The sequence below is a fragment of the Coenobita brevimanus genome, chromosome 112 (genome assembly GCF_032717465.1).
Source record: "Coenobita brevimanus isolate Jiangsu-jjx chromosome 112, ASM3271746v2, whole genome shotgun sequence".
In the NCBI taxonomy this organism is placed as follows: domain Eukaryota; kingdom Metazoa; phylum Arthropoda; class Malacostraca; order Decapoda; family Coenobitidae; genus Coenobita; species Coenobita brevimanus.
Window position 1 is genome coordinate 17,351,552 of NC_137065.1, and position 67,474 is coordinate 17,419,025.

At 33.3% G+C, this 67,474-nt stretch overlaps 3 protein-coding genes and 1 pseudogene across 3 annotated transcripts; 1 reads left to right on the forward strand and 3 right to left on the reverse strand.

Annotated features, from left to right (window-relative positions):
• The first annotated feature begins 12,560 nt into the window (after positions 1-12,560).
• Positions 12,561-13,683, forward strand: LOC145418123 (dnaJ homolog subfamily A member 4 pseudogene; annotated as a pseudogene).
• A 901-nt stretch (positions 13,684-14,584) lies between these two features.
• On the reverse strand, positions 14,585-15,130 carry LOC145418124 (uncharacterized). The gene has a single exon (XM_080286649.1). It carries the CDS (start codon positions 15,128-15,130, stop codon positions 14,585-14,587), a length of 546 nt encoding a protein of 181 aa, XP_080142775.1.
• A 306-nt stretch (positions 15,131-15,436) lies between these two features.
• Positions 15,437-16,720, reverse strand: LOC145418125 (uncharacterized). The gene is made up of 2 exons (XM_080286650.1): positions 16,033-16,720; positions 15,437-15,450 (listed from the first exon to the last, which is right to left on the reverse strand). The coding sequence occupies exons 1-2, from the start codon at positions 16,718-16,720 to the stop codon at positions 15,437-15,439; spliced, it is 702 nt and encodes a 233-aa protein (XP_080142776.1).
• Positions 16,721-25,482: 8,762 nt separating this feature from the next.
• LOC145418126 (uncharacterized) lies at positions 25,483-55,399 on the reverse strand. The gene is made up of 4 exons (XM_080286651.1): positions 55,052-55,399; positions 48,018-48,165; positions 26,200-26,610; positions 25,483-25,493 (listed from the first exon to the last, which is right to left on the reverse strand). Exons 1-4 carry the CDS (start codon positions 55,397-55,399, stop codon positions 25,483-25,485), a joined length of 918 nt encoding a protein of 305 aa, XP_080142777.1.
• Between the last annotated feature and the right edge of the window lie 12,075 nt (positions 55,400-67,474).

The window sequence follows — 67,474 nt, forward strand, 5'->3', positions numbered from 1 at the left end:
TAATTTTTTATATTTTGGTACATATATTTCAAGTTCACTATTCCAAACAAAATTTCTATTCACAAAATATAGACACCCATTTTTATCTATGACATGATAAAATTGCAATTTTTAAATTTGGTATATTTTTGTAAGAGAATCTGTTTAGAAATAAAATGTTTATCACTGGATTCTATTCTTTCACTACAAATCCAACAGTACCAAACATTACACACTGGGCATATTATAATCATCCAACCAAAGTCTTTATTTTTAAAGGGTGAAGGCCATCCACATCCCGGGCAAAACACCCTCCTAGTATTTGGATAATTACTTTCAATAGTCATACTCCATAAATGTTCAGTTTCAATACACGACTGACAATGAAATCTATTTCCATTGAGTAGGGCTAAGATTCTCCTCGTTTTTGAATCTTCATCTTGTAGTTCCTCTTCGTCTTCTTGTTCCTGTTGATATTCATATAGAACATCTGGAGGTGGTACATCACGTAAAAGCTCCTCAACCAGCTCATGGTTGGATGACCCAACAGACATTGCATAACAGTATTTACAGAAGGTAACCGCATCATTATTTTTGGATGGGTTTTTATTTGGAAATATAATAGATTTCCATATCTTTCTAAATCATCCTACGGGTCCTAACCATAACAAACGATAGATTCCAATAAATTTCTCATTAGAAATTAATCTTTTTAAGGATACCTCTGCATCATTTTATTTATGTTATCAATCTCCATGCAACTGTTCTTACAAAAAACACATTTCAGAAAACTATTTATGAGGCAAACAGAAGAGATATTAATGATACAAAAAATTCTTTGTATACTCCATAGCAAACTTGGGGATGCATTCGTGGCAAATTCGGGCTGAACAAATCGATCGAGACAGAGGAGCTTCCAAGTTAATAGGTCGTATTTTCGTTTCATAAATTATAATATTTTGAAAAGTTTTCTCACTCATAAGTATGTCATCATCGCCGAAGATTATTTCTTTTAATCTGTCTAATTAATGATTATCTTCCAGTAACATCTCTCCGTATTCGAAGAGAAAATTAATCATTTTTTTATTTTTTAAAACATGTTCAATTATTCCAAAATCTTGAGAATCCAATGGATAATTCTGAAAAAGAAAAGATAACGTGCTGATTGTTCTATCTATTTTTGAGAGATACCATTGATTACTTGAATCGAAATCAATTATTATATCGTTAGTTTATTGTATATATAAAAAACTTGTTTTATCTCTCTCCTCTTTTAGTTTATGAATATTAGTGAGCAGGAAGAATAAACTTTCAAATGGGTGTAATGGACTTTCGAGGTTATAGAGACTAAAAAGTTTATTAACAAATATATTTAAATCTCCTATAAGTGAAATCATTATATTACCTCTGTCCAATAATTCTTCACAAAAATTCGATATGAAAGTGGATCCACTTTCGAGCAGCGTCCCCTTATCTATAAAAAAGTCTATGAAACTATAATTGGAGAATGAAGGGTGACCCTCTACGAATGCAGTTTTAAGATCTTGTGTGTCTCTATCGATTAAAGCGAGATACGTAACAGGAATCTTTAAGGGATCATTTTCCTTGAAATGCATTAAATAGTCTTTTAGATATCCCCCTCCAATAGTATTCTGAAAATTATTATCATTACAATATACTGGAAAAATAAATTTCCATAAAATATTCAATCCTATTTCAAAAGTTTTCACATCTGCCATTAATGCTCTGAGTACATCACCTATCAGTATTGTGAGCATTTCTCTTGTTGTGTAAGAACCATTCCAAAAATAAAGGTATAGATAAATATCAAAAGTAGTCTCTAATTGATTGGCTAATAACATATTTCCTGGGGGTCTTCTTTAGTAAATTAATTAACAAATTCAAAAAATATTCAGAATATCCATTATTGTAAATAAAGGATCTTGATAATTTATGAAACAATTCTTCCTCGCTCTGAATCAAAACACCATCGAATTTTATGGAAATGGAGCTATCGTGTAGAATAAGGAAGAAATTTATACACCAACCCTCTTCCCTTGTTGCATGACTCTTCATATAATTAATAGCTGATTGTGGTCCCGTTTCGTCCATTACCGTTATTTTCCCTCTATACCATGCATTGAAAGTATTAAAATTATTTTTTCCTTTTTTCATAATAGGAGTTTCATATACATATATATCATTTTCAGAATAAATAATTATAAAATTTTTGTATATTACATTATTTGTCAATATGTTGAAACATTTGATTAAAATGGGGATAATTCGATTTTGGAGAGGGCTATTTTCCTCCAGAATAAAATAATTTTTAAATTTTTGGCATAAAAAAGAATGCTGAGACATAGTTTTTGATATGAACATCAACCATTAAAAATATTTATTTTATTGAAATAAACTGAAAATACTCAATTATGAAGGGTGGAAGAAAACAAAAGAATTAAGATTTTTTTATTTTATTATCCAGAAAGAAAAAAAACTTACATTTGGATTCTAAATAAATCTTTTTTTTTTTTAACTATAGATAGAATTTAGATTCATTATATCCTGAGCAGAATTATTATTATTCCTTATATTTAAAACGCTGGAACTATTTCTATCAGGTACAATACTAGATATTTTATTAAAAATTTTTGAATTTTGTCTAATAAATAATCAAAAAACGCTGGCAATGTTTTTATATTTGAATTATTGTTACCAAATATATCACTCAGTTTTTCAATAAGTTTTTTCCTTTCATAAGAATTTTTCTGTGGGTTATCTTTTGAAAAATGGAAACTATCTCTGAGGGGAAAATTGAAGCTAGTCGATTCATTATCAAGGGGATAATGAAGGAAAGTTGAGAAGTTATCTTCTGGACAGTATAGGGATTCTATAGATGTAGAAGAGGGAGCCAGAGACCGAAAGGTAGATCCAGAGATATTATAATTTCATTTCTGATACTGAGTGTAATATTCATTAATCCGTTCAACCTCTTGTTTCATTTTTTGACCAAAACCAAGGATTTGTTGTCTCGATCCTCGATTTTTTTTTCTAAGTCTCCCAAAGTTTCATAAGAATCGCTAATGAAGCTTTGAAACTTTCTACTTTTAGGAGTAGAAGATTTAGCGAGGACATTCAGAAATGTTGTGGCTGGGCTGACAGCATTAATTAGACATGCTAACCCGTTAAGATTATTATCTTTTCTGATTAAATCGTCAAGAATAATTTCTTTTTCATTGCAATAAACCCCTTCTCTTCTCGAGGGGTACTCATATCTAAACTGTTTTCAAAGGAGGCGAAAAGAGGTGATTTTTCCACTTTAATACTCATGCGATGTATTGTAGCGTCTGTGTGCGATAAGGTTTGAAGTGTGGGCGCAATACCATCTGACCATAGGTACACCACTCCCTCCTCTAACTTTTTCTGGAACTGGGAATTTACAACTAGTCCAGAAGCCATAGTTGGCATAGATACCAACAATTTAGCTTGTTTTGGTATAGTTAGAATCGGAGTCGTATTTGAATGCACGGCAGATTCCCCATTAAGTTCTTCATTTGGAAGGAGGGAGGAAAGATGATGGTCACCATCTAGATTGATGGAGTATAGTGCGCTTAGTGACTGTATTAATGTGGATAGAGGAAGTCCAAGATTTCCTGAACCCCCCCTTGCCTATTATGTACTCAGCATTTTCGGTAATAATTGTAGTATCGGGATGAGCAATAAACTCGGCGAGAGATTTATGTTTTTCGATGAGATAATTTCTAAATTCTATCTCTCGAAGTATAATAGCCGTAACTGCTTGGTTATAGACGAAAATAATTAAGGGGTGTAGGATTCTGAAAATACAAGTATCGTCTACTGTCATTTTCTTTTTCGCACCCAGATGTGATAAATCAAACGATCTCGATTTTGAGAGACCAAATCTCAGGAAAAGCTCTAGGTGTGTTATAGCATTTCCATAATGAATTATCTCTTTAATTTCACTTTTTCTCTTTTTGAAAAAGGGAATGATGCTATTCTCCAAAATACTTACAAAAACGGTAAATCTTGAACAGAAATCGTTCACCTGTTTAACTGTAATGTTACCATATTCACCAATAAATGGGTCTTCTTCTTCTTCTTCCGTGACCATCCCATTTTCGCTCATATCTTTCATGATTTTTTGAAGAGTCTCTTCATCGACATTATCCTTAACCAATGCAAATACATTTTTTACCAAATTTTTTAGTTGTGGGTTATTATCCGAATCGATGCGAGCCTCCTTCAGATGGAAATCATCTGCTGCTTTCTCGATCAGTTCATCCAGAGTACCTTTTGGTTTGGTTAAATGATGAATGTAGTTCTGACCTTTAACTCTCAACATTTTCTCCACAAAACTATCATTTTCAGTATAATATTGTTCAATAATTGTTTTAAGATTTTCGTTCATACTAGTCATCTTTTTCAATGGGTCCTCACCTAGAATATCTATAAATTCACTCCCTTTCATCTCCTCTTGAAGGTCGATCATGATTTTATTTTGGAGTCTCAGAAATTCCGAGTAGATTTCGTTACATGTCTTTAAAAGGTTAGGATTAAGACATCCCTTCAAGATAAGGGAGGACGGCTCGAGGGAGTTGGTGGATGCATCCAAACCCCGCATATTAAGCACGGTAGCTACGGTAGCCTTGTAGTCGGAGGCACAGAAGGGATGATGAAAGCAAGTGAGCGATGTGAGGGGCTCATGCTCTGTCACAATGGATGATAAATTAACCCCCGCGGGGGAATACAATAGAGAATCTAAAGTTGCTCTCTGAGGTACAAAACACTTGATATAAGATCTCCCATAGCCGCAGTTGAGTAAGGTAGTCATATATTTCTTAATAAATATTGGAGACATCTCTTTATCCACCATGGAAGAGACTCTTAAAAAATCGTGAAATGCTATTATCTTTTGAGATATGTAAGGCCCGTACTCCCTTATATCCTTATCGGCGATAACTCTCGTACGAGTAGAAATCGCTGCCTCCCTTTCCTCGTGGTGGTAGACGAACGGACAGGAACATTTAACTCTGCCGGAAATTAACCGGAGAATATCGAGAGGTTTGGCATAGATTTTTTCGAAACGTCCTATGTTCCTTGCAAGGGACTGTTTGTCACTCACCGAGATTAGGAGAGAATCGCAGAGGGCAGAATTTGTCTGAATCTTGCAATCTCTATTCACAATTCCCTGTGATAAGATAAAGTTAGTGAGCATATGAGGTATATCTTTTGGAATGTTAGTGCAACATTTCAGTTGTTTGACCAGATACTGAGTTCCCAAGACTCTATCTTGGGCAATCTCTTTATAGTGATCTTCCACAACAAGGGCATGACAGAGACAGAGAAATTCGTTTCTCTTCTCGAAAACACTCATTCTGTCTGATGAGCCCAATTTTTCTCTAACCAACTGATTAATATTTCGAGGAAAAGTTTGGCCAGAAATCTCTTCTAACTTATAGGCAATCATAAACTGAGAGAGAAAAGGAGTTTGGGTGAGTCTGTTAATTACATCCCTTTTCAGTCTGTCGTAATTGGAAATTTCGCCATTAGTTTTCTTAAACAGAGAAGAAAACTTGGTTTCATCATTAGGACAATAAAAAATCTCTCTTGTTGATAAGAGAAAATTATCTAATAAACTTCCACATCCTATCTTGCAGTAAGATGCAAGGGCATCTGTATTACTAAAATGATTTAGAAACCTCTTAAGATGTGGTTCTTTTTCGTCATAATTGATAAGGTATTTTTTACCCAAGTCATCGATATGATTTTTTACCTTTTCCAGGTTTAAATTTAAAGAAGAGAAGGGGTTTTCCTCTTTTCCCGTTGAAGAGGATGATAGAGAATCGATCATTAATGTATTGATGGCTCCTCCGACAAAGATTCCGAGTGGTACCCCTCCCTCATCATCCTCATCTTTACGTTTATGGACCGTTTTCTCGAGATATTTAGTCAGTTGGTATTGGGGGGTTGTATTATCTAGATTAAATCTCATTGTATTTAATGACTTTTTGGTAATTTTTTCCATTATAGAGCACGGTTTTGAGGCCCATATATTGAATTGCTTCAAATGCGTCGATTCTTTACTACAGTCGGCTAAACCCAGGTACCTTTTGATGGCCTTTGTCGTTTCATTTTGAATTATACCTACTACAATAGGATTGACTTTTCTATTTCCTCCTGTGAGGGAGTCAAGGGCTTTTTGAAGAGACTGAGAGAAGGTGGATGCGGTCTCCTCTATTCTCATTTTTTGATTTCTGAATAATTTTTTGTTAATATTAGAAAGTTGTTGATTGATAAAGGTAGGTGTTAAAGAAGTATTGAGATTGCAGTTGGGATAACAGATTAAAGTGACATCAGTATTTAATTGGGAATAATTACTCCTATTATCTTCTCTCTTTCTAATAATCTCACCTAATCTCCTCTTTTGGGTGATGTCGACAATTTGTTCTTCATTGTTCTTCCTCAACATTAGGATATCGTCCCTGACACTTGCAAAACTGGAATTCTCCTTACAAGAAAAAAATAAATAATCTCTATTCGGTTCGAGTCTGGCTAGAGAAGCCGTCAATGTATTGAGTTGATTTACGTTGTTGTAAGTATTGGTATCAAAAGATTTGGCAATTTACGAAATTCTAAAAAAATCTTCTCCACGACAGTGTAAAAGTTCTGAAGTTGGTAGGAGAATAGTTCCTTGTTTAATCATTTTTAAATGCGGTTTATAAACCAAAACTGTTTGTTTCATGTCAAAGGTTAAATTTGTGATTCTGGAATTTGATACCTGATGAAGGAGAAGCTCGCTGTTATTGCTGTCGTGTTTACAGTGCTGAATGAGAGACCTCAGAAATTCTCCGGGTTCCTTCAAACCCACAACATCTGCAAAGTCAAATTCGTTTTTCGTTTTCTGAACACGAGTTTCCAGACCAAATACTTTACTGACACATCCATCGCAAAGGCCGGAGATAATTTTGCTGGGTGACGCCATGTCTTTTGAAATCTCGGGATAGAGATAGTGCAAGGGTTCTAAAAAGCAAGAGGAAATTTTTCTTTGTTTTTTCAACATTTTTTCTTCAATATCTCTTATCATCTCATGTATATTTAAAATATCCTTGTTTGGTATCATCTTATTTTTTACAATTTTCATATAGATTCCAAATTCTTCTTTACTTTTCTCTTTCTGTTTTTTGTCTTTCCTCCTTATATTTTAAATACGTTTCTTCGATATTGTTTTTTTCTTCTTCCAATCTCTCTATTTCTTTATTAATTTTTATTTTTTCTTGTGATGATATATTCGTAATTTTTATAAGGTCTGTTTTTTTATTTTCTATTAGGTTCAAAATTTCCCTCTTTCTCTGATCTAATTCTTCTTTTTTTTTTATATATTCTATATCAATATTTATGTTATATTCTTTAATTTTTTTGGAAGCCGTTTGCGTATACTCTTGAATTGTTCGTTCATATAATTCATTTATTTTTTGGATTAAACTGGATTTATTCTCTTCAAATTTTTCAAAGAATTTTAGATTATCTATTAAAATATCCTTTGGTAGATTATACGGTTCCGATATGGATAAAATAATTCTTTCTAATTCGTTCATAAACATATCTATATCAACAATAATTATATTGAAATCTTCTAAGAAAGATTCAGAAGAGCAATTTATATTTTTTATTTTATTAATGTGATTATCATTATTTTCCAGTTGATCATCCAGTAATCTTGTATCTAAATAATCTGAGGTATCTATCTGGTTTCCTTGGTCACCATCCTCCTCTTCCTCCTTCTTTTCCTCTTCCTCCCCCTCCTTTTTAGATATATTATCCAATAAATTACGACTATTATGATTAGTATAACAAAATAAACTTTTTAATTCCATTAACGAAGATGAGGTTGAAAATTCAACATTTTCCACCCTAAACTGAAAGAGATTTAAAGGAGAGTCGATGCTTTGCTTTGGCAAAGTTGAGAATATTTTGCATATGTTTACCTTCCTTCTTGAACTTACTACAAGAAATTTCGAAAATAAAATTTAAAAATGTCAAATCCATTTGATGAAAAATTTTTCGTCTCTTTTGAAACAGTCCAGTTTACAAGACCAGTTTCCTCAATGGATAGAAACATTGCCGTGTCACTGTAATAAGAAAGAAATATTAAAATTATTTAACTCCTTTTTACAAAAGAAAAAAAAAAATACTATCTTTCATGATTCAATTAAAAATTTCCTAGAAAATGTTGCTATTAGAGACTTTTTTAAGAATAAAAAAAATCTCCTTACTCTAATTGAAAATGGTTTGAATAATAAATTTTCTTATTGTTGTGAATTTTTCAAATGTAATGCGGAAGAAGGTTCCGAATATGACCTCTCAGAATTCGATCATCTAAATTATAGTATTATAGGAATTTGTATGAACTGTAAATACAGAATTATGTTTTAAATGTGGTATTTGTAACAAATGCAACGAAAAACCATTAGCTCTATATAAATTTATAGATAATATGGTCATAAATCAAGAATTAAGTGGACGGTTTCTTTATATTAAATTATTATTAACAAATTCAATTTCAACATATTTTTAAATCTTTGAAAATTCTTGATGCAAGTGAAAATTATTTTCAGTATGAAGTTCAAGTTGTATTGAGAGGATTTGATGAAAATAATATTCGCTTTCACCATGGTCTAAATAATTTAGCTTGGGGAGGAAGTGGATCTATTTATCATTTAAGAGATAATATAGAACACCCTTGTTTTTGTAATGAATTAATTTATCTTTTTTCGATTAATAATAATCAAAATAACATACAAACATTGAAAAGCTTACATATAATAGGAAATTATATTATACTTTCAATTGATTATAAAATTATTTTGATTAATAAATTACTAACAGTTGAAATTGATAAGTCTCCTGAAGGTAAAAAGGAGCCTGAAAATAAAAAAATAAAAAGGGAGAAAACTTTTTCGGATATACTTTCAATGATAGCGGTCAATGAGAGGGATAAGTCCTACAAACATATTAGAAAATTTAAACATATTAAAAATTCTTTTGAAATTGACTATTTTAATTTTGGTAATATGGAAAAATTTGGATATAAAGAAAAAATCATTTCGTTGTTAATATTACTAATCAATTTTTTTATTATGCAGAAAGGTTTCATTATATATTTCTACTACCTCCAATCATAATTACCATAAAAATGAAGTATTATTTTTACCTAATATTCAAAACAAATACAATGTATTTATTTCAAGAGAAGATAGTAAACAATATTATCCCATAATATATTAGATACATTTATTAATTTGAAATATGACAATAGAAGAGATGAAGAGGTATTAACAAAAGATAATATAAATTACATTACTAATTTAATTTCTTCAATATGTGAAAAATAATGATAATTAACTGCCAACCAGATAGATAGGTCAGCAAAGTTTGAATTGGTCTGGTAATATGACTATATTCTTCAATCATAAGATAGGAAGATGAAATAATTTCATTAGATATATTTTTATTCGTCTTCTAAGTATGTTGTTTGAGCATAAAATGTATATATATCATTATTCATAAGTAATGACAAATTATTTGTTTTGATAATCCTGTAAATAAAATTATGATAACTATTGTTATATTTCTCTTTAAATGTCCCACATATTAATGATTTAATTTTTATTTTATTTTTAGGGTTTGTGATTAATAACTGAATATTTTGTCTAAAATCAAGATCATAAGTATTTCGATAAGGATATTTTTGAATACTCCATCTCCAATAAGGATGGTTAATTTTTATATAAAACCCATGATCTGTTCTACCGATTATATCATATTTCAATTTCTTTTTTCTTTTGAATAATTCTATCTGTTCATTGGAGCAAAACATAATCTTTCTACTAATTAAAAATTCACATATTTTCCTATCTACATCTTCTTTAATATAATGGCAGTGTAAACAATGATTAATACTTCTATGAATTTCACTACAAGTTATACAAAAAATAGATTTTTTCTCATATACTCTATCTCTCCAGTCTGTATATATTTTCAATGCCTCAGGATATATATATATATATATTTTTTTTATTTCATCATTCCTAAAGTCATAACATAATAATTTAGAAAATGCATTATACATATTTTCTGTTAATATTAATGTTTTGACTACATCTATAAATATATTTACATGACGAGTAACAAAAATACTCATATGCATGATAATTGTTGAGTGATTTACTGAGTGATCAATAGAAGCACATCTAATTATAGTATATAATGAGAGATCATTATATGATATTTTACATGAGATTATTCTTTTCTTCGTTTAATATACCATTGTTAATATTGTTGAAAATTATATCTATATTATCGTTATTTAATATAGATATATTTTTCTCAAAATTAAACTCCTCAATATCAGGACATAAAAATTCACAGTGTTTTCCAAATTTAGAAAATAGGAGACCTCTTTCTGATCGTGTCCATAGTTTATGTTTGAACCCAACTTGTATTGAAAACATTTTTTTTATTTATTGTTATTACCATTTGGCCATAATCTATGTTTCCAAATTTTAATTAATATTAGTCCAAATATAAACACAGTTATAAAAGATAGACACGTATTAGTTAGGGGATCACCAGTATTCATATTTTTTAAAATATTATTTATACTATTTAGAAGTGTTAATGTCTGATCCTCAGTTAATAGTTTTGGTCCATCGGGTGTATCACTGGAAAGTAGGGAAGGTTTGTTCTCATTTTCAGCAACAATGGTATTACTTATACAACCCAACAGAAGTATAATTATACTAGTCATTATGATTTAAAAACTAAAGATATATCCTCTTCCGTTGCAATATTTTTCTCTACAGTATTTATTTTATTTTTTATATTTATTAATTCCTCTACATAAATATTATTTAACTGTATAATATTCCCTTCATTTTTTTTTTTTTTGATGACAACCACGGATATTTTTTATATCGTCCTTTTGAAATATGAAAAGAATCTGCTATTTCTTTTCCTTTTCTTAGCCCATCGATAATTGTATTTGGTTGACTATAAACACGTAATATATCCCTTTGTAAAATATAAGAAAAGAAATCGGTACATTCCATCTGTTGATAATCGTATCCAAGTGCTTCTTCTAGCGATATACGAATTATGGTTACCCCTTCAGTATTAGAAAAATTTCTCTTTTGGATATGAAAACTTGGAGCACAATCATCTACCCAAAATTTTTCTATAAATCTATTTACAAGAGTATCATTTACCCCTGGGCATTTTGCTTGTCTTCTTTCCTGACTTATATTTCTTGGATAGTTATATATTACATCATTTTCTACAACACCTTTCATGTCATATGGATACACTTCAATACAACCATTCAAATGATCCTTCTTAGTTATTATTATCCCTTTAATATTTGACGGGAGGATAGAATCAAATGTACTCAATTTTTCTTGATAATCTTTTAATAAAGAATTTTGAAACATTTTAATGATTAGGTTAAAGGAAAGATAAATTTTTATTGATTTAACCCTTCAGTGGGCTATCAACCGCCAACTAGATAGATCAGCAAGGGTTGAAACTATTCTTCATCTCAGAGTTAATAACTCTTTGGCAGAGTAACGAAAGAGACCTTAGTAGCACAGATACACCTTCTTCTTCTTCTTTACCTCCTGTAGCAACCTAAACTTAATTGCAGCCTGGGTCATGCATTATCCTGGTTAGTAGTGGGATATAAACTGTTTAAAAAAAAATAATAAATGGGGAGAACAAGACCTAGAAATTTCTAGATAAATGAGACAGACCACATTCCTTCCCTTCTCAATTGTCAGCCAGGCTAGGCTATGAGGTCGAATCATCTTCCTCTTCAGATTCATCATTATTATCATCATCATCATCTTCTTCTTCTTCTTCTAGTTCTTCTTCTTCTTCTAGTTCTTCATCATCTTCTTCCATATTATTAGTTTCATTTTGAATTTTATAAGTTGTTAGTTCATCTTCAGATAATATTTCTTTTATATACTTAACATCATCTTATATTATTTAAAATATTAAAAATATAGTTTTTTTCATAAAAAATTTTAGTAATTTTTCCTTTTTGGTTAGACATTTTTAAATTTCACTATTATTCATAATGAATATCTTTTTATAGTTAAAAAAGAATAGAGAATGCATTTTTTCATATTTTTACTTTCACACAAAAAATTTGAACTTGAATCCGTTTACAATGACAACAAATGAAGACAATTTCTATATAACTTCAACAGATAAAGAAGATTTTAACGAAAAGACAGATTTTTATGTAAATAATATAAAAGAACATAATTTAAAACAACAAGAACAGATTCAGAAAATATATAATTTGACTCATGAAATAACAACCCATTCTACTAAAGTTTATGAATGGTTAATTAAAACTAATCTAAATTATCACCAATTTGCTACACAACCTAAAAAGGAAAAAAAAATGTAGAATTATATTTGTATAAAGTATTTAAAAAAATTGATATATATATAAGCATCAAGCTATTCATATCAATCAGTATCATAAAGGAGCTAAGATGGTTAAGGAGCTTGGTTTCTATGATATACTCGGAGTGAAACCCAGCGTTACCTCAGATGAGCTTAAAAAGGCTTATCATAAACTGGCTCTGAAATATCATCCTTATAAAAATCCCAATGAAGATGTTCAAATTAATTTCACAAGCGTATGAGGTATTAAGTAATCCAGAGAAGCGAAGGATTTATGATCAAGGTGGAGAACAATCATTGAAAGGGGGTGAATCTGAAACCTTTAGATCACCTATGGATATCTTTAATTTTTTCTTTGAAAATGTGAAGAAAACATCAACTTACACAAGAGATGTGAAGAAAACAACGATTTACACGATTTCAACATCCCTAGAAGAATTATATAATGGAACCATTAAAAAAATATCCCTAGAGAGGGACATTGTATGTTATAACTGTAAAGGCCAGGGAGGAAAGAAACCTCCAGAGAAATGTCTTTCATGTGGAGGTAGTGGTTTTCAAATTAGGATTCAACAGCTGAGACCCGGAATTTTATCACAAATACAGACTTTATGCGGACATTGTCGAGGTCAGAGAGAAGTGATTGATCTTAAGGATAAATGTAAAACATGCCAAGGAAAGAAGGTTATTAGAGAGAGTAAAAATATAGAGGTACATATAAATAAAGGGATGAAAACTGGACAGAAGATAATTTTTACAGGGGAAGGAGATCAAGAACCTGGTCGTGAGCCCGGTGATGTTCTTTTTATAATAAAAGAGGAAGCCCATCCTATATTTAAACGTATAAAAAATGATCTTCTTATGAAATGTAATTTATACCTCACAGAAGCTCTTTGTGGTTTTCAAAAGCCAATAAAAACCTTAGATAATAGAACCATAATTATTAAAAACAATCCTGGTACGATTATAAAAAATGACCAAATGAAACGTATTATAGGTGAGGGTATGCCAAAATATAAGAAGTTTGAGAAAGGTTGTCTATGTATTCATTTTTCTATTGTTTTGCCATCGCATTTCTCTATTGAGCAAGTAAGGAAAATAGAATCTGTTTTACCACCGAGAAAAGAGGTAAAAATACCTGAAAATAGTGAAGAGAAAATATTAACTGAATTACACCACTCTCAAGACTATGAACAAATGGAAGTTGATTGAAGCTTGGAGCAGAGTGACAATGTCGTTATGAAAATCACCCTTTAGCAGAGCAATGCCCCCTCTTCTTCATCCTCTAGCAATTTTATTTTTCATTTTTGTATATATATTATTTCGATGTTCTGGGATAAAAATAGATGAAAGCTTCATTTCTGAACTAGCAATTCGTCTATGGAACCTTTCTCTATCTCTTGCACATTGCTCCCATTGACCAACTCTAGCTTTTCTATAATCATAGTCCCATTTTATCATATAATGCACTTTTATATCGCCAAATCGAACCCGCTTTTCCATCATTTATTTTTTTTATTTAATTATATAATCATATTTATAATAAAATTTAACCAAAACACCTCTTTAAAAAAAGTTTTTTCCGTTCTTCCTATACAAATAAAGAAAAGGTGGTAACCCCTTTGGTATGATATAAAAGCTTCTCGAACTCCTACCATTCTTTGTTTGTGTTTGAAGGTGAGATATTAACTGTATTTTTTTAAAGAAAAAAAAATATTAAAGATATTGAATATATATATAAGTTTTTTAAAGTTTGTGTTGTGTGTGTGGGTGATAAGTATATTTACAGTTCTTCTGAGAAGGAAACTATCTGAATATGTCCTGTTTTTTTAATTGAATTTTAAATAAAAATATTCACCCTGCTGATATGTCCAAAGGGATTTATGAAAAAAAAAAAACATCATATCCAAAAATCAACTTTATTGACAACATCATACACATAACCTACGACTACACCTTTGTCATAAATGCACGGAGTGTTGGATTGTTTTTTGTTTTACAATAATATTTCAACCAAAACACCTCTTTCATTTGAACCTTGTTGTTCTTGTTACTTTAACTGCTGGTGCTGGAAGTTTGCAGAATGTTTCTGTGCTGGGGGACTCTGGCAGACTTACGGTTTTTCTCCTGTATGAATCCATATATGTCTTATTAGATTTCCTTTTGTCGAGAAAGCCTTCTCACAGTATTCACAGGCAAACGGTTTTTCTCCTGTATGAGTACGCATATGAATTGTCAAGTTTGACTCATCCGAGAAAGTCTTCTTACAGTATTCACATGTAAATGGGCTTCCCCCTGTATGAGTGCGTATGTGTCTTATTAGATTTCTTTTTGTCGAGAAAACCTTCTCACAGTATTCACAGGCAAACGGTTTTTCTCCTGTATGAGTACGCATATGAGTTATTAAGTTTGATTTATCCGAGAAATTCTTCTTACAGTATTCACATGTAAATGGCTTTTCCCCCGTATGAGTGCGTACATGAATTTTTAGGGTCCATCTATATGAGAAACTCTTCTCACAGTATTGACAGACAAACGGCTTTTCTCCTGTATGAGTGCGTATGTGTCTTATTAGATTTCTTTTTGTCGAGAAAACCTTCTCACAGTATTCACAGAATAAAAGTTTTTCCCCTGTATGAATACGTTCATGAATTTTCATGTTTACTTTTTGCCTAAATGTTTTATTACAATATCCACAGGTAAATGGTTTTTCTTCGGTGTGTATCATCTCGTGTCTTTTTAGAACGGTTTTTTCTTTGAAGCACCGATCGCATTTGTTGCATTTATGCGGCTTCTCGTGACAATGAGTAGCTACTACTAGGTCTACAGAATTATATTTTTTCATTTTTAACATGATACTTGAATATATTTTTCTTATGCATCTCCAAAGAAGATTTTTCAATACTGCATTCATCACAATTATAGTTTTTTTTTTGTACTGAGATCTAGGGGTTCCTCTTGGATGTTACTCCCACTGCCCTGTTCCAGAGAAGCCTCCATGTCTATTAATTTCAGAAACAAAGAAAAACGATTATTACAAACAATTATCAAAAATTCTTCAGAAATTTTTTTTCAATCTTTAGTGACTGTATAAAGTTGATTTTTTTTAATATTTACTTTCACACCTTAGACAATTATATATAATTACCTTTTCAGTTTGGAGGAAAAAGAAACCATCTGCTAGATCTCCAGAGTTGCTCACAATACGCTCCACTGGTTGCTCACTAAAAATGAAAAAGAAATTCTAATAATAGTATTTTCTTCTTCCCTTATTTTCATCCAATTACAAAAGATAGGAACTAAAAATTATTTTATATTTACTACATTTTTTCTAAGAAGGTTAAATATTTTTTTTTTATGGACAAACAGGTTTTCTCCTATATGAGTTTGTATTCGAGTCTTCTCTTATAAGTGTGTATATCGAGAAAGCCTAAGTGCGTTTATGGTTTTCCATAATTATTTTTTATAAATGAATTAATTCATGCTTTCTCATCTGCCTTTTTCTAGAGAAGGTATTGTTACAATATTTACAAGTATATGGTTTTTCCCCTGTATGGATACGTTCATGAACGTTTGCTTGTGTTTTTTGCCTGAATGTTTTATTACAGTATCCACAGGAAAAGGGTTTTTCCCCCGTATGAATGTGTATGTGTGTTCTTAGGGTCGATTTATTTGAGAATGTCTTCTCACAATGTCCACAGATAAACGGCCTTTCTCCTGTATGAGTGCGAATGTGTTTTATTAGGGTCGATTTTGCCGAGAAAGTCTTCTCACAATATTCACAGACAAATGGCTTTTCCCCTGTATGAGTGCGTTTATGTTCTTCCATATGTACTTTCTGCCTGAATGCTTTCTTACAGTATCCACAGGTAAATGGTTTTTCTCCCGTATGGGTGCGTATGTGTGTTCTTAGGATCGATTTCTCTGAGAATGTCTTCTCACAATGTCCACAGATAAACGACCTTTCCCCTGTATGAGTGCGAATGTGACTTATTAGGCTCGATTTTGCCGAGAAAGTCTTCTTACAGTATTCACATGTAAATGGCTTTTCCCCCGTATGAGTGCGTAAATGAATTCTTAGGCTCAATTCATGTGAGAAACTCTTCTTACAGTATTGACAGACAAACGGCTTTTCTCCTGTATGAGTACGTATGTGTCTTATTAGATTTCTTTTTGTCGAGAAAACCTTCTCACAATATTCACAGACAAATGGTTTTTCCCCTGTATGAATACGTTCATGAATTTTCATGTTTCCTTTTTGCCTAAATGTTTTATTACAATATTCACAGGTAAATGGTTTTTCTTCGGTGTGTATCATCTCGTGTCTTTTTAGAGTGGTTTTTTCTTTGAAGCACCGATCGCATTTGTTGCATTTATGCGGCTTGTCTACTACTAGGTCCATAGAATTATATTTTTTCATTTTTAACTTATGATACTTGAATATATTTTTCTTATGCATCTCCAAAGAAGATTTTACAATACTGCATTCATCACAATTATAGTTTTTTTTTTGTACTGAGATCTAGGGGTTCCTCTTGGATGTTACTCCCACTGCCCTGTTCCAGAGAAGCCTCCATGTCTATTAATTTCAGAAACAAAGAAAAAATACAAACAATTATTAAAAATTCTTCAGAAATATTTTTTTTCAATCTTTAGTGACTGTATAAAGTTGATTTTTTTAATATTTACTTTCACATCTTAGACAATTATATATAATTACCTTTTCAGTTTGGAGGAAAAAGAAACCATCTGCTAGATCTCCAGAGTTGCTCACAATACGCTCCACTGGTTGCCCTCTAAAAATGAAAAAAATTCTAATAATAGTATTTTCTTCTTCCCTTATTTTCAACCAATTACAAAAGATAGGAACTAAAAATTATTTTATATTTAAATTTCTTACTACATTTTTTCTAAGAATGTTAAATATTTTTTTTTATAGACAAACAGGTTTTCTCCTATATGAGTTTGTATTCGAATCTTCTCTTATAAGTATGTATATCGAGAATTTCCATGATTATTTTTTACCTACCACTCAAATGAATTAATTCATGCTTTCTCATCTGCCTTTTTCTGGAGAAGGTATTGTTACAATATTTACAAGTATATGGTTTTTCCCCTGTATGGATGCGCTTATGAACGTTTGCTTGTGTTTTTTGCCTGTTTTACTACAGTATCCACAGGTAAACGGTTTTTCCCCCGTATGGGTGCGTATGTGTGTTCTTAGAATCGATTTCTCTGAGAATGTCTTCTGACAATGTCCACAGATAAACGGCCTTTTTCCTGTATGAGTGCGAATGTGTCTTATTAGGCTCGATTTTGCCGAGAAAGTCTTCTCACAATATTCACAGACAAATGGCTTTTCCCCTGTATGAGTGCGTTTATGTTTTTCCACATGTACTTTCTGCCTGAATGTTTTACTACAGTATCCACAGGTAAATGGTTTTTCCCCCGTTTGGGTGCGTATGTGTGTTCTTAGGATCGATTTCTCTGAGAATGTCTTCTCACAATGTCCACAGGTAAACGGCCTTTCTCCTGTATGAGTGCGAATGTGTTTTATTAGGCTCGATTTTACCGGGAAAATCTTCTCGCAATATTCACAGACAAATGGCTTTTCCCCTGTATGAGTGCGTTTATGAACTTCCATATTTATTTTTCGGCTGAATGGTTTACTACAGTATCCACAGGTAAACGGTTTTTCTAGTTTCAATTTAGTCAAGAAAATCCTCACAATATTCACTATCTCCTGTATGAGTCTTTTTATGAACTTCCATGTTGTATTTCTGCCTAAAAGTTTTACTACAGTATCCACAGATAAACGGTTTTTCTTGAGTATGTATCATCTCGTGTCTTTTTAAACAAGCACCAATCACATTTATGCGGCTTGTCCTGGCAATGGGTGTCCACAGAATTAGTAGAAACCTTCGGGCATTCCAGAAATTGTTTATCTTCAAAGATTTTTCAATGCCGTATTCGTCCTAATTATACTTTTTTTTTGTACTGAGATTAATGGGTTCCTCTTGGATGTTACTCCCACTGGCCTGTTCCAGAGAACCTTCCATATCTATTAATTTCTGAAACAAAGAAGAGATAGTTATTACAAACAATTATTAAAAATTCTTTAGAAACTATTTTTAATCCTTTAGCTGGAAAGTGACTGTATAAAAATGTTGGCATCTCCATTGTTACTCACAACGACATTAAGTTTCAATATTCCGGCGAAAAGGCCCTTGCTGACCTATCTGGTTGGCAGTTGGCTGCCCGCTAAAGGGTTAATCTTGCAGGACCGGCTTCCCTTCTAAAGCTGATGGTCAGTAGAGTTGCTACAGGTGGTGCGGAGGCTGTCGTTGCTATGCCAAAGAGTTATTTTTCAAAGGAACATTGTTGCTCCGCCCTAAACTTCCAACAACATTGGCAATTTTTTGGATAAACACTAGATGGTTGTATATAACCCTGTGGATGGTAAAAGATGGAAACCCCTCTGCTTTCTATGACGTGAAGCTTGATATATATAAACCTCTTAAACCCCAGTCTTCACATTGAGTGCACACCTCTTCGTCCGTCAACTCCTACCCCCCCCCCCGCCATTCCTCACCTCGTCGGGATGTTTTAGTCTCTATTATTTTTTCTTCATTTAATTTTAGAGGTAAGATATTAACTTTTTAGTAGACAACTCTGATAGAATAAAAAAAAAAAGCATTTAGATACGAAAAAATTAAAATAATAACACCCGCTGAGCGGTTTGTCAATTAATGTTGTCAACTTAGTTTTGTTTTTAGATTTGGAGACTTTTGATGTAGCTTAGCTACTTTTTTTTAGCAATTACCTATATTTTGGCGACTAGATATTTTTTTGTAATCAAAGATCTAAATATTATTGTTTCTTTAACTAAAAAATATTGCTCACTAACTTCAGCGTTCTCGTCCAGTTACCACTTTTGGCGCTGTTTCTCAATAACTTTGCGCCAAAAAACATTCTGAACTACCTATATGAAACAGTGTTTATCAGTAATTTTTTTCTGTGTAGTGTTTTTTGAAGTTTCAGTATACATTACAACTCTCTTTTTTCTTTTCTTTTCAAGATTGTGTTATGTGTGTTGGTGATGAGTATATTTGCTGTTCTTCTGGGATTTGTTATTTTTGGATGGAAATACATAGAAGAGTTGTCTTCCATCCCGGAAATCTCATCACAGCTGGTACCTTCCAGTATGGCGAATCCACAGAAAGATGAATCGCCCTTGGCCTTCTTTATGCCAGATAAGGAAAGTTTCCTTAGAGAAAATGACTTTCGCTGGAACTTCCCGAAATGCCAGCATTGTCAACATCTACGATCCGGAAACTTAACTAGTCGAAGAAACTACAAGAAAAAACAACGAAATCGTAGTCAGAAGAGTGAGGATAAAAACCTTGAGCCAATGGAAACTAATGTTATATCTCTCCCCCCCCTTTCCATTTGTGTGTAGATGTATTTTTTTTTAATTTTACAGTATAATTGCTTTTTTTATAGATTGTATGAAAGAAGGTTTAAAAGGCATTTATGATCCAAAAAATAAAAAAAGTCGGCCACTAAAGGGTTAAAAGGCATTTATGATCCCAAAAAAAAAGTCTACTATGTAATAGTAATCTACAGTAAGATTTAAAATATAAAATATTAAAAAACAACAACTTTATTTATAATAACCTAATATAGCCACTTGCCAGTTAAAGGATGCGAAATATTAATTATCTATAGTAAAATAAAAAATATTCAAAAACCAACTTTATTGATAATAACCTGATACAGCCACTTGCCCGCTAAAGGGTTAATATGGCATTTCAAAGCTGACTTCCTCTTATATTTTCTTTCACACTGATCACAGGTAAAGGGTCTCTGATTGCTGTGTGATGGATAATGGCTTGAAAGAGCCGTCTGGGTTCGAAAACTGTGATTGCATTGAAAACACATAAATGGTTTTTCTTTTGTGTGATTTATCAAATGTACTTTCTGATGAAATGTTTTGTCACAGAATTTACAGGCAAATTTTTTTTTTTTTTTTTCATCGGTGTGTGGTTTTTAGATGCCGCCTTAGCCCCTCTTTATTTTTGAAGAATTTATTACATCGGTCACATCTATGGAGCCTCTCATCGTCATGTCTTTTTTTGTGCCGCCTTAGCCCCTCTTTATTTTTGAAGAATTTATCACATCGGTCACATCTATTGGACCTCTCATCACAATGTGTGATTGTATCAACTGAATGGGCGTTGTTCTTATGAATATCTAATGAGGATTTGGTGATGAAGAAAAGATCACATTGATCGCAGATATGGAGATCTTCAACCAATTTTCTTTTATCACTTTCATAGGTTTTACACCAAGCCCTATATAGTGCGGTGTATATAATTAGCACTTACATTTATGTTCTTTCTTCTCTTTCAGATGGTGCCGAATACGACAGAACATCCGACAGATAGAGGAACACATTGGAGACGGACACGAAGCGCTATGACCAAATAATGAAGCAGATCCGATAGCTTATTCTCTCTCTTTTGATATAATACATATTGTGACACTTTATCAGCGGCTTCTTCACATTCCTTTATATAAATACTGTTATTTTTATCTTGAGAGGGAGACTCCTCTTCGATTTCTTGCAAAGGATTATATGATACCAGTACCTGATTATCACTTCTAGTTTCCATTTTTATTAGATCTATTGAAAAAAAAAATAGTTATTAGAAAAATTCCAAATGATTATTAACCTCGGAGTTATAACTCTTTAGCGGGCAGCCAACTGCCAGGTCGCCCCAGTGTTATATACGACCATCTGGTCATACGACTTTGTCATAAGTGTTGGATTGTTTTTTGTTTTACAATAATATTTCAACCAAAACACCTCTTTCATTTGAACCTTAACTCCTCGGACTAGAGTGGTGGTGGACGGTGCCGCCGCTAGAAAAAGTTTTTGAGCAATATTGGCTGCCGCATTACAGTCTCTATCCAGAAAGGCTCCACCGATGGGACAAAAAGTAGTTCTTGACTGCTGGTGCTGATGGAAGTTTGAAGAATGTTTCTGTGCTGAGGAAGATGTAAAATATAAAATATTCAAAAAAACAACTTTATTTATAATAACCTGATATAGCCACTTGCCCGCTAAAGGGTTGGTTTCTGTGTGAATAATTTTTTTTTTCAGTTTATAGATAAATGGTTTTTACCCTCTATGAGTGTGCATATGATATTTTAGGGCCCGAAAATTCTTCTGACAGTATTTACAGACAAATGGTTATGAATGCGTTTATGAGCTTCTATATGTCCTTTCTGCCTGAATGTTTTACCACAGTATCCACAGGTAAACGGTTTTCCCCTCGTATGGAACTTATAACATTTAAATAAATTTTTATCTAAGTGAGTATTCTTATGAATCTCCAATAAAGGTTTTTCAATAAAGGAAATACCGCGTTCATAATAATTATAAATTTTTTTTGTACTGAGATCCAGGGGTTCCTCTTGAATATTACTCCCACTGATCTCTTTCAGTAAACCTTCCATATATATTAATTTCAGAAATAAAGAAAGATAATTATTAAAATTTCTTCAGAGTAGTTTTTTTTACTATAAATTGTAAATTTCCAGTAATATTATTTTTTTTCTTTGATAAATTGTTTTACTAAAACTTCCAAGAGGAATTAAAAGTAAAAAGCGTTTTTTATTCACTTTTTAATAATATTGGTTACATTTACATGACCTCTTCTACTAACCCTTTAGCGGGCAGCCAACTGCCAACCAGATAGGTCAGCAATTGCCTTTTCGCCTCAGTGTTATATACGACTACACCTTTGTCATAAATGCACGGAGTTGTAGTAGTAGTTAGTGTTGGGTTGTTACAATAATATTTCAACCAAAACACCTCTTTCATTTGAACCTTAACTCCTCGGACTAGAGTGGACGGTGCAGTTAGAATGAGTTTTTGAGCAATATTGGCTGCCGCATTACAGTCTCTATCCAGAAAGGCTCCACCGATTGGACAAAAAGTACTTCTTGTTACTTTAACTGCTGGTGCTGGGATGGAGCTGGAAGTTTGGAGAATGTTTCTGTGCTGGGGGACTTTGTCGTTGTAGGTAGTATCACTCTTGGCAGAACAACGACGTAGACCCCGAAGGTAGTACACCTCCTTCTTATTCCCCTCATCATATTTCTTAAATCCTACGATATTCAGAGATCCCTTGCATCTGTGGCAGACTTTCGATGTGTTCCATTCGTCGACGAGAGTGAAGTTTGTCGGACCGTCTCTCTCTCATCACTCTGGCAAATTTAGTGTTAGGAGAGGCAAAATGTTCCCCCCTCCCAGTGCAAGAAAACTTGGCTGAACCGTACGCTACGTGGAATGGTTTCTTAGTGTCTCCCAAAACCTTGTTTACGAATGTGTCTAGAGTCTTTTTGGTTAGACAGTAGACTCGAAACTTGGCCCTCCTCCATTTTCTCAGAGTCTTGACCTTCCATATCGTCTCGTAGTGTTTCACGTACGTTTTCAGGTAGCTCGTCAATTTTTTTCCTCCGCTCAACTCTTCGTTGACTCGCTTGTATTCTCCGGTTAGCCAAGAGTCGACTCGTTTTTTTAACCTAATCATCCCCGAGTCGCAGTAGTACTGTTTTGAAGTGAGTTTATTCTTCTTAATAATTTTTCGAGTTTCGGGATCCAGCTCTACACAGAAGGCGATATTCTTTCTGCCCGGATCGACTCCGATGATCCTCTTTCCGTCCAAAGATGACGACGGGGTGGGAATCGATGGCGCCGCAGTCCCGTCGTTTCTCTTCTTCTTCTTCTTGGAAGAAAAAGTATTATCGACGTCGTGGTATCTGTAATACCTAACTGAACAAGCCACTCCGTCGGTTGACACGCAGCGGTCGAACGTCCACTTCTTACCTCCCATGCGAGCTAATAGTTTCGTGTCGAAGACGAAGTCCCATCCTTCTTGTTCCTTGGGTTCCAGGTTGATGCCCAGGTCGTGACATATACCCTTCACTCCGACCGTATCGAAATCTAAGTAATGTACCTTGATCGTGTTGGAGGGAGCCAGTGGAATATTTCTAAGTTTCGTCGACTCAGAGTACTCCCGTCTGAGAAAATAGTAGTAGCGGAGATACTCCACCGGTAATAACTTAAATGTCGGTTGTTGTCGTGGCAGGTGTTGTCTGTGTTGCTCGACGAACTCCGAGTGTCGGTCTTTCAATTCGTTTAACTGGTCCACGGAGTACGTTCTTCCGACGTACTTCCACCCGTTGATGAGAGTCTGAAGTGCATAGACGATGGTGGGCGCTGCTGTCGCCTCGATCTTGGATAGGTAGAAGCGAATGGCGCGTCGCTGACGAGATACGAAATTCAACTCCAAGTTATTAAGAAAACACGTCTTGTAGGTCTTGGCGCAGTAGTTTATTAAATTGTAGTCCGAGTGGTATCGAAGACCAGAAGAAGGATAGGAGATACTTTCGAACCGTTTACTCCACGTCCCATCCATCGCCAAGTTGGGTTTCGTTCTCTTCCTCGCTTCGCACCCTTGGGTGAAGAGTTGGACAAACACATTCATCTTGGTAAAGTCTGGCCATTCGACCAGACCATCAAGTTCTCTTTGGAGTAGATCTTCTATCATCGCACTGCACAGCTGAGAAGCCTTGACGGCCATCCGAGAGATGGCCAGACATCTCTTTTCGAAGAGAGGGGTGACATTCTCCGAGTCCAACAGTATTTTGCCCAGGGAACATTTAATATTCTTATAGTATCGTTTGGTCTTGGAGGACCTCATGGCCTAGCCTAGCCTGGCTGATAATTGAGAAGGGAAGGTCTGTCTCATTTATCTACTTTTTTCCTCAATAGGTTTAAAAAGCATTTATGATCCAAAAAGTCGCCCGCTAAAGGGTTGATAATCCACGAAAAAGTCTACTATGTAGTCTACAATAAGATGTAAAACCAACTTTATTGATAATAACCTAATATAGCCACTTGCCAGCTAAAGGATGCGAAATATTAATTGTCTATAGTAAGATGTAAAATAAAAAATATTCAAAAACCAACTTTATTGATAATAACCTTATATAGCCACTTGCCAGCTAAAGGGTTAAACAACTTCTCTCATGTATGAATGCGTTTGTGAGTCCTTAGGTTTGATTTATCTGAGAAAGTCTTTTGACAGTATTCACAGACAAACGGTTTTTCCCCCGTATGAATGCGTTTATGGATTTTCATATATCCTTTCTGCCTGAATGTTTTACTACAGTATCCACAGGTAAATGGTTTTTCCCCTGTATGAGTGCGTATATGACGTTTTAGGCTCGATTTATCGGAGAAAGTCTTCAGATAAATGGTTTTTCCCCCGTATGAATACGTTTATGAATTTCTATATGTCCTTTCTGCCTGAATGTTTTACTACAGTATCCACAAGTAAACGGTTTTTCCCCCGTATGAGTGCGCTTATGAACTTCCATGTCTCTTTTCCGCCTGAATGTTTTACTACAGTATCCGCAGGTAAACGGTTTTTCCCCTGTATGGATGAGCTTATGATCTTCCACGTCTCTTTTCTGTTTGAATGTTTTACTACAGTATTCATAGGTAACTGGTTTTTCTCCTGTTTGGGTGCGTGTGTGTGATTTATTCGAGAAAGTCTTCTCATCTAGGTCCACAGAATTAGTAAAAACCTTCGAGCATTCCGGTAAGTTTTCACTCTTTTCCATTTTTAACTTATTTAAATATATTTTTATCGAAATGAGTATTCTTCAACACAGATTTTTCATCATAAGTATAATTTTTTTTTGTACTGAGATCCAAAGGTTCCTCTTGGATATTACTCCCATTGGCCTGTTCCAGAGAACCTTCCATGTCTATTAATTTCAAAAAAGAAAAAAAATTATAAATAGTTACTAAAATAGCAGTATAAGAATGTTGTTAAAATTGATTTTTTAAATATTTATTTATTTTAGTATGAGGACGAAGGAGAAAAATGAACCTCCACCGTTGTTCGGCCACTTGTCCGATCGGTAGAGCTTTTAGACTGAGACTGCAGGCAACATTCTCATACCATTCATATATTCTTTCTCATATAAATGAATACGTATATGATTCCTTAGGGTTGATATTTCCTTCTCTTACACTATTTACAGCCAAAAAAATTTTTCCCAGCAAATGTTTCCCCTCCCTCCCCTTATTATAATTTTCCATATTTACCCTTTAAATATGTATGTGTTATCTGAGAAAATCTTCTGATAGTATTCACAGACAGACCCCTCATATGAATGCATTTATGAACTTTCTGCCTGAATTCTTTATTCACAGGTGAATGGTTTTTCTCCTGTATGAGTGTGTTTATAAATTTCCAAGTTTTCTTAATGCTTTCCTAGAGTATCCATAGTTAAACAACTTCTCTCAATGCGTTCGTATCTGAGAAAGTTTTTTAACAGTATTCAGACAAACGTTTTTCCCCTCGTATGAATGCGTTTATGGATTTCTATTCGTGCTTTCTTTTTACTCTCCTGTATAAGTACATGTGTGTCTTATTAGGTTCGATTTTAATGAGAAACTCTTCGCACAGTATTCACAAACAAACGGCCTTTTCCCCGTATGAGTACGTTCATGAGATTTCATGTGTTCTTTCTGCCTGAATGTTTTACTACAGTTTCGACAGGTAAACGGTTTTTCTCCTGTATGAATACGTTTATGTTTTTTCATTGTTTCTTTCGTGTTGAATTTTTTACTACAGTATTCACAGGTAAACGGTTTTTCTCCTGTATGAATGCGTTTATGTTTTTCCATTGTTTCTTTCGTGTTGAATCTTTTACTACAATATTCACAGGTAAACGGTTTTTCTCCTGTATGAGTACGTATGTGAGTTTTTAGGTTGCATTTTTTCGAAAAAGTCTTCTCACAATATTTACAAGAAAAGGGTTTTTCCCCTGTATGAATGCGTTTATGTACTGTTAGGTTCGATTTTAGTGAGAAATCCTTCTTACAGTATTCACAGATAAACGGCTTTTCCCCTGTATGAGTCCGTATATGAATTCTTAGGATCGATTTATATGAGAAAGTCTTCTCACAGTATTCACAAGTATGTATCATCTCATGTTTTTTTAAAATAGCTTTTCTTTTGAAGCACCCATCACCGCATTTATACGGCTTCTCTTGAGAATGGGTGGCCATAATAAGGTTCACAGAATTAGTAGAAACCTCTGGACATTCTGGTAATTTTTCACTCTTTTCCAATTTCAACTTATAAAACTTAAATATATTTTTACCCAAATAAGTATTCTTATGCGTTTCTCTATATTCCTTATTATTATAGTTTTCTTGTGTAGTAAGATCTAGGGGTTCCTCTTGGATGTTACTCCCACCGGCCCGTTCCAGAGAATCTTCCATATCTATTAATTTTAGGAACAAATAAAAAATAGTTATTACAAAATATTATTAACCCTTTAGCGGGCAGCCAACTGCTAACCAGATAGGTCAGCAAGGGCCTTTTCGCCTCAGTGTTATATACGACCATATGGTCATACGACTACACCTTTGTCATAAATATATAGAGTAGTGGTAGTAGTAGTAGTTAGTGTTGGATTGTTTTTTGTTTTACAATAATATTTCAACCAAAACACCTCTTTCATTTGAACCTTAACTCCTCGGACTAGAGTGGTGCCTTTAGAAAGAGTTTTTGCTGCCGCATTACAGTTTCTATCCAGAAAGGCTCCACCGATTGGACAAAAAGTAGTAGTTGTTGCTTTAACTGCTGGTGCTGATGGAATAGAATTGGAAGTTTGGAGAATGTTTCTGTGCTGAGGGACTTTGTCGTTGTAAGTAATATCACTCTTGGCAGAGCAACGACGTAGACCCCGAAGGTATATCTCCTTCTTTATTGATAACAATCCGATATACCCACTTGTCCGCTAAAGGGTTGAAAGGCATTTATGATTCCCAAAAAAGTCTACTGTCTAATTGTCTATAGTAAGATGTAAAATAAAAAATATTCAAAAACCAACTTTATTGATAATAACCTGATATAGCCACTTGCCCGCTAAAGGGTTAAGGAATTAGGTTGGAATAAAAGAAGTGTTTTGGTTGAATTTTATTATAAAAAAAAAGAAATAAACACCAGTAGACTATACAAGTAAAAAAGAGATGCGACCAAATGGTCATATGTAACTGAGATGAAAAATATTTTCAACCTGGTTGAAGGTTGATTACCAACTACAAGGTTAAGAAATATCACCTAAAAACGGAAAATATTTTTTTATTTAGCCTGGAGTTTGAAAACCATTTTCTTACAACTAGAAAGAAAAATTCTAATAGGAGATTCCTATCATATTTAAAAATTCCATCCACGCCCACCAATTTGATTCAATCATCATAGCAGTAATATGACTTGGAAAAGATTTACGTGCATTGATAAGTGCATCAATAAAACCTTCTCGATTTTTACTTACTGGAGATGGAAATGGTGTAATTAAACTAAGAGAATAACTTGCCAACAATCTACTAAGGCGGCCATTTCCATCACTAAAGGGATGCATAACTAGAAGCCATGCGGCACACCTAAAGATACCCTCTACACCTTTTTTTTCTTCAATGTTTTTCTTCATGTTCATAATAAAACTATTATACTGGTCCAGACAAGTCCAAATCTCTTTCCCATTCTTCTTGACTTCCCTTTCTTGGGTATTTATGAATTTCACCCTTATATTCGGCTACTCTATCAAAAGTACTAAACATTCCCGGGGGGGGGTCATAATTTTCTCATCAATTACTCCAGTCATTAGAATTTTATGAATATCAATAATGTATTTTCTAATTTCTAAAAATCCCAAATTTGATGGATTTCGTTGTTTTTCTTTCTCATCCATTTCCATTAGTTTTAACCATGCTTTGTATAAATTCTTAGTTTCCAGCTCACCAGGGGTCTTATAGAATTTCTTATTCCCAGTGGAAAGGGCTCCTTCAAAATTATCAATTATCTTTTGTGTGGTTTTATAATCTTGGATTGCAATTCTTTCATTAATAATTATATTATGAATGAATTTTTCTACCATTTTTTTCTTAGCTTTTTTTACTTTCACTTTATCTACTAATTTCTCATTAGTTTTCCATAATTTCTGAAATTTTATGATATCTTCAATCATATCATCAAAATTTGGACTTATTTTTTTTCCTTCTGGTAAATCATACTCTAGTAAATTATAGCAAGCAAAGATATTCTCCATTATCCTCTTAGTGGCTGTATAAAAATGTTGTCATCTTAAGGAATAAAAAGTTAATTAAACTCTTTATTTTTTTTAACTATTCTTCTAAGAAAAAAAAAGTTTAAAACTCAAATATCTATTTAACTATTTTTTTTTTTAATACTATTTGCGGCGGCGCGGCCGCCCTCCCCCCGGCCCTCGCCCCCTCTCCACATAGTAGTTAATAAAAAATAGTTCATATTTTTTCTCTCTTTTGAGTTTTAAGCTTTTTTTTTCTGGACATTTATTGGGGTTATTTTTTGTCTTTCAATGACTTGAAACACATTTCTATAGCACTACTAGGAAATGGGTTAGAGGACTGGAATGGCAGCATATACCTAACTTCTTCACTTTTTCATTTAAATTTAATGAAAATGAAGTATCAGTTACATCAAACTTATTTTTTAAATAATCTATTGTAGAATAAATATTATATTCTTGTTCCATATAATTACACATGCAATTATATATGTATTTTAAGTGAAGAATAATATCTCGACTAATAATCATATTTTTAAAATCTTTATCATGTCTTTCAGAAGAGACTGTTTGTACATAAAGATCAGATAATGAACATTCTTCCCAAAAGATAGAGTTTTTTTATAGAAAATATTAATGCCATTGAGAGATTCTCATTATAATCTTTCATATTGAGTTTACCTGCCGCATATACACTATCAACAGAATTTTTAACTCTTTCAGTTTTGATAAACTGAAGAAAATGAATTCTTCCATCTTTATGATTAATATATGGTTCAGTATCAATTTCTTCATTACAAAGAATGCGTTCTGCTCCAAATATCAAATACTCATAACCACGCCATCTATTTTCGAATGTTGTTATTTCAACTGAGATTGGGAAAAATACACAATCAGTCGTATTTTCTCCTTCTTTTGAACATATTCCGAAACTCTTTCTCTTTTTTATTAGGAATTGGAAGATTTTCTTTTTCCTCTTCTGCTTTTGGATTTTCACTTATCATTGATTCAAAAAGATTTTTTCTCATATCACCATCTCTCTTTAAAGAAATTATCCTTTTGAGATTGTTATTTAGTCTCTCTATAATATTTTCTTTATTATATTCCAAAGTATTTTCATATATAGCAAAAAGGAGATATCCTTGACTTTTATTTGAAAATTTATATTTATCTTTCAAAATATTAAAACATTTCTCACAAGAGGTATCAGGTCCAATAAGGTCCATTGTTATTATTATCTAAATCTGTGAAAGATTGTAAAAATTTATATACCCTTTTGTATCCGGTTTTCAAATAAATTATATAAAATTTAAGCTTTTATAGGAGGGGATGAAGCAACAGCCAACATTGCCCAGAACTTTGTAAATTGACAAAAATATACTGGTGAAATTTTTTATTTTATTTTATAGTCTATTTTTAACCCTTTAACGGGTAAGTGGCTGTATAAGAATATTGTTAATAAAATTGGCTTTTGATTATTATATACTTTTTATATCAGACCTCTATATAAAGAAATACACACACACACACTATAAAGCCAACCACGAGACGGTGCTAGACAACAAATAAGTCCTGTTCTCCCCTACTTATTATTATTATTATTTTTTAATAGCCTATACCCCATAACTGATTGGGTTAATTTATGGCTCAGGTTGTAATAAAGTTCAGGTTGCTACAGGAGGGGGTATCTGTCGTTGCTCTGCTAAAAAAATGATCTTCACAACGACATTATTGCCCCATTTCAAACTTCAAATGAATAGTTGAAGTTTATTAGAAACAAATTCTACTATACCACTTAGACAAAGATAGTCATACTACTATATAATTATACATAAACCCCGAGATAAAGAGCAATTTTAACCCTTTAGTGGGCAAGTGGCTATATCAGGCTATTATTAATAAAGTTGGTTTTTGAATATTTTTTATTTTAAATTTTATTATAGACAATAGACTTTTTTAGGAATCATAAATGCCTTTCAACCCTTTAACGAGCAAGTGGCTATATCGGATTGTTATCAATAAAGTTGATTTTTGAATATTTTTATATTTCGCATCCTTTAGTGGCTATATTAGGTTATTATCAATAAAGTTGGTTTTTGAACATTTTATATTTTACATCTTACTGTAGATCACTACTACAAAGTAGACTTTTTTTGGGATCATAAATGCCTTTCAACCCTTTAGCGGGCGACTTTTTTATTTTTTGGATCATTTCGAGTCTACTGTCTAACCAAAAAGACTCTAGACACATTCGTAAACAAGGTTTTGGGAGATACTAAGAAACCCTTCCACGTAGCGTACGGTTCAGCCAAGTTTTCTTGCACTGGGAGGGGGGGGGGAAACATTTTGCCTCTCCTAACACTAAATTTGCCAGAGTGATGAAAGAGAGAGGAGCCGGTCCGACAAACCACTCTCGTCGACGAATGGAATATGTCGAAAGTCTGCCACAGATGCAAAGAATCTCTGATTATCGTAGGGTTTAAGAAAGAAGAAGGAGGTGTACCTTCGGGGTCTACGTCGTTGCTCTGCTAAGAGTGATATTACCTACCACAACGACAAAGTCCCCCAGCACAGAAACATTCTCCAAACTTCCAATTCTATTCCATCAGCACCAGCAGTTAAAGTAACAACTACTACTTTTTGTCCAATCGGTGGAGCCTTTCTGGATAGAGACTGTAATGCGGCAGCTCAAAAACTCTTTCTAGCGGCGGCACCACCACTCTAGTCCGAGGAGTTTTGGTTGAAATATTGTTTTGGTTGAAATATTGTTTTGGTTGAAATATTGTAAAATAATCCAACACTACCACTACTCCGTGCATTGGTGTAGTCGTATGACCATATGGTTGTATAACACTGAGGCGAAAAGGCAATTCCAACTCTTGCTGACCTATCTGGTTGGCAGTTGGCTGCCCGCTAAAGGGTTAACCCTTGCTGATCTACTTGGTTAGTCATTCAAGAAAACTATCAGTCACATTTAACCATTGTTCCTCATCAATAGCTTGATCATCAGAGTCATCATCCAAAATAACTTCTGTCACTTTCAGTATCTCCATCATCACATTCAGAAATTATTTCTATATCACTTTTCAATATTTTCATTTTCAATCCCATCTTCTTCTTTTTCTTCTTCCATACAAAAATCAATAGTATCTACCTTATCCATAATTTTTTGGATTTTCAATTGAGAAGTGCTTTCTAGACACAATTTCCGTTTTTTTCCCTATAATAGATTTACTAGTAGTATCTGAGGATTTACCATCCATAACTGAACTCATTAAATTTTTTCTTTTTTTAAAGCTCGCTTGTGATGAGAGAAAACCGGTCCAAAAACTTCACCACCGTAGGACACGCCACAAACGCAAGGAACTTCTGAATACAATAGAATTCGTAAAAGATGTGAGGACGAAGAAGGGAGTATCTGCGAGGTCTCGGCTGTTGCTCTGCCAAGAGTGATACTGATAATGACATCATCGCCCCGCTTCCAGAGTATTCCGATAATATATGGCGGTCAATTGTCCGATTGGTGGAACCTTTCTGGATAGATATTGTAATGCAACAGCTCAGAAACAGCTTCTAGATTACACAACGACAACCAATTCGAGAAATAAAGGTTCAAATGAAAGAGATCTTTGGACTGAATCAATTTTAGTATGAAGAAATGGTGATGTTTCTATGATAAATTATCAGAGTATGCATAATGCCTGATTTTAATGTTTTACCACAAGAGGATGGAAGGTGATTTGAAACCATATCACAGCATGATACAGATACATGACACAACTGCAATGTAATAATAATACAGACCGTAAACAATTAACCCTTTAGCGGGCAAGTGGCTATATAAGGTTATTATCAATAAAGTTGGTTTTTGAATATTTTTTATTTTACATCTTACTATAGACAATTAATATTTCACACCCTTTAGCTGGCAAGTGGCTATATTAGGTTATTATCAATAAAGTTGGTTTTACATCTTATTGTAGACTTTTTTGGGGATTATCAACCCTTTAGCGGGCGACTTTTTGGATCATAAATGCCTTTTAAACCTATTGAGGAAAAAAAAATAGTAGTAGATAAATGAGACAGACCTTCCCTTCTCAATTGTCAGCCAGGCTAGGCTAGGCCATGAGGTCCTCCAAGACCAAACGATACTATAAGGGTTTAATAAGAAAGATGAGGGGAAAAAGAAGGAGGTGTACCTTCGGGGTCTACGTCGTTGCTCTGCCAAAAGTGATACTACCTACTACAACGACAAAGTCCCCCAGCACAGAAACATTCTCCAAACTTCCAGCTCCATCCCAGCACCAGCAACAACAACAATTACTAGTTTTTGTCCAATCGGTGGAGCCTTTCTGGATAGAGACTGTAATGCGGCAGCCAATATTGCTCAAAAACTCTTTCTAGCGGCGGCAGTGAGTTGAAAGAGGTGTTTTGTTTGAAATATTGTAAAATAATCCAACACTAACTACTACTACCACTACTCCGTGCATTGGTGTAGTCGTATGACCATATGGTTGTATAACACTGAGGCGAAAAGGCCCTTGTTAAAATCTTTGAAGTAAATTATTATAATAGATATTTATATTTTTAAAATAAATATAAAATAAAGTTAATGAAATGGCTTTCCCTTTTGAATCAGATTGGGCTATATTAATTTTAGTTATTGTTATATTAATAATATTGATTATAATATTAGCTACAATTAATCATAAATGTAAAGATTCTATAAAAGAAAAATCATCATCTACTAGTAATCCTTTACTGGGCAACCACCCGCCAACCAGATAGGGTTGAAATTTCTTTTCATTTTCAGATTTATAAGGGTGTTTCAGCAAACACTCACCGAAGTGGGGGTGTGACTATGGATCCAAATATCATCAAAAAAGAACCTCTGGAACCTTTTGATGAAAAGGTAATTAATTCTTTTACAACCATAAGTGAAAAATTATACTATAGCTTCAACTTTAGTTTTTTTATTTTTAAAAACATTTTCCCAAATCTTTTTATTTTTTTTTTTAGTTTTCTGAAGAAAGAATATTTATATTTTAATTTTTTTAATATTCTAAAGGTTTTCTTTGTAACATAACTATCTAAAGAGAGAATTTTTTAGGTTGATTGTTGGGCCACATCTTTTGGAGAGGAGCCAAATGGGATCTCGAAGGAAGATATAAAAGAAGAAGAGAATGCTGTCAAAGAAGAAGAGAATGATATAAAAGAAGAAGAGAATGCTGCTTTGGTGGATATAAAAGAAGAACCTCTGGAATCATCTAATTTTTTAAATAAAATTTATATAAATATCAATATGGATAAAAACATTTACTGCTGTTCCTATTGCAATAAGTCATTCCTAAGGAAAGCATATATGAAAAAACACATGGCTATACATCGCGATGAGAGGCCCTATAAATGTGATGTGTAATAAATTTTTTAAAGTAAAAGAATATCTAAAATCACACGAGAGGATACATACAGGGGTAAAATTGTTTGTTTGCAAATACTGTGGCAGGAAGTTTATGAGGAAAGAGGACACGATGGTTCACGAACGCATTCATACAGGAGAAAAGCCATATACATGTCCTCAATGTGATCGTAGTTTTCGAACTCGGTCTCATATCAGAGCCCACATCAAAACACATCTGTAAAAATTGTTTGTATAATGTTTTTTTTAATAAAGTTTTTTCCTCTCCTTTAAAAAATAATTAACCCTTTAGCAGGTAAATGATTGTATTATATTTGGATGGTGAACTGAATGAATTTTTCTCTCTCTCAAGGTTGGGTTGAAACGGTTGTTCGTCTTGGGAAAAAATAAAAAAAAGGTATTATATTCTTTTTTATTTTAGCCTATTAATTTTTACATTCAAAAATGGAAATTTATATATTTCTATCTTACTCTTCAGTAAAAAGATGAAAGGAAAATCTTAAATCTAAATCTCTAAATAATACTTGAATTATTTGGATGCTATAAAATATAACATTTATTTGAAAGGTCTCTAGTCTTCCCAAATGGGTTCTGTTACTACAGCTACTGAGATTAATCCATATTTATTTCTCAAAGACATAATAAAAGGTTGATTAACGGTAAGAGTTGGTACCCCATCAACACAACAGTCGATACCAATTCTGACCCCTTTTTCATCCATCTCAAATTTATTTTCCAAATGAATATTATTCAGATATACACCTCCTTCAATAAACTTTGACATAAAATTTCCCCTCATATAAAGAGGTGGATACAAAGAATGTGATTTGCTTATTTTAACTTTTGGAAGCACAACTTTATGAAGACCATTATATTTCCTAACTTCATACTTTTCCAACAAATTTTTATTAAAGACCACCCTTTTTAAATGGTTTAGTTCTTTTCTAGTAAATTTCTCATCTCGTGCAGTAAAGAAGAAATCTTTTTTGGAAGATATGAATATTGTTACCACACTATCATCTGTATTTATTTCAAAAAAATTAATCCCATCTGAGAACCCAATTTTACTAAGACTGCCTGAAAACATCTTAGCTTTTCTTTTTTTTTTTTTTTTCACCTATTCCCCAAAAGGGTTGAGTACCAGCATCTTTCATGTTATTCTTCCAACGGAGGTTTACATTGAGACCAATACAGGCAACAAAAGCCAGATATGATGAGGGTGGTAATTTCAACTCATAACTACTACCGAAAAGCTTCTTCATCATCTCTTCCATCAGTTTTCTTAGACTTTCTTGATTTCTTCGCTCGAACTGACCAACCGATAAATATTTCTCTTTTCTTAACTTGGATAAATAAGACTTTTCTTTCATTTCCAAATCTTTAGCGAGAAATACACCCACATTCATTCTTCCACTTTCGTGTAACTCAGCAAAATTAAACATAAAAACAGATACAGCTTCATCTCCTTTATCTAAGTGCCATATAATATCAAGGAGATACTTGAAAGCAAAGAACGAGATGTATGTATTCCCCTTATCATTCTTGAGAGCCTCTATCATAATGAATTTATCCCAATTCTTCTTCAGGGGGTCCTCTTCTCTCTTGTATTCTGACAGAGGCGCCTCCATCTTTTCTTATAGCTCTTGCCGGGATGGGAGGAGCTTTATATATCCCCTGTTGCCCCTTTCCTTTCTCTATATTGTTTTTATTTTTTCTCTTTTTTCTGTTTCATATAACTTATTATCTTGAGAATAATTTATACAATATTTTATTATAAGAATCAAAAATCCAAACATATATCAATTTCATTTCTCTATAGATTATTATTTAAAAAAATATTTATTCACATGCATAATATTCTATTATGCCCATATAGGCTCTGTTACTACACCTACAGTGGCTAAACCATTTTTATCCCAGTATTTTCTGACTCAGTCCTAATTCCCTTTTTACCCATTTCAAATGCATTTTCTAAATATATTTCATATAAATGTATATTTTTATCAATAATATATGGTTTCATAAAAAAACTTTTCTCTTAAATTAGAAGGAACATTCAAACAGTGAAAAGTAGATATTTTAACTTTGGGAATTTCAACTATTTAAACCAAGATATTTCTCAATTTTATAGTTTGTTAATACATTGTCATTGAATACTATATTTTTTAATCGGTAAAAATCTTCCCCGGTATATTTATTTCTTCGTGCACTGAACAACTCATTTCGAAATTCAGACCAAAGAGTAAATATTGTTATTACACCATCAAATTTTGTTTTCATTTCAAATATTCTTACACCATTCACAATCCCTATTTTACATAATCTTCCTGAAAACATTTGAGCATATCGTTGAGGTTTTATTTTATTTATTTCCCAAAAAGGTCGATTACCAACATCTTTTATATCTTCGGGCCAATAAAAACCTACATTGATTCCAATACAGGGAACTATACTGAAATGTTCTAATCCTTCCACTGTAAATTTATAGTTATCACCAAATTTTTCTTTCATCAGCTTCTCTATTGTTTTTCCTAGACTTTCTTTCGAACCCTGGATGAATCGATCGACTGATAAATTCATTTTTTTTAATTCTAACCAATAAGATTTTTCTATACTCAAATTTTTACTAAAATAAACACCAATGCACACCTGGTTGTACAACTCTTCAGATAAATTTAACAATCTAGATAAAGATTCAAAACCTTCATTCGACATCGATAAGAAGTTAAAATATTTGAAAGATAAAGGTGAAAAACATGAATTTCCATCTTTTTCCATAAGGGTTTCAGTTATAATGGGATCAAGTTTTTCTATTACCGGTTGTTGTTCCTCTTTTCTCTTAGAAAAGAATAACTCTATAACTTCTGTTTCTCTCTTGTCAGAATGATCCATCATAAGTAACTTACTGATTTCTTTTAAGAAAAAGCATTTATTCCTTCGTATTCATCATATATTTCTTTATTGAAAGGAATGAGGAATTTTCTGGAGAACATCGCCACTTCTTTAAGGATGTCTTTATATATTCATCGCTCCCATATTTATAGAATCATCAAAGTTTTTATCAAAATTGAATAATCTCGTTTCTTTTATAAATTCTATATATCTCCTTTTAATAACTAAAACACATAATAATAAACAATATATTAAAAATGCAAGAATTGGTAGAGAAAGAGCCATATTCAGTACAAGAGCCAAAGGAATACAAAAAGATAAGGAAAGTAGAATGAAAGTAACAATATTATTATTATCATTACAGCGCTCCCTCTCTCTCTCTAAAGTTGCTTTGAGAAGGAGACGACGTGCATTATAACCTATAACTTTTCCATGAATAGATGCCTTTTGAAGAATTTTTGAAACATCTTCCTTAATTTTATCGCATTTAGCTTTTTCATCAAAATGTTCCATTATTTCATCGCCTTTAATGGGCTGGCCATACTGATTAATAGTTCTCGAACCAAGATATTGATAATAATATTTTAAGTATAGATGGTTTTCTTCTTCTTGGAACATTGGTTTATCATTAAATAAATCCATCATTAACTGTTGATAAGTAGAATAAGTTTCTCCCGTGACTGGATCTACCGAACTCTCAAAAGAAGATGAGAAAGAGAGATCTGAATCTATTACATAATTGAGTAAATCACGGGGACTGAAAGGAGCTGTTGTAGATTCAGCATCTGTTATATTCATTTTAATACGGAATGATTCGTTGAAAGAGTGGGCATATTTTTCAAGATCAGCTCTGTATTTAATTTCATTCATCCAGCTCGTATCTACGGCAAAATCCAAAATGAGTCCGATAATAGAGATGAAGGTTAAAACCATAGCAACAACATTAAATGCTATAGTCGCTAATTTGGCCAACAATTTCAGCATCTGAACTACCACCTTCACCGAGGATTTCACTGCTAGACCAATAAATCTTCTACCCATTGAAGCAGCCACAAAAAAGGAAGCCGCCTTGACACCAGCCTGAGTACTTATTTTACCCATTGTAGCGCTTGTCAGTTTAGCTGTTATTTTTTTACCACCCTCCGCCAAAATATCTAAAATCTTGTCCACCACAACATCGGTTCCTAGATTGGCTACAATATTATTCAAAAAATCAAAATTATCCCCTAACCGACCTATACTTAATAAATCTTCCCAAATCTTTAAAGCAATATTCTGAACAGGAGCATCCCAGAAATTCTCTGTCGGGACGTGTGGTATCGGTATGAGATCGTTATTTGATGGGTTTCTTATTCGTGTAACAGAATAATAATTCTTACAATCTCCTTCCCTCTGACGAATATTAGAAATAATTTTACTTTTATATTTAAATAATATATTTAATATTGTAATAAAATACGCTCTTTCTTTTTCGCTCATTTCACTTTCTCCTATATTTACAACTTCTGATAAAAATATTTTTTTTATTTCATCTATACTATTCACACCTACAGATATTTTTGTGAAAAGAAACATCAGATCATTTATTAAACCATATACCTCCTCCTCTTTGAAGGTGTCGGGATATTTCTTACTATAATAAGATGAAAACCTTCGGATGAGATCCTTCTCAAAGTCCTTATCCATCTCTCTCAGCAATAAAGACTGAAGCACCTTTCTGTAATTTAAACCACCCTTCTTCTCCTCCTCTAGGTTTACGACAGACCCGTTATCTAAAGTTACCTCTTTCGCTGAGGGACCTATTTTAGTAATTTTTGGTAAACTCTCTTGAATAGCTGTATTGTTTTCTAAATAGAGAAAGTTCGTCAGAACATCACCCAAAAAAAACCTAGCAATATATCCACCTGCTGTTGTATAACAATCTTTTCCTTCAGGATCAAACTCTTTTTGAAAATATTGACAGTAGGGGTAATTTGGTACCATACTGGAAACATTTTTATCTACTACTGTAAATGGGGGTAGATCGGGATTTTTGAAACCTTCTACCCTTCCAGCAGAACTGAAACGCGATACGGGTATAGTGGCCCAGGTCAACAATTGTGGGTTTATGGCTCGACAGAAACCATTTTTATCAAAACCAGGAAGGAAATAATTTCCTGATGGTATAGGTTTTCCTGAAAGAGGATCCACCTGTTTATTTATAAGAAAGCAATTAGCCTGACAAGTCTCAAACTTCATACCTCCTGCATTGACCTCAATTTGTGCCGATTCATAAAAATCGCAAGCCACATGAGTGCCAGGATCCTCATCCTTAAATTTAGATGGATCATTAGGATGACAATTAAAGGCTGTACAGTCAAAGAGATCTTGATCCCATTCAAGTTCTAAATAGTCATTTATTTTTTGGTTTTCCTCGACATAAACACCAATTTCTTTCCATCCCGATTTTCCCTTATTTGTCTCATTCCCCGAAATAGATCAGGTCTATGTTTGAGTGCTATGGAATATTTTATATCCTCAGTGGCTTTACATGCATAAAGTATGGCATCGCTAAGATCGTCTTTACCTAAATCTGTCATTTTTTAAACAGGTTATTCTCTCAAATATTGTATATTTATAATATTTTTATATTTATGAAAAAAATTCAGCTTTAATTTTTTTCTTCTCTTATACAGTCCTAAATATTTTTTTTTATTTTTTTTTTATAAATGTTATGTTCTATTTGTTTAGGAAACATCAAAGGTGCTTTTGGTTCCCCAGGGAAATGTAATCATTTTTTTTGTCTTCAGTGTATTTTGGAGTGGAGCAAGGTATGAATTATTATTTTTATTATTAATTTTTTATGCAAATATTTTCTAATATTAAAAAATAATACCTTTTTTTTATCTTTTCAGATCTGCAATACCTGTCCTCAAGACCGTATCGATTTTTCCTTGATTTTTGTAAAAACGTTTGATGGAAAACATTTACGTCCTATAATGATTAAACCAAAAAACCAAAGATCTATATTCTGTGAGGTATGTATAATCTAAAGTTATGTATAATTTTTTCAAGATTAGGAATATTCTTTCTTAGAATTATTGGTAAATAAATATAGGAGAAATTATATAAAAATTAAAGTTCACCGTGTTTATTTACCAGTAACAAGATAGGTAACATAAAAATTAGTAATTCTAAAATTAATATATATACATATATATTTTACAGGTATGTGGCAATAATAACAATGAAGAAAGATTTGTATTTTGCAACTCCTGTGATTCAGCCTATCATCTAGAATGTTTAGAAGAACAACCATTATTAAACATATCTACAATTGAATGGCGTTGTCTAAATTGTTTTTATATATAATTTATTTAACCCTTTAGCGGGAAAGTGGCTGTAGATGTTGTCAATAAACTCGATTTTTTATTATATCTCAAATAACAATATATAAATGACTTGTCAATCTACTAGGGCCGATTTCCCTTCTCGGTTGCTAGAGGAGGTGGGGACGAAGAAGAAGGTATGTCTGCGAGGTCTCTGTTGTTGCTCTGCCAAATTTCAATCATTACTGACCTATTTATGGTTAGCGGTCACTAAAGGATTAATCCACTTCATTTAGGGTAACCATTATACAAGTAGGTGAGAAGATTTCATGCTCCTGTTATGTCTGCTCCCCTTACAAAACTTCCGATAAGAAGGCCACAAGCAAAACATTTGCATATATCACTTATTCCTGTTAAAAAAGAGAAAAAAATTAAATATATACGTAAAATAGTAGTTTTTTTTCACTTGATTTTAGATTTTTTTTTTTTCAAATTGAGAAAAAAATTATACTTACCAGTGTATATAAATCCATCTCTTGCCAAATAATTTACATCTATATCAATATTTGGAAAATCAGCATAGGTATCCAGTCGAGTACTTTCTTCTCTCCACACACCTAAAAATAGAGAAAAAAATTAATTCAAATTATATATCAAGCAGAAATAACAATATATCATAAAAACATATTTAGATAATTATATACTTACTATTCAATCTGGGCCTCTCCTTGATAATGTCCTCTGTCCATTTTTCAGTGGGCTTCATTAACGCTGTAATGAAAAATAACAGTGTTATATACGACAACACCTTTGTCATAAATGCATGGAGTAGTAGTAGTTAGTGTTGGATCGTTTTTGTTTTACAATAATATTTCAACCAAAACACCTTAACTCCTCGAACTAGAGTGGTGGACAGTGCCGCTAGAAAGAGTTTTTGAGCAATATTGACTGCCGCATTAGTCTCTATCCAGAAAGGCTCCACCGATTGGACAAAAAGTAATTGTTGTTGTTATTACTTTAACTGCTGGTGCTGATGGAATAGAATTGGAAGTTTGGAGAATTTTTCTGTGCTGGAAGCCACTCCATACGCAGCGGTCAAACGTCCATCCCATGCGAGCTAATAGTTTCGTGTTGAAGACGAAGTTCCATCCTTCTTGTTCCTTGGGCATTTATAATCCCAAAAAAAGTCTACTGTGTATTAATGATCTACAGTAAGATGTAAAAAAAAATTTCAAAAACCAACTTTATTGATAACAATCCGATATAGCCATTTGTCTGCTAAAGGGTTGAAAGGCATTTATGATTCCCAGAAAAGTCTACTGTCTAATTGTCTATAGTAAGATGTAAAATATAAAATATTCAAAACCCAACTTTACTGATAATAACCTGATATAGCTACTTGCCCGCTAAAGGATTTATTCTTACTTGAATTGGGGCATTTTCCTCAATAATTTTTGATGTTCTCTTGAGGGATTCTCATCTTCTTTCCATAATCCTATTTTTGTATAACAATGTATACACATTACCCAATCGTTATGTCTGATAGAGCTAAATCCATTTTCAGCTAAAGTTTTAGCTTTTATTTTATAATAAGGTTTCCACTCTCTGAATGTTTTATATCTTTCCTCAGAGTAATTTAGTAAATCCAAATATTTGAATTTGAAAGAATTCATGGTGAGCTGATTTTGAGATTTTTTTACGTGTCTGACTCTCGGCAAAGGCTTCTGGGGGTTATCGGAGAGCATTCCTTATATATACTTGAAGGGAAAGAAAAACGAGTTGCCGTTTTTTTATTTTAAAAGATAAGGATTATTATTTTAAAAATGGAAAAGATTGAAATGTACAAAAATAAAAACAATCTTGAAGTTTATAATATTTTATCAAACTATAAAAATTTAACAAAGAAGTATGAATTCATTAAGAAAATATTTAATATATTTTGGAGTAAATATGAAATTTCCCATCATTTTTCTGAAAATGTTATAAAACCCAGTGAAGTGAACAAGGAAGTATTATTAAAAAATATGGATTTATTAGCCCTGTTTTGTAAATGTGAAAAAAAAAATTAATAATAATTTATTCCAAGCTAATTATAAATTTGTTTTCAGAATAAAAATGTTAGATCAACATTTATTTTTTTATTTCAGAACTTAATTTTGAGAGGTATTGGAAAGGGAACATATATTACACCCAGTATAGTGACCTATGGTTGGAAAAAATTTTCAACTATAATGAAATGCATTGTATGAATTGTATCAAATTTCATATTGATTCACATAAAATTATATATTCACTAATTGAAAATAATTATAAAAATTATAATAATAGGGAAGAAGAAGAAGAGGAGGAAGAAGAAGAAGAAGAAGAAGAAGAACCTGATAGTGAAAAATCTAGTGAATATTGTTACGAAGAAGAAGAAGAGGAAGAAATAGAAAAAGAAGAAGAAGAAGAAGATTAAGGAAAAATCTAAAGTAAAAAATATAACCCTTTAGCGGGCAGCCAACTGCCAACCAGATAGGTCAGCAAGGTTGCCTTTTCGACTATATGGTCATACGACTAAACCTTTGTCTTAAATGCACGGAGTAGTGAGTAGTAGTAGTTAGTGTTGGATTGTTTTTTGTTTTACAATAATATTTCAACCAAAACACCTCTTTCATTTGAACCTTAACTCCTCGGACTAGAGTGGTGGACGGTGCCGCTAGAAAGAGTTTTTGAACAATATTGACTGCCGCATTACAGTCTCTATCCACCGATTGGACAAAAAGTAGTTGTTGTTCTTATTACTTTAACTGCTGGTGGAGCTGGAAGTTTGGAGAATGTTTCCGTGTTGGGGGGACTTTGTCGTTGTAGGTAATATCACTCTTGGCAGAGCAACGACGTAGACCCCGAAGGTACACCTCCTTCTTCTTCCCTTCATCTTTCTTAAACCCTACGATATTCAGAGGTCCCTTGCATTTGTGGCAGACTTTCGACGTGTTCCATTCGTCGACGAGAGTGAAGTTTGTCGGAAATATTAATTATCTATAGTAAGATGTAAAATCAAAAATATTCAAAAACCAACTTTATTGATAATAACCTGATATAGCCACTTGCCCGCTAAAGGGTTAGTAAAAGGTTTAAAAATAATATTTTTATAATAGATGAAAAAAAGACAGATGCAGAATTTATCCTTTTTTTTTATATCTTTTTGTTTCACTGTTCTATATTTTCCTTTTCTATTTTCTTTTATTTGTTCCCTTTTCATTTCTTCCTCTGGAAAGCAATTTATTATCAGATCCGCACCCTTGACCCCCACTAAATACCACTGGAAAGAACAATTAGACCCTAAATAATACATTGTATTTAAGGAGATGATACTAGAGTTGACCTTAGCACTAAGAGTGTGGTATAGATCAACATTAGAGTAGGATACTTCTAGAGGTAGAAAATCTCTTCCTTTCACATTATATATACCATACTGGTATTCAGGAAAACAACTAGATAGTGTCACCTTGACTTCAATTTTATCGATAGTTTTAGGTGCGAGAAGAAGGGTGTCGTCAGAAGAATTAATGCTGAGGTAGTTCCATCCATTCCAATTATCACAGTTGGTCAGGATGAGACAACCTTTCTGTTCCCGTAGGTTCAATATTTTCACCTTTGGCCCCCCAGTTGTCATATCCAACTTTTTAATTCCGATTGTTTTCGAAATAGTATATTCAATCAACTGAGAGTCGACTCGTTGGTTCAATTGTACACTAAAGGTGTTGTTTTTTGTGGTTATGAACACTGTATACTGATTAAACCATTTTTCACCACCACGAAGAAAAGGGGGCCAGACAACCGAGTGGTTCCAGTGGGAAACATTTTCACAGGAGGTGGTTGCCGAGTGGATGGTAGTGTGGTTGAAATCTCCTTCTATCATCAGACAGGCTAGGGGGTGTACATCTTTTCCATCAACTATCTGCCAGTAACTCATCCAGCTGGGGGTAGTAGTCGGTTCCAGTTGTAAGGCAATAGGGAGGGGCCGAGGTTTTGGCATCTGGTCCCGGGCGAACAGGGTTGGACATACTTCATCTGCATATCTTTCTCCGAATATAGTCGCCATCAGAAGAACAATCCATATACTCATCATCATTATGTATAGCAATACCTTGAAAAAAAAATAATGTATATATTAAAAAAATTCTTTAATTCTATCGAATTCATATTTTTTAAAGAAAAAATTAATTTTATTAAAAATGAAAACCTTTTTATCTAAAGTCTTACCACTAAAAATGGTGAGCGAAAACGATTCGGATAGAATACAAACGAAATCATATGTCAACTCTCAGAGAGCAGAACGACAACTGAGGGATTTTAAGTTTAATCTTTTTGATAGATCTTTTTGAGAGAGAACGGAAAGGAGGCGGGGTCAGATAACCCTTTAGCGGGCAGCCAGATAGGTCGCCTTTTCGCCTCAGTGCTATATACGACCATATGGTCATACGACTACACCTTTTCGAAGAGAGGAATGACATTCTCCGAGTCCAACAGTATTTTGCCCAGAGAACATTTAATTTTCTTATAGTATCGTTTGGTCTTGGAGGACCTCATGGCCTAGCCTAGCCTGGCTGACAATTGAAAAGGGAAAGTCTGTCTCATTTATCTACTACTAATTTTTTTTCCTCAATAGGTTTAAAAAAGGCATTTATGATCCAAAAAATAAAAAAAAAGTCGCCCGCTAAAGGGTTGAAAGGCATTTATGATCCCAAAAAAAGTCTACTATGTAGTAGTGATCTACAGTAAGATGTAAAATAAAAAACCAACTTTATTGATAATAACCTAATATAGCCACTTGCCAGCTAAAGGATGTGAAATATTAATTATCTATAGTAAGATGTAAAGTAAAAAATAATCAAAAACCAACTTTATTGATAATAACCTTATATAGCCACTTGCCCTAAATCATATAAGGCTAACTTAATTTTTTTTACACATTAGAGATTCAGAAAAATATTTAGGAGTGATATATCATACTTCCAATTTTTTTTTTAATGATAGGTTATCCACAATTTTTTTTTTTTTTGGGGGGGGGATTCAGAAAAAAACTATGGGAGTAACACAACATACTTCAGATTTTTTTAATTTTTCAACGACAGCCCACTAAATCATATAAAGCTAACATAATTTTTTTTACACATTCAGAAAAATATTTAGGAGTGATATATCATACTTCCATTTTTTTTTTTAATGATAGGTTATCCACAATTTTTTTTTTTGGGGGGGGGATTCAGAAAAAAACTATGGGAGTAACACAACATAGTTCAGATTTTTTTAATTTTTCAACGACAGCCCACTAAATCATATAAGGCTAACATAATTTTTTTTAAACATTAGAGATTCAGAAAAATATTTAGGAGTGATATATCAAACTTCCAATTTTTTTTTAATGGTAGGTTATCCACAATTCTTTTTTTTTTGGGGGGGGGATTCAGAAAAAAACTATGGGAGTAACACAACATAGTTCAGATTTTTTTAATTTTTCAACGACAGCCCACTAAATCATATAAGGCTAACATAATTTTTTTTACACATTAGAGATTCAGAAAAATATTTAGGAGTGATATATCAAACTTCCAATTATTTTTTAATGGTAGGTTATCCACAATTCTTTTTCTTAATTTTTTTTACACCTTAGAGATTCAGAAAAATATTTAGGAGTGATATATCATACTTCCAATTTTTTTTAAATCATAGGTTATCGACAATTCTTTTTTTTTTGGGGGGGGGATTCAGAAAAAAACTATGGGAGTAACACAACGTAGTTCAGATTTTTTTAATTTTTCAACGACAGCCCCCTAAATCATATAAGGCTAACTTAATTTTTTTTACACATTAGAGATTTAGAAAAATATTTAGGAGTGATATATCATACTTCCAATTTTTTTTTAATGATAGGTTATCCACAATTCTTTTTTTGGGGGGGGAAAAATTCAGAAAGAAACTATGGGAGTAACACAACATAGTTCAGATTTTTTAATTCTTTTTTTTAGGGGGGAAATTCAGAAAAAAACTATGGGAGTAACACAACATAGTTCAGATTTTTTAATTCCTTTTTTTAGGGGGGAAATTCAGAAAAAAACTATGGGAGTAACACAACATAGTTCAGATTTTTTAATTCTAACATAGTTCTGATTTTTTTTTTTTTTTCAACGACAGCCCACTAAATCATATAAGGCTAACAATTTTTTTTTACATCTTAGAGATTCAGAAAAAATATTTAGGAGTAGTATATCATACTTCCAATTTTTTTTAATGATAGGTTATTCACAATTCTTTTTTTTTTTTAGGGGGGGAATTCAGAAAAAAACTATGGGAGTAACACAATATAGTTCAGATTTTTTTTATTTTCAACGACAGCCCACTAAATCATATAAGGCTAACTTAATTTTTTTTACATCTTAGAGATTCAGAAAAAATATTTAGGAGAGAGACAATATATTTCAGATTTTTTTTTATTTTCAACGACAGCCCACTAAATCATATAAGGCTAAAAAATATTTAGGAGAGAGACAATATAGTTCAGATTTTTTTTATTTTCAACGACAGCCCACTAAATCATATAAGGCTAACTTAATTTTTTTTACATCTTAGAGATTCAGAAAAAATATTTAGGAGAGAGACAATATATTTCAGATTTTTTTTTATTTTCAACGACAGCCCACTAAATCATATAAGGCTAACTTAATTTTTTTTACATCTTAGAGATTCAGAACAAATATTTAGGAGTTATATATCATACTTCCAATATTTTTTTAATGATAGGTTATCCACAATTCTTTTTTTTTTGGGGGGGGGAATTCAGAAAAAAAACTATGGGACTTCCGATTTTTTTTTAATGATAGGTTATCCACAATTTTTTTTTTTAGGGGGGAGAAATTCAGAAAAAAACTATGGGAGTAACACAACATAGTTCAGATTTTTTTAAATTTTTCAACGACAGCCTACTAAATCATATAAGGCTAACTTAATTTTTTTACACCTTAGAGCACCCAAATTTACTACGTTTCCAAAATTCCAACTAGTGATTACTATCGGAGAAGATGCATACAGTATAACCTTTCTAACTAAGAAAGGGAATTATTGAGAAGGGTGAACTAAAGTTTTGAGGGTAAAGTTTATTTACTGCGTTTCCAGAATTTGCAACTAGTGATTACTATCAGAGAAGATATGTAGAACCTTTCTAACTAAGAAGGGGGAATTATTGAGAAGGATGAACTAAAGTTTTGAGGGTAAAGTTTATTTACTGCGTTTCCAGAATTTGCAACTAGTGATTACTATCAGAGAAGATATGTAGAACCTTTCTAACTAAGAAGGGGGAATTATTGAGAAGGATGAACTAAAGTTTTGAGGGTAGAGTTTATTTTGATAATTCAGAAAAAATCTATTAGTGTCAGCATACTTCAGATTTTTTTTAATGACAGCCTATTTTAAATTCTAAATCATATCAGACTAATTTGATTTTTTACACTTTAGATTTAGAAAAATCTTTAAAAAATCAATTTTATTAACATCCCGATATTTATTTTCTAAAGATATTACTTTATTTCTAAATTAATTTTTTGGGAAATTGTTTTTATTTATTTGTTATATACAGTATATCCGAGTTATTTCTACCATAACATCTTATGGTTTAAATCGATAATTTGTTTTACAGGATCACTGAGTGGATCAGACAGCCTCCAAGAATGTATCTGGGTTACTTGGAGGTGTGACCTCCTCCAGCAGCTTAAACAATTTTGTGTCATGGGCCATTTCGGCCTGCGGCAACACACATTCAACACTGATTTGATTTATATTTCCCTGATGATCCTCAATGGAGTCTTCAGGAGCTTTATCGTCCAGCAAGTCCTTCAGGGACCCGATATAAGAAGAGGCCGATCTCAAGATAGCTTTCTGAGTCTTTCGTTTGTACATCGGCGGCAGAATACTATGTAGCCTTTTGAAGGCATGTTTCTTCTGTCGTGTTAAATAGTTAGTTTTATTTTTTTTGGATACCCTAGAAGAGAGCAACTTATTTACTCCAAAAATTTCACAAAGTTTCCAAGTCTCTCTTTACTCCTGAAAAGGTTATGGAACATAGCAAGACGACGATTCAGGTCAGCAATCTCGCCCTGTAGCTTCTCGCATCTTCTCTGTAGTTTGGCAACCTCCTCTCCATCACTTTTTTTTTTGGTCACGTTTCCTTTCAGATCAGATACATTGTTACGTTTAATCCCCTGCTTTTTCTTCTTCTTCGAGTTATCGAAAGTCATAGATGAGTGAACAGGAACAGCCCCTGCCACAGAAGAGGCCCGAGCTAGGTCCAAGCATAGCGGCCTAGCCCTTTTGTCAATTCCAGTCCCTGACACAAACACAAATGATCTTACAGGATTACCTATCTCATATGGAATCCCCATTTTTTTTTCAATGCTCTCGAGCTGACAGTACTTCTCGGTCACCTGTTGAAAAAAAAAAACAATTTTAGTTTATTAAAAAAATATATATTTAAAAAAGCTACCCCTTTTGAAGTAGAACAAACCTACATTTCATTTCTGATGTTATTGAAATATAGGAAGTTTAAAAATCACTTTTTAGTAAAACAACAATAAAAACCTCACATATATATATACCTTCTTCTTTTTCCTAACCTCCTTTAGCCCAAGATATAGGCTGTCCTAAAAAAAAATATATGAGGAGGACATGACCTAGGGATTACCTAACACATAAGTCCTGTTTCTTGGCTGACTTTGTAGTTTATATCTGCCTTGATTAAATTCTATTCCATCAGCACCAGCAGTTAAAGTAACAAGAACAACAACTACTACTTTTTGTCCAATCGGTGGAGCCTTTGTGGATAGAGACTATAATGCGGCAGCCAATATTGCTCAAAAACTCTTTCTAGCGGCACCGTCCACCACTCTAGTCCGAGGAGTTAAAGTTCAAATGAAAGAGGTGTTTTGGTTGTAATATTTTTGTTAAACAACAAAAAACAATCAAACACTAACTACTACTACTAGTACTACCACTACTCCGTGCATTTATAACCAGATGGTCGTATATAACACTGAAACGAAAAGGCAATTGCTGACCTATCTGGTTGGCAGTTGGCTGCCCACTAAAGGGTTATAAATAATTAAATAAAGGATAACTCACTTATGGTGGATCCACTTCTCGTTATATAGTATCAATTGAAGTGAGGTATGCAACACAAATTCCTCAGGGGGGTCTTATCCTCACAAATTGGCACCTTTACAGAGTCTCACTGTACCCATCCTTCTCTCCTTGTGACTACCCAAATACTGCTCATCACGCTCTCCCTTGGCCTCTGTTCTGCAACCAATCGCCAACCAGAGAGGTCGGCAAGGGTTGAAATTGGTTTTCATCTCAGGGGGTCGAGGGTACATCCATTGATCATTATCTTCATCATATAAACCAAATATAATTTTAAAAAGGTTTCTCTTTTGATTATTATTTCAATGGTTTTATCTTGAAGAGTAATAACATTGAAAAAAAATGAAAGATTTTTCATATAATAATTCTCAAATAATTTTAAAGAATATGTCTTTGGAATGGGTAAATATTAACTGACAATCTTTTATGGTAAAAAAAAAATAGATGGTCTGAGTAGCCCATGAAATTGAGAAAATAAAAATTCCAGTTTCCTTTTCACAAAAAAATGTTAACTAAATATAGAATCTTGGAGGTCGAGGGTACTTCCATGGATCGTCATCCTCATCATCTAAACCAAACATGACAATATACCGAAAATCTAAATACTGGAATAATCGGGTTTTCAGTATTTTTGGAAGAACTTTGAAAGGAATTCCTTTTTTAATTATTATTTCAATGGTTTTATCTTGAAGAGTAATAACTGTTGGATATTCTAGATGGTAAAAAATGAGAGATTTCTTGATGTGATAATTTTCTTGTATATGAATAATTTTTAAAAATATCTCTTTGGAATGGGTAAATATTAATTGACAGTCTTTATTTTGTTTTCTTTCAATAAAAAAATAAATGGTCTGAGTAGCCCATAAAATTGAGAAAACGAAAATACCAGTTTCCTTTTCCCAATCTGCCATAAAAAAATTAATTAAATATGGAATCTTGTAATATATGTCAAATATTTCCATTGGATGTTTATCTGGACACCGGAAAAAGATATCATTTCTAAATATATAAAGAAAATCAGATAAGTCAAATATATACATATTATTAACTGAAGGAGTGTAAAGTGAATAAATCATAGAAGGCTAACTTGTTTTTTTAATATTTTTTAGTTAAAGACCCGGCTATAAATTAGCCCCGGGTATGGGCTATTCTCCTGACTGGTTTTGTGGTGTGATAGGCCCAAAAGGTATTTATATATAGAAAAATATATAGCCAAAAATCAATTTTATTCTTATATAGCCACTTACACGCTAAGAGGTCAATTTAAAAGCATAGAAGGCCAGTTTTCGCTGTCAACTTTTTAAAATAATTTCCTACAAGAGACCTTCTCGCCATCATCTATAAATACGCCAAAGCCCTTATTGTAGAAGCATACTAACATTAATTCTATACCATCCTTTTTCAGAGCTTCCAATTTGTCTAAGAGTTCTTTTTCATTGAGATGGAAGATAGGGTCTTGTACCTCAAGTTTGATCTGGCACTTTTTTTCATTGAGGTCGAAGAAGGGGTTTCGTACTTCAATTTCTTTTTTTTCAAGAAGTTCTTTTATGACTCATATAATCCCAAATTTCTGGATGGTTATCATCGCTTACTATCAGTACAGTTGCTTTAAACGTTTCCATTCTATATTATAGTTTCTTTAATACCTCCTCACCCCATATTTATAAGATATTTCTACATCCCAAATTCCAAGGTGGTGGAATTCAAAAATTCATACTTCCAATTATCTCCTTTAACCCTTTAACGGGCAGCCAACTGCCCTTTTCGCCTCAGTGTTATATACGACCATATGGACCTTTGTCATAAATGCACGGAGTAGTGATAGTAGTAGTTAGTGTTGGGTTGTTACAATAATATTTCAACCAAAACACCTCTTTCATTTGAACCTTAACTCCTCGGACTAGAGTGGTGGTGGACGGTGCCGCCGCTAGAAAGAGTTTTTGAGCAATATTGTCTCTATCCAGAAAGGCTCCACCGATTGGACAAAAGGTAGTTGTTGTTACTTTAACTGCTGGTGCTGGGATGGAGCTGGAAGTTTGGAGAATGTTTCTGTGCTGGGGGACTTTGTCGTTGTAGTAGGTAGTATTACTCTTGGCAGAGCAACGACGTAGATCCCGAAGGTAGTACACCTCTTTCTTCTTCTTCTTCCCCTCCTCATCTTTCTTATTAAACTCTACGATATTCAGAGGTCCTTTGCATCTGTGGCAGACTTTCGACGTGTTCCATTCGTCGACGAGAGTGAAGTTTGTCGGAAATATTAATTGTCTATAGTAAGATGTAAAATAAAAAATATTCAAAAACCAACTTTATTGATAATAACCTGATATAGCCACTTGCCCGCTAAAGGGTTAATTCTAAATCATAGAAGGCTAACTTTTTTTAATATTTTTAACCCTATAGGTAGTTTAGAGTTGAAAACCAAGCCATAAATTAGCCCCGGGTATGGGTTCCTGGCTGGTTTTGTGGTGTGATAGGACCAAAAGGTATTTATATATAAAAAAATATAATATTCAATAACAACATTCTTATACACCCAGTTACCCGCTAAAGGGTTAATTTAAAAGCATAGAAGGCCAGTTTTCGCTGTCAATATTTTTAAATAATTCTCTACAAGAGAGCTTCTCGCCATCATCTATAAATACGCCAAAGCCCTTATCGTAGAAGAATACTAACATTACTTCTATATCATCCTTTTGCAGAGATTCCATTTTGTCCAAGAACTCTTTTTCATTGAGATGGAAGAGAAGGTCTTGTACCTCAAATTTGATCAGGTACTTTTTTTCATTGAGATCGAAGAAGGGGTCTCCTACTTCAATTTCCTTTTTTTCAAGTTCTTTTATGACTCTCGCATGTTCCCAACTTTCTGAATGGTTATCATCGCTTACAATCAGTGCAGTTGCTTTAATTGTTTCCATTCTATATTATGGTTTCTTTTAATCCTCACCCCATATTTATAAGATATTTTTACATCCCAAATTCCAAGATGGTGGAATTCCAACATCTTGGGAAAAACTCCAAGGAGACAATGTTTTCAAGAGCTCACTGATATTTTTTTCAATTTCGCCAACCTAATTATAATCACCAGCCAGATAAATAGGTTAGTTGAAGTTACATAAAACTTAACATTATTTTTTTTTAGAAAAATTTTTGAGATTCAAAAAAAAATCTATAGGAATGACACATTCTAAATTATAGAAGGTTAACATTTTTTGAAATAACTTAATTTTTTTCATAGCCCTGAATAAAGGAATTTACTACATCCTAATCTTAACGCTTCAAAATAGGAGCAATGGGTCTCATCCATTTTACGAAAGGTTTTTCTCATAGAGAACTTCAAAGTGCACTTCTAAAACATCTGCCATATTTTCTAACCTTAAGTTTGATTTGTGAGAAAATCTTCTCAATATTAATAGGTTAAAGGTTTTTTTTAGTGTGTATTATTTCGTGTCTTTTTAGAGTATTTTTTTTTTTTTAGCTTTCCCCCCCGTATGAGTGAGTTTATGTTTTATTAGGTTCGAAACTTCCATATCTATTAATTTTAAGTATAAAGAAAAAATAGTTATTAAAAATAATTATTTAAAATTCTTCAGAATAAATAAAGTACACTTCTTTTTAGGTTATTTTTATAGTTTTCTCCACTGCAGGACCGGCCTATTCCTACTGAAGTAAGGACGGTACAAGTGGCTTAGGTTGTCTGGTAGAGATTGTATATAGGGGGAATAGTTACTTGTGTTAGAACACCAGGCAATCTGCTTTCTCTTCGTATGTGATTTCTTAGTTTGATTTATCTGAGAAAGTCTTCTTACCGTATTTACAAGCAAACGGCTTTCCTCCTGTATGAGTGCATTCGTGAATTTTCATACTTCCTTTCTGCGTGAACATTTTACTGTAGTATTTACAGATAAATGGCTTTTCCCTGGTATATATGACTTTCACAGTATCCACAAGTAAACAGTTTTTCTCCTATACGAATGCGTTTATGTATTACCATGTTTACTTTCCGATTGAATGTTTTATTACAGTATCCACAGGTAAATGTTTTTTCTCCTGTATGAATGTGTTTATTTTATTAGGGTCGATTTAGCCGAGAAAGTCTTCCAACAAAGACTTTTCAATAAAAGAAATGCCACATTCGTCACAGGTATATATATTTTTTTTACTGAGATCCAGGGGCTCCTCTTGGATATTACTCCCATTGGCTTGTTCAAGAGAACCTTCCATATCTATTAATTTTTAAATATAAAGAAAATATAGTTATTACAAACAATTATTAAAAATTCTTCAGATTAACCCTTTAGCGGGCAAGTGGCTATATAAGGTTATTATAAATAAAGTTGGTTTTTGAATATTTTTTATTTTACATCTTACTATAGACAATTAATATTTCGCATCCTTTAGCTGGCAAGTGGCTATATTAGGTTATTATCAATAAAGTACTCTGAGTCGACGAAACTTAGAAATATTCCATTGGCTCCCTCCAACACGATTAAGGTACATTACTTAGATTTCGATACGGTCGGAGTGAAGGGTATATGTTACGACCTGGGCATCAACCTGGAACCCAAGGAACAAGAAGGATGGGACTTCGTCTTCGACATGAAACTATTAGCTCGCATGGGAGGTAAGAAGTGGACTTTCGACCGCTGCGTGTCAACCGACGGAGTGGCTTGTTCAGTTAGGTATTACAGATACCACGACGTCGATAATACTTTTTCTTCCAAGAAGAAGAAAAAGAGAAACGACGGGACTGCGGCGCCATCGATTCCCACCCCGTCGTCATCTTTGGACGGGAAGAGGATCATCGGAGTCGATCCGGGCAGAAAGAATATCGCCTTCTGTGTAGAGCTGGATCCCGAAACTCGAAAAATTATTAAGAAGAATAAACTCATGAAAGAGAGAGCCGGTCTGACAAACTTCACTCTCGTCGACGAATGGAACACGTCGAAAGTCTGCCACAGATGCAAGGGACCTCTGAATATCGTAGGGTTTCATAAGAAAGATGATGAGGGGAAGAAGGAGGTGTACTACCTTCGGGGTCTACGTCGTTGCTCTGCCAAGAGTGATACTACCTACAACGACAAAGTCCCCCAGCACAGAAACATTCTCCAAACTTCCAGCTCCATCCCAGCACCAGCAGTTAAAGTAACAAGAAGTACTTTTTGTCCAATCGGTGGAGCCTTTCTGGATAGAGACTGTAATGCGGCAGCCAATATTGCTCAAAAACTCTTTCTAGCGGCGGCACCGTCCACCACCACTCTAGTCCGAGGAGTTAAGGTTCAAATGAAAGAGGTGTTTTGGTTGAAATATTATTGTAACAACCCAACACTAACTACTACTACTACTCCATGCATTTATGACAAAGGTGTAGTCGTATGACCATATGGTCGTATATAACACTGAGGCGAAAAGGCAATTGCTGACCTATCTGGTTGGCAGTTGGCTGCCCGCCATTTCTGTTGGAATATCAGGCAATCGGTTTTTCTCTCGTATGAGTGTGTATGTGAATCTTTAGTTTCGATTTCTTCGAGAATGTCTTCTTACAATTTTCACAAGCAAACGACTTTTTTCCCGTGTGGGTACGTACGTGAATTTCCATGCTGTCTTTCCGCCTGAATTTTTCACTACAGTATCCACAGGCAAAGGGTTTTTCTCCTGTATGAATACGTTTATGTCTTATTAGTTTCGATTTCTCCAAGAATGTCTTCTTACAATATTCACAAGCAAACGACTTTTCTCCGGTGTGGGTACGTACGTGAATTTCCATGCTGTCTTTCCGCCTGAATTTTTCACTACAGTATCCACAGGCAAAGGGTTTTTCTCCTGTATGAATACGTTTATGTCTTATTAGTTTCGATTTCTCCGAGAATGTCTTCTTACAATATTCACAAGCAAACGACTTTTCTCCGGTGTGGGTACGTACGTGAATTTCCATTCTGTCTTTCCGCCTGAATTTTTCACTACAGTATCCACAGGCAAAGGGTTTTTCTTCTGTATGAAAGGGTTTTTCTCCTGTATAAAAAAAAATTCAAAAACCAACTTTATTGATAATAACCTGATATAGCTACTTGCCCACTAAAGGGTTAATAAAAAATAGGTATTAGATGATTCCTTTCTTGGTTAAATTAGAAACAAGAACTTTTCATCAAAATATCATGAAAGGTGTTTTAAATTTTTACTTTACATAGATCCTATAAAAAGAAAATTTATATTGAATTATCATATTTGTAGTTGACAGCAATTGTAATTGTAATAATTATTATTAATATAATAATAAAAAAAACAAATGTAAAATAATCTGAATCCAAAATTTCCATTATAATTGATTTGAATTATAGAAATGAAAAATAAAAATATCTATTAAAAAAAATAAATTTAGATTTGATGTCTTCGAAAAGTACAATGAGATCACTCCCACAGCCTACTATATTTCTTAGTAAGCCTTTAGTGGGCAACCAACCGCCAACCAGATAGATAGATCAACAAGTACTGAAATTTTTCTTTATCTCAGGGTTATATACGACTATCTGGTTGTACGGCTACACTTTTATCTAAATTACATGGTGCGGTATTTGTTTTTTCTTCACAATAAAAATATTCAGCCAAAAGACTTTAATTCATAGGATTAGAGTTATTGTCTTCTTCAGTGCTGTCTCACCTCTTCATTCCACCATGCTATTCCTTGCACCCCCTTATGCCTTTTTCTTCACCCCACACACCCTCTCACATGCTGATCTGTGAATGTTTGTAAACAAACTATATAAGAAAAAATAATAAAGCGGTATTATGATAAGGAATAGATGTAACTTTTTTTAAACTACACTTCAGCACAGCATTAGAAAGTGGGAAAAATATAAAAAAAAAATTTTCTTTACCCTTTATTGGTATTAAATTGAAATAAAAAATTCTAAGTTATATAAAACATCAACCCTTGCTGATCTATCTATCTGGTCGGTGATTGGTTGTCCACTAAAAGGTTAATGAATATCTTTTTTTTCTATAGACTTGTCATTCTTATTCTCTTCACTGGTTCTTTTTTTTCTCAGTTAATGGTGAAGATTCCTTTTAAAACATTGCAGATTTCCCACGGAAAACTTCTTCAACATCTTATGAGGTCTTAATTTCTGCTGATGGGAAATCATTGGGGTTTACATCTATTTCAATTATCTCAATATCTGATGGTGTAGAAACCTTCTCGGGTCCTGCTGACACAATCGATTCCTCTTCAATCGGCTTTGGTGGAGTAGAATCCTTCTCGGCTCCTTCTGATGCAACCGATTCCTCTTCAATCGGCTTTGGTAGAGTAGAATCCTTCTCGACTCCTTCTGATGCAACCGATTCCTCTTCAGTGGCTTCTGTCGACACAATTTTATTTTGGTCTTCAATAATGTCTGGTGGGGTAGAATCCTTCTTTGCTCCTGCTGAGGTAGCTGATACCTCTCCAATGGCTTCCGTTGATACAACAGCCGACTCCTCTGTCGAGGCCTCAGTTATCTTAGTGTCTTGTGGGGTAGCTTGTGTTGACACTATATAAAACCTCTTTTTCTTTCTTTCTTTCTTTTTCAAAGAAATCTCTCTTTTTCTCTTTAGAATGATTTTAGTGGAAGGTTGAGATCCCTCATCTCTCCCAACGGTGAGATCCATGATGAGTAACTATCTGTTGAGTGAAGAGGGTCTTTTATAGAGATTGCTGGCCTCAATGTATAAAGAAAGTAAATAAAAATATAGATATTACTACATCTTTATTTTTTTTATATTTAAAAATAAAACTTTCCATATTTCAATAAAAATATTTAATCAATTTAGATCCTATAAAATATTATAGTATTTCTTATTATCTCATTCCCAAATGGGTTCTGTTACTATAGCTACTGACATTAATCCATATTTATTTCTCAAACACACAATAAAAGGTTCATTTACGATAAGTGTTGGTACAATCCCATCACAATAAATACCCTCACCAATCGCTTCAAGACTAACTCCCTTTTCATCCATCTCAAATTTATTTTCCAAATAAATTTTTCTCAGATATACACCTTCAATATATTTTGACATAATATTTTTCCTCATATAAGAAGGTACATCCAAGCGATGTGATTTCTTTATTTTAACCTTTGGAAGCAAAATTTCATGAAAATCATCATATATCCTAACTTCATAATTTTCTAACAAATTTTTATCAAAGCCCATCCTTTTTAAATAGTTTAGGTCATCTCTAGTAAATTCTTCATTTCGTTCAGTGAAGAAGGGTTCTTTGTTCGAACATATGAATACTGTCACCACACTATTATCTTGTGTATTTATTTCAAAAAATTTTATACCATCTTTTGACCCAATTTTATTAAGAGTACCTGAAAACATCTTAGCCTTTCTTTGAGTTTTTTTTTCATCTACACCCCAAAAGGGTTTAGAACCAGCATCGTCCATTTCCGTCGTCCAGTGGAGATTTATACTGAGACCAATACAGGCAACTAAAGCCACATTTGATGAGGGGGATGATTCTAACCGATAATTACCACCGAAAATCTCCTTCATCATCTCTTCTATTAATTCTCTTAGATTTTCCTCATCTCCTCGCTCAAACCGACCAACTGATATATATTTCTCTTTCTTTAACTTAGATAAATAAGATTTTTCTTTCATCTTCAAATCTTTAGCAAGAAATATACCCACATTTATCTTTCCAATCTTGTATAACTCAGAATAATAAAACATAAAATTAGATATGGCTTCAACCCCTTCATCTAAGAGCCATACAGTATCAAGGACATAGTTGAAAGTGAAAAAGGAGATGCATGTATTCCCTTTATCATTCTTGAGAGCTTCTATAATAATTGATTTATTCAAGTCCTTCTTCTTCTTCTCTTTTTCTAATAGGGACTCCTCTTCTCTCTTATACTCCGACAGATGTGTTTCAGTTTTCTTCATCTTTTCTAATATTTGTTGGGGGGGGGAAAGGGTTTATATACCCTCCTGTTCCCCATTTTTGTATTGTTTTAACGCCTCAGTGTTATATACGACGACTACACCTTTGTCATAAATGCACGGAGTATTGTTGTTGTTCTTGAGCTAGAAGTTTGGAGAATGTTTCTGTGCTGGGGGGCTTTGTCGTTGTAGGTAATATCACTCTTGGCAGAGCAACGACGTAGACCCCGAAGGTAGTACACCTCCTTCTTCCTCATCATCTTTCTTAAACCCTACGATATTCAGAGGTCCCTTGCATCTGTGGCGTGTTCCATTCGTCGACGAGAGTGAAGTTTGTCAGATCTTCTATCATCGCACTGCATAGCTGAGAAGCCTTGACGACCATCCGAAAGATAGCCAGACGTCTCTTTTCGAAAAGAGAGGTGACATTCTATGAGAAATATTAATTGTCTATAGTAAGATGTAGAATAAAAAATATTTAAAAACCAACTTTATTGATAATAACCTTATATAGTTAAGTTCAAATTGCTACAGAAAGTTAGGACGGGATCTCTGTTGTTACTCTGCTAAAGAGAAATCTTTATAATCACCCCAGCCCAAACTTCCTATATTCAAATAACATTAGAAATAAAATAGTTATTTTTTATTATAAAGAAAGAAACAAATTCTACTATATTATTCAACAACAAGGAATTAAGAGACTTTTTGGTTGAATATTTTTATTGTATAAAAAGAAACTACATTATGCAACTAAGACAGAGGCGACTGGATAGTTGTATACAACTCTGAGGCGAAAATCAATTTCAGCCCACCTATCTAACCTATGACATTTTCAGGATTTGTCCATAAAGGTTCTGTTATTTCAGCTACAAAGATCAGAGTATCATCATTTTTAATTGATATAATGAAAGGTTCATTAACAGTATATACTCTTACATTTTCATAGACATTGATAGTTGACTTTGGTATCAATTTAAATTTATTTATTGAATAAATTTTATTTAAGATTATAACTCCTTCATCAACATAACTAGACATAAAATCTTTTTCCCTTAAATGATAAGGTGTATTTAAGCAATGTGAACTACAGATATTAAACTCAGGGAGCTGAACAATGCTTTGATACTCACATTCTTTGATTTCATAGTCAGTTAATAAATTTTCACCAAAGACTATATCTTTTAGTTGATTAAGATCTTCAATAGTATATTTTTTATCTCGTAAACCGAATAATGGTTTATTTTTAAACGACCACATTGTAAACAATGTTATTATAATACCATTAGTTAATTTTATTTCGATAACCCTCACTTTTTTTACAACTCCTATTTTAGTAATTTTTCCTGACAACATCTTTGCATATTTTTTTGGTTTTCTCTGATTTATTTCCCAAAAAATAAATTTACCACTGCTCCTACCCCAGTGAAGTGCAAAAATAAAACTTATAAAAGGAACTATGGCAACATTTATTGAAGTTGCTATATTTAACTCAAATTTTTTTTTCGTTATTTGTTCTACCACTACTCATATTTATTTCAGATCCTCGCTTAAATCGTTTTATTAATATATCCTTCAACTTTGTTAATTCTGACCAATAAATATCATTCATCTTTGAGTCTTTAGCAAAAAAAACAACAATTTTTATCCCTTCATATAATTCTTTAAATGGAGGCAAATATTCAGATATAGATCTAAAATCTTTAACGTTTAATTTCCAAAGAAAATTAAAAAGATGTTTTACAGAGAAGGGTGAGAAACATATATTTCTATCATTTATCTGAAAAATTTCCATCATCTTAATTTCTTTGTCCATTTCCCAAACTGGAGTTGCAGACCTATGTATAGGTAAGGGTTCATCTTCTTTAGTAATAGATGAAATCAAGGATTCTATATCATCGAAATCTTCTTCACAATCTATATTATCAAAATCTTCTTCATGGTTTAAAATAGAGGGAATAAGTGATTCTATATCTATATCACACCCCTCTTTTTCTGTAATAGAGGGAACAAGTAATTCTATATCAGATTCCTCCATTATATTTTATCCTTTAAAAATAAAAAAATATATATATACTATATATTTTTAAATATCTAAAATAATACCCTTTCTATAGGGTCGAAGACAAAACGATACAAGAATGTTACGGATAAGATTCTCTTAGACTCAAAGAATGTCAGTCTAGTCGTCTCTCAGATGGCCGTCAAGGTTTCCCAGCTGTGCGATCGGAGATCTTTCCAATTCAAGAGTAAACGGAGAGGAGACGAGGTCGAAAGGCCAGACTTTACCAAGATGAATGTATTCATACAACTTTTCACCTAAGGGTGAGAAGAGAGGAGGTATATAGTAAAGAAACAAACGAACCATACAATTTAGGTTATATATAACCCAGAGATGAAGAGAAATTTCAACCCTTGCTGACCTATCTATCTGGTTGTCCACTAAAGGGTTAGAAGGGCCGACTTCATATTTATGTATTTAAATTTTTCCTTTCAATATTTTTATATACAGAAATATGATTTTAAAAAGGTGTCTGTTTTTTTATATACAGAAATATGATTTGAAAAAGGTGTCTCGTTTAAAAAAACGGTAACCGTTTTATGATTTTAAAAAATCATATATAAATGTGACCAGTGTGATAAATGTTTCAAAATAAGAAAAAATCTAAAATATTACCAAAAAATGAGAGAAAATCAATTGCCTCCTATGACAAGGTTTTATCGGAAAACACATCACAATACAAGAAATCTCCACCTCTGTGATGAATGCGGTTTTCTCTTCAACACTGGATCTTCATTCCAAATTCATAAGAAGAGTATCCATTTGGGTAAAGAGTTGGACTACTGCCACTACTGTGCTAAACCATTCATGAATAAGTATTCAATGAAAGATCATCTCAGGACACATACAGGTGAAAAACCGCATCTTACTATAGACAATTAATATTTCGCATCCTTTAGCTGGCAAGTGGCTATATTAGGTTATTATCAATAAAGTTGGTTTTTTGAATATTTTATATTTTACATCTTATTGTAGATCACTACTACACAGTAGACTTTTTTGGGGATTATCAACCCTTTAGCGGGCGACTTTTTTATTTTTTTAATCATAAATGCGAAAATCACTTTTAGTAGAGAAACTATGGAGACATTGAGCTGCCACTGTGAGAAGGGAAATCAACCCTGATAATCTAAAAAGGCATATATTTATCTAAAATATTGAAATATATAAAACTAAACTTATTATAATAACATTCATCTATATTTGCTAAATGGAAAAAAAATATGATAGAAGATAGAATAATTCAGAAGTTGTTGAAAAACAATGAAGAATTAGTAGATAAAAAGAAATAAAATAAGCCAAGAAAAAATATTGATAATATATGCTGTTATAAAATAATATGGAGGACAATAGATATTTGAAAAAGTTTTTTTTATATAGAAAAAAAGCAGAAATGAGAAAAACTATAAGACCCTGGTGAGCTGGAAACAAAAAATTATACAAAGAAAAACAATAAAATCTATTGGAAATGAGAAAATACATTACTGATATTCATAAAATCCTGATAAAAGAACTATTGCTCTCCTAGGGGTGTTTAGCATTTTTGAGAGCCAATTGTTAGTTTTATACTAGAGTACCTTATTATTATTATTTTTTTCTCTTTTCCTTTTTCTTATTCTTTTATAAACCTTTTTCATTCGTTTTTTTTTTTTTTTTTCAAATTCGCGTGCTTTAACAACAATTTATATAATACTCTATACAGAATATTTCTGTTATTTTTTACTCGAGTGTCATCTGAAGAACAAGAAGAAGAAGAAGAGGTGGAAGAGACAGAACAATCAGATGAAGAACCTTCATTTTCTTCCGATAGCCTCTTTTTTTTATTTCTAATATTTATATCAGATTCAGGAGGACCAGTCTCTTCCTCTTCTGATTGTCTAATTCTTTTCTTTCCTGAAGGTTCCTTTGATGTTGATGGTCTGCTTTGATCATTCATCATTGAAAACATATCTAAATCCAAATCAAACTCAGTGCTAAAAATATTTGATCATAGTGTTGCCAATATGTTAGTGCGCCCCTTTTCAAAAAAATAGTTAGACTGAAAAATTTTCAGATACAATAGGGCTCAAATTTACCTGATGGTACTATTATGCCAGTGGGATTAATTGAGATTTTTATACTTTTAATACCATACCGATAAGCAAACCAAATTAGTATTTAGCAAGCTTTAGATGAAGAGTATAATAATAGTAATTTAGTTATAGAACCGTCTTCTTATATAATTTGAATAATAATTACTTTTTTCCCTTCTTCCAAAAAAACTAAAAAAGATTAAATGTAACAATATTTAATTAAATATCTAAAGTTTTTATCAAATCATATAAACTATCAGAATATTGACTTATATCTGATAAATAGGAAGAATTTTGAACTGTTGAATTTAAAAGATTATTTTCACAATTTTGAACATTTGAATATCTAGTAGAGGGGATGCTTTCATTTGAAAAGGGGAGGGTATATGCGTGGTTTCCGATGGAGGGGGTGTATTGTGTTGTATTTTGTGTGTTTTCAAAATGATTTCCACCGGGTTGATTTTGAACATAAAAATAACTGTTAACAGTGGGAAAATTTTGAAGAGAGAGACTATTTTGAATTTCTAAGTGATTTTCAGTTGGGATATTTTGAACAGTGAAGGGGATGTTTTGATTTGTGTTTAGGTTTGTAAAGGGGATGGTGTTTTGAAAGCAAGGGTAATTTATGTAAACATAATTTTCAAGAGGAATTGTATTATTAGTAGAAGGGTTGTTTTGAAGTTCTTCTTGAGGGGGTAGTTCTTGAGATCGTAGGGAACTTCTTTTGGGTCGTCTCAGTAATGTTTTCTTCTGTTGTCTTGGTTGTATTATATTTTTTGGTGGCCGTCCTCTCTTTTTTTTATATGGTGATGGCTGTAGTGGGGGCGGTGGTGACGGCGACTGTTGTGGCTGTGGTGACGACTGTTGTAGTGGCTGTGGTGGCGGCAACGGTGGTGGTTGTGGCGGCGATAGTGGCTGTGGTGGCGGTGGGAATGATGGTAGTGATGTTGACGGCGATGGTGGCTGTGGTGTCGGCAACGGTGGTGGTTGTGGCGGCGATAGTGGCTGTGGTGGCGGTGGAGATGATAGTAGTGATGGTGGCTGTGGTGGGAGCGGTGATGGTGGTGGTGGGGATAGTAGCTGTGGTGGCGGTGGGGATGATGGTAGTGATGTTGACGGCGATGGTGGCTGTGGTGTCGGCAACGGTGGTGGTTGTGGCAGCGATAGTGGCTGTGGTGGCGGTGGGGATGATAGTAGTGATGGTGGCTGTGGTGGGAGCGGTGATGGTGGTGGTGGGGATAGTAGCTGTGGTGGCGGTGGGGATGATGGTAGTGATGGTGGCTGTGGTGGGAGCGGTGATGGTGGTGGTGGGGATAGTAGCTGTGGTGGTGGTGGCGACGGGAACGGTGGAAGTGGTGGTGGGAGCAGTAAATACTTTTTATTATATTTTTGAACTTTTTTAGTTAGTTTTTGTATTTTTTTCAATATCTTTCTATTTATTTTTTTTTTTTAACTTTTTGAATTTTTTCATAAAAAAATGAAATTCTTTTAATACAAAAACTATGCACTTCCGGCGGGGGGGACCTTTTTCTTAATTGATTATATTTTTAAATTTCTTTAATGATCTTTGTAAGTTTCATGCACTTATCACAATATCCTGAAAAAAAAATAATAATTTAGTTTGTGCTCTGTCATAATTTTTTATTTAGTCTTTTAGTGAGCAAGCGATTGTATAAAAATTTCAATAAGGTTGATTTTTAAATATTTTTAAAAAAGACTGTTATTTCACCCAGTATATTGCTGATAAAATAGTATGTTTGTGTATTTCCCCCTAAGATTAGCATAATTTTTGCCCAAAAGACCGTTTTTGAACTATAGGAAGGAAAAAATCTATGAATATTGAGAAATTGTATAAAATCTGACATATATAAAAAAAGGCATATATGGTTGATCCTTAAATATAAAATAGTAGGGCGTATCGAAGCCAGTACAGGTTTAGCGGGCAAGTAGCTATATCAGGTTATTATCAATAAAGTTGGTTTTTGAATATTTTATATTTTACATCTTACTATAGACAATTAGACAGTAGACGTTTCTGGGAATCATAAATGCCTTTCAACCCTTTAGCAGGCAAGTGGCTATATCGGATTGTTATCAATAAAGTTGGTTTTTGAATTCTTTTTAATCTTACTATAGATCATTAATACACAGTAGACTTTTTTTGGGATCATAAATGCCTTTCAATCCTTTAGCGGGCGATTTTTTTGGATCATAAATGCCTTTTAAACCTATTAGGGAAAAAAAATTAGATAAACGAAACAGATCATAACACCACATTCCTTCCTTTCTCAATAAGCAAGATAATTGTTAGCTAGGCTAGGCCATGAGGTCCTCCAAGACCAAATGATACTATAAGAATATTAAATATTCCCTGGGCAAAATACTGTTGAACTCGGAGAATGTCACTCCTCTCTTCGAAAAGAGATGTCTGGCTATCTCTCGGATGGCCGTCAGCTGTGCAGTGCGATGATAGAAGATCTCCAAAGAGAACTTGATGGTCTGGTCGAATGGCCAGACTTTACCAAGATGAATGTGTTTGTACAACTCTTCACCCAAGGGTGCGAAGTCCACCATCGTCTATGCACTTCATCAATGGGTGGAAGTACGTCGGAAGAACGTTCTCCGTTGACCAGTTAAACGAATTGAAAGACCGACACTCGGAGTTCGTCGAGCAACACAGACAACACCTGCCACGACAACAACAACCGACATTTAGGTTACAAGGGACCTCTGAATATCGTAGGATTTAAGAAAGATGAGGAGGGGAAGAAGAAGGAGGTGTGCTACCTTCGGGGTCTACGTGAGTGATATTACCTACAACGACAAAGTCCCCCAGCACAGAAATATTCTCCAAACTTCCAGCTCCATTCCAGCACTAGCAGTTAAAGTAACAACAACTACTTTTTGTCCAATCGGTGGAGCTTTTCTGGATAGAGACTGTAATGCGGCAGCCAATATTGCTCAAAAACTCTTTCTAGTGGCGGCACAGTCCACTCTAGTCCGAGGAGTTAAGGTTCAAATGAAAGAGGTGTTTTGGTTGAATTATTGTAAAACAACAAAAAACAATCCAACATTAACTACTACTACTCTGTGCATTTATGACAAAGGTATGACCATATGGTCGTATATAACACTGAGGCGTTACCTTAAATGAAGAGAGAAGAACCTTTAAACTTAGCCCACTAAACCCTCTATATATATATGAGGCACTTCCTTTTGAAGAGGTATTGTTATAAAGTCTATAATCCTATATAAAAGTAAGATTTTTTGGAGGAAATGCTTATTGACTTTCCTATCTGTAGTGAGGCAACTGGCCAACCAATAAGCACGCTAGAATTATGGTATCCTCCAGCCAATCAGAGCACAGCAGGATAGTCAGTCACCGCCCCCTGCTATCTATCTCATCCTTGGTCTCCCCTCCCCTTGCCTTCTTGCTTCTCAGAACAAGTTATGTAAATAAAAACTTATTATTGCCGGGAGGGAAAACTCATACGCTTGGTCATTTGTTGTCGTAATGAACTCCAAATAAGGAACATCATATTACCACCCCTCTCACTGAAAGAAAGGTTACTTGAAAGTAATTAATATTATTTAGAAATGTGGATAAAAATAGATTCCATAAATATAAAGAATACTTCTCTCACCTCCCCCTCCCTCCCTTTTCACATTACTTTAACCCCTCCCCCCCTTTCACCTTCCTGCTTCTCAGAACAAGTTATGTAAATAAAAACTTATTATTGCCGGGAGGGAAAACTCATACGCTTGGTCATTTGTTGTCGTAATGAACTCCAAATAAGGAACATCATATTACCACCCCTCTCACTTGTTATGAAAGAAAGGTTACTTGAAAGTAATTAATATTATTTAGAAATGTTGATAAAAATAGATTCCATAAATATAAAGAATACTTCTCTCACCTCCCCCTCCCTCCCTTTCTATATCCTATTTAACCAACCTTCACACTATTTTAACTCCTCCCCCCCTTTCACCTTCCTGCTTCTCAGTACAAGTTATGTAAATAAAAACTTATTATTGCCGGGAGGCAAAACTCATACGCTTGGTCATTTGTTGTCATCATGAACTCCAAATAAGGAACATCATATTACCACTCCTCTCACTTGTTATGAAAGAAAGGTTACTTGAAAGTAATTAATATTATTTAGAAATGTTGATAAAAATAGATTCCATAAATATAAAGAATATCTTTAATTTTAAGTCATATCGAAAAAATAAGTAATTCCCTCTCTTATTTTTATTTCTTCCTATCCTTACTTCTCTTACCTCTCCCTCCCTCCCTCTCTCTCTTTCTATATCCTCTTTAACCCCTCCTCCCCCTTTCACCTTCCTTTGTCTTCTCAGAACAAGTTATGTAAATAAAAACTTATCATTGCCGGGAGGGAAAACTCATGCGTCATGCACGCTTGGTCATTTGTTGTCGTCATGAACTCCAAATAAGGAACAGCATATTACCACCCCTCTCACTGAAAGAAAGGTTACTTGAAAGTAATTAATATTATTTAGAAATGTTGATAAAAATAGATTCCATAAATATAAAGAATACTTCTCTCACCTCCCCCTCCCTCCCTTTCTATATCCTATTTAACCAACCTTCACACTATTTTAACTCCTCCCTCCCTTTCACCTTCCTGCTTCTCAGAACAAGTTATGTAAATAAAAACTTATTATTGCCGGGAGGCAAAACTCATACGCTTGGTCATTTGTTGTCGTCATGAACTCCAAATAAGGAACATCATATTACCACTCCTCTCACTTGTTATGAAAGAAAGGTTACTTGAAAGTAATTAATATTATTTAGAAATGTTGATAAAAATAGATTCCATATCTTTAATTCTAAGTTATATCGAAAAAATAAGTAATTCCCTCTCTTATTTTTATTTCTTCCTATCCTTACTTCTCTTACCTCTCCCTCCCTCCCTCTCTCTCTTTCTAT

Excerpts from the sequence above, each read along its gene's own strand:
- LOC145418124 (XM_080286649.1), bottom strand. The coding sequence starts at position 15,130 with ATGAAAATTCATGAACGTATTCATACAGGGGAAAAACTTTTATTCTGT.
- LOC145418125 (XM_080286650.1), bottom strand. The coding sequence starts at position 16,720 with ATGAAAATTCATGAACGTATTCATACAGGGGAAAAACCATTTGTCTGT.
- LOC145418126 (XM_080286651.1), bottom strand. The coding sequence starts at position 55,399 with ATGGAAATTCACGTACGTACCCACACCGGAGAAAAGTCGTTTGCTTGT. Across the intron at positions 48,166-55,051 it reads AAGACAGCATGGAAATTCAC|GACTTGCTGGACGATAAAGC; the intron begins GTACGTACCCAC and ends GGGTCCCTGAAG. Across the intron at positions 26,611-48,017 it reads GGAGGAGGTCACACCTCCAA|AGAAGCCGTATAAATGCGGT; the intron begins GTAACCCAGATA and ends CCCATTCTCAAG.